Source organism: Epinephelus moara, chromosome 7 (genome assembly GCF_006386435.1).
Source record: "Epinephelus moara isolate mb chromosome 7, YSFRI_EMoa_1.0, whole genome shotgun sequence".
Taxonomy (NCBI): domain Eukaryota; kingdom Metazoa; phylum Chordata; class Actinopteri; order Perciformes; family Serranidae; genus Epinephelus; species Epinephelus moara.
This window is the reverse complement of record NC_065512.1, coordinates 19552382-19624470: the sequence shown is the minus strand read 5'-3', so window position 1 is coordinate 19624470 and position 72089 is coordinate 19552382. Positions and strand designations below refer to the sequence as shown.

The following is a 72089-nucleotide window of genomic DNA, read 5'->3' as shown; positions in this document are numbered from 1 at the left end:
CCCTTAAATATGTGTAACTTTGGGCTATAGTGAAATGTAAACAGGTGAGTCATAAAGAAATAAAAAAATCCATCCCGTACAGTTGAATGAATGTTCAAAAGCTATAGAGACCAGAACTGTTTTTTTTTTTTTGTTGCCAGGCAACCACCCTGTCATGTCCTTACACTAACCTTCTTGTGTTAGCAATCTATCCTATTTTTGTTTTCTTTTTTCCACATTAATTTACACTTAGTTCCTAAAATGTTGAGGCAGAGGGTGCTTGCTGTAGCTCTGGTTGAGGGTGAGAGGCTGTCAGCAAATAGTTTGTTGGGCACAGGAAGACGGAGATCTGTGTGGGTACATGAGACCCTAAAAAAGAGGGTGGATCACCAGGAGAACCACCAGTTGGTCCAGGAGCTTTGCCTCCATGATGTCCATTTCCAGGCATATTTTAGGACGACTCAACGGCAGTTTGACAACCTGCTGTCTTTCTTCGGGCCGTATAGCTCTGGGCATCCAGCAATTGCTACCACCAGTTTCTCCTCCATTGTTTACCAACTGTAAATCATCTGATTGGACAATGGGAAAAAAAGATGACAATAAAAGAAATGACGTGGGGCGCTTTTCTGCTCTGAGTTGAAGTTTTTTTCAACTCAAGGAGTTCAGAGTGCTCCAGCAGTAACACCAGGTGCCTGGAGCACAGAAACGGTAGGTGCGTCTCAACACAAAAAAACACGAGCAAAAAGCTTCATTCTCATAAAACAGAATAACAAAAAGCCGCCTCCAGCTGCTAACATGCTTTCTGTGTGAGCTGGGCCTTACTTTGTTTTGGAGCCAGCCTCAAGTGGCTACTAAGGCCCAATCACAAAACCCCCCTTGTCCACTACCCCTAGCCCACTACCCCTTGGCCCTCGAAATGAAGCAACGAGGGGTAGGGGTTGAAATCTTTCACTAGGAATTGGGACACCACTCACTACGTCACCGTGTCGGTTACGTTCACGCATCACCACTCACTACGTCACCGTGTCGGTTACGTTCACGCATACGTAACTATTTTACACAGGAAGCTGTGAGCCATCTACATTTCCAACTGGCATCTACAATGGAGTCTCCAGTTGAGTTCATCCTACCGATCGCGTAACTTGCATTATTCATTCTAGCTAACAAGCTAACAAGCAACCTGAGGACGGTAACGTTAGCTATGTATGAACTTTTTTCCCCGTCTCTTGCTCGGGGGTAGCCATGGTGACGTCTACCCCTCGCTGGCGAGTCAGCATCTGAAATCTCTCGCGCCGAAGGGCTAGTTTCATACCCACTATCCCTTGTTATGCCCCCTACCCCTACACGCAAAAAGGATTTGGGACACCAAGCGGGAACAAGCAAATATAGGGGTAGGGCCAGGGGGTAGGGCTAAAGGGGGGTATTGGGACAGGCCCTAAATGAACTGCAGTTTCTGGCCCTTTCACATAGGCTTCATTTTTCAGCCTCAGAGGATGCCGCTTGACTATAATCCAAGTCTTATTTATCAGTCGTATGCTCAGTACTTCCAAAACATGTGCATTTTTGCTAAAACAGTAATATTTACGCCACTTCCGCACAGTCTCATGCACTGACAAGTAGTGCACCTGCGCTGTTTATGCAGAAGTGTTTCCGAATTTCACATTTATTAAACTGTGCCAGAAACGCTGCTTCTACAGCATGTGAGAAAAAGTAACCTTTCTTCGTGAATTCAGTGTAACACAAGGTGAGTAACTGACATACAAATGATCATTTGGGGGGAGAAGCATTTCTTTATTACTTCCCTACACTGTCATTGGGACTCACCCTCAGGCCCTTTCATTCCTGCTGCAGATATAAATCTTTCAAACTGGTTGAAAAAAAAAAGAAAGAAAAGAGACTGAGATTATTTTTTTTAAAGGCTAAGTATATTTTCACAAAAAACAGCAAAACAGCTGGGCACTGCAGTTTTTGGCAAACCCTTCTCAAACAGAAGTATCTAGTGTATTTAATCGAAACAGTTTTCAGCTGCAGATTGATATAAGTTTGGTGCTCTGTTGAGAGTGTGTGGCACCAAAATGGTGTATGGGGGATTGACTCAAAATAAACTACAGTGCCTACGTTCATCGTAATGAAGGAACATGTCATCCAGTGCAACTATGTGACTCACTGATGTATTTTTATTTGTTTTGGGATAACAATGGGGGGCTGTGGCACAGAGGAATGGGGGCTGTGGGTTCTCAGGTAATACTAGTAGGCTAGAGCTCGATTTAGTCTGTTCATGGGATCTGATGACAATGAAACGACTATTGAATATCACCAACCCTCTTGATTTACTGCATGTAATATTAACCCTGTTCTTTAACATGTTAAATATCCGTGCACCTACTTGCTTTGCCCATCTCAGGGCTTTGTTGTTCTTTTTTTCTTTCCAGATTTTTCCAAGCATCACACGAGGCTCTCACATTCAGGATTCTCAGCTACTGTCTTTTACAATCTGATTGAGAGACAATGAAAATAAACACACACCGTTTACAGAAGACATGCAGATGTCATTGAGTCTCTGATGTGCAGATGTTGTAGGGCCATATGCTACAAAGAGAATCCAGTGAGAGCTGTTCTCCAGAGCAATCCATATTTGATGAGAGCAGATGAATGGATATATGAGCTCAGAACTGCAGCCTGCCAAATAACCGTTTCGGAGCCCTTTCTCGGCAGTCAAATTGTTATATAGATTTCAGTGTGGAAGTGAGACATCTTATTTCCAGAAAATGACAAATCAGAAAATTTCTTCATTCACACATCTGGACATATTCAAATATGACCCATTTGCATGTCAGACATACTGTATGTTCCTCAAATAACCTCTTCCTGTTATCTTACTATAATACTTCCCCCTGATTTTCTGGGTTTGATGGTGATCATTTCAAATTTTTGTACTGCATACTAGAGTTCGGTGAGATGATGTATAACACACTTTTTAATACGATGCCATTATGCCACTTTGAAAAGTAGTGTGAGGTGTTCTCAAGATTGTGTTACAGATTGGCTGTGATGTGGTAGGCTACAGTGTGGGAGGTGACACTGAATTGGTTGAACTGCAAGACACTGATGCACATTAAGCTTATACTGATAGGATGTTGAATAACAATTAAGTTCAGATGTCAGTCAACATTCCTACTTTAATGTGGTAGTGAGGCGTACCTGAAATGCTTAACAATACAAACTACAGCCTACAAAATTACCACTAGGTTGAACCACCTCTGACTACTTCCAAAAAAAACAGAAAATAAAAAAAATAAATGAAATAAAATAGCATTGATTGAATGGCATGTCTGTTACTCATTTATTATCTGTAAGTGGCCTTTACTGTTTAATTCAAATTTGATCAGAAATGAAACAAAGCCTTCCAGTTATCAGTAAAATACACACTTTTCTCAATTTCTCATTGTTTCAGTATCCTCTTTTACATTGCCTGGTCAAGGCAGGAATGTTGGGCCATTATTCCACCTCGCTGTTCGGTATTAAAGGTACGATTGCGGAATGGGAGGACAGACTTGTCTTGCCTTTCAGCCGACAGAGGAAGTAACATTGCCAAATTGATGACTGCGTAAAAGGGACAGCCAGTCAGACCTTGAATGGGACAGGTGTGACATTTTGAGGATGTGTTATGTGTGCACCCCAAATGGCAACCTCCGAGGCTGAAAAATAAAGCCGATGCGGAAGTGCCAAAAACTGCAGTTCATCGAATGGCCACTTGAGGCTGGCTCCAAAACAGTGAATCACCACAGACAATATAAATAAATATGTTTACAGCCTGGTATAAAAAAATACTTTGGTCTCTGTGCCTAATTTCAACATTTATGACAACTGTTAGGGGAGGGATTTTCTTATAACTCATCTGTTTACATTTTATCAAAGCCCAAAGTTAAACATATTTAAGAGCGGGGTGCTTAAGTGACAGGCTTTCTGCAGAGATCCACACAGTCCATGAGTAAGTTCCACCTCACGCTCCTCGACAGCTCCGACCTCTCGTCCAAATATGGTCACTTCTGACTCCAAAAAGCCAACATGGCGACGGCCAAAATACCGAACTCAAGGCTTTAAAACAGCAGTCCACAAACTAATGGGTGATTTGACGGTAGCTGTGTCCATTATTTATACAATCTATGGTGCCAGGAGATTTCAAAAGCAGCTAGTAGTTACTCAAGTGCTTACTCAAAGAGGAAGAACAGCAACTGAAAATGTCCCCGAACTGCAGAGACAATGAAGTCCAGGAGCTCCTTACCCTCCAAGCAGAACACATGTAACATTGATGGTAAATGATTGTCATCACACACCACCTCACGCACCTCTGTTGCTGCTGGCACACTGGCATACTTTGTAAATTTACACACTGGGGCGGCAATATGCCATTATTGTTTGGGCCTGCATTAAAAATGCAATGCTGGCATAATGAAGGGTTTAAGAAATGAAGATTGAGTGGTAAAGTGAAAGGTTTATATCATTATTCAGCTTTATTCCTACAAACACGGTCTGATAAACAGACTGTATTATACCTCAGCTCTTCCCACTACTGGAATTAACCATCACTGACACCTAAATTCCTTCACTAAATATGGTTGCTTCCCCTCCCCCCTCATGGAGCACTACACTTTCTTTTTCTAGGAAACAACCACCCCTTTGGGATTTTAGAATTGCTCATCCTAACCCTGTCACACTTGGCTGCAAACTGCCTGAGGTTACAGTCTGAAGGACAACATCATCTGCAAATATTCAAGTTTTCTGTGCTGCTTTCTAGCTGGCTCCCTCTGAAAGAATACTGCTCCTCCATATTTATTTTAATTTATTTAAATAACCAAATATTCCTGCTTGAATTTCTTTCCCCATCTCCAGCTGTATACCCTCAGCACTGCCACTACCTCTACCCACACAAACAGTGCTAATGTCATGCTTATATTAACTGTATCCAGACATTTGAGCCGGCGCTAATAAAAACAGAGACCAGGCCTAAAATTGGTTCACTTATTTTTCTGTCTGTTACATCAGCCTTGTGCCATTTTAAACCACTGGAGCTGCATTTGTGAAGCAAGCCTTAGCACAGCTGTGCCATGCGAGTCCTGCTTGCGTGCTCTCTATTTGCATGAATGCTCAAAAACTTGAGTCTCTAATCCCCCCGCTCTGCCTTCTACCCCTTCTGCACTTCTATTACATGCTGTATGGTAGGCGCGCTTCCTGCCATAGAGCTGGGGCTGACCTCCTAACAAAGAACAGGTTCAATCTGCCTCCCCTCCCCCAACCCGGGAAGCTGATGAGGGTCACATGACCTTTCTAGACAGCACTGAGGAGCAATGGTAATATGTACGGGTGGGGGAAGGGTGCTGCGAGTCACACGACTCTTGTTGTGTCGTTATTAGGCCGGGGAAGCGCGTGGATAGCTGAGTTTGTAGCAGGGGAATATCCAGTCGGTATCTATTCCTCATTGTGCTCTGGTGTCCATTGACATATTGGATTTAGTTCCCTAAGCCCTGCTGCTTTATTTACACTGTAAAGAGAATAGGAGCATGGGGGCCGGGCTGTCAGAGCCAGTCTGGAGGAAAAGGCTTCTCTATTTGTGTGTGTCTGTGTGTGTGTGTGTGTGTGTGTGTGTGTGAACGGGCGCATATGAGCTTGTGGCATCAGAGAGAAAAAGCGAGCCTTGTGTACTCACTGTACAACACCACCCCCACTATCTTCCTCCCCTCCCCCTCTGCAACCATCCACACAGGCTAGAGATGCAGGAGGCTTTCTGTGGTACACTGTTATGTCATAGCCTACAGACCTATTTTCCAGACAAAGCAAAGCAGAATAAAGGGAAAAAAAAACATCTTTATTTTCAGGTGCTAATGTTTCACATAAGCAAAGAAAAGAAGCTGTTCGCAAAGTGCAGCTCAGATGAACTGTGCAATACACGAGCTGCTACAAACATGCTGTTGATATATCACACCCGTTCACCAAGTCGAGGCTGTGTTTCAAAAATGTGTCAGTTTTGGAAGCCACATCTACCCCCCGTCATAATCAAATTCCTTTGACAGGACGGGGGGAGGGGGAGAAGGCGGGAAAGGCAGACAGATGTCATAGATTCAAGGGTTGAGGACAGAGGTCAAGGGTTGGTGACCTGGGCATCCAACAGACTCGCCTTCCCTTTCCTCCCCCTCTGGCACAATGGCAGTCATTGACTTTACAATGCTTTTTTTTTCTTACAGTGACATTTAAATCCTTAACTTGCACAGTTGTGAAACTCACTCTGAGGCTGGAGATTACTTACATGTTCTGTCATGTTTATCAGTTGTTTTTATTCGTAGCTATTAAATTAAAATGGACAACATTTCTATAAAACATCAAAAGAAAAGAGCATTACAGTTTGTTCATTTTAGGAAACACATTTATTCACTTCCTTGTCTGGAGTTAGATGAGAAGACTGACTATCCTCACATTTGTATAGTAAATCCAGTATATAGATGGAGCCAGCTACCTGTTAGCTTAGCTTAACTTAGCATAAAGACTGGAAACAGGGGCAAACAGCTAGCCTCACTATGTCTACCAATAACAAAGTCAGCTAACCAGCATCTCAGCAGCTCTGTATTGACTAATAACAACCCCTTATAGTATGTGGTTTGTCTAGACTAATCCATACCACAACCTAAGCAGGGGTGGAGTGCTATTTGTTAAGTTATGGCAGCACATACATGACGAGCGTACATGTGTGCACAGTTAAGTCGTGGCTTGTTGTGAAGGTTATGTAACCACTGTTCCTACAGTAGCAGGTTTACATACATGAGTAAAGTATGATTACAAAATGGGGGATGTTTTGCTGTCTTTTCATTTTTTAATAGTTAACAGTTAGCAGCTATAGACAGTAAAAAGATAATTTTATTCACCGTGCAGTGGTGGAAATGCAAGGTGGCATGTTTTCTTGCATGTTACTTAAAACAGTGATGATTGGATCTCCAAGTGCTTGAAATAATGTATATGAATTTCAGTTACACAAATTGAGAGTATTTTATTTCATCACTTTCAGGAACAATAGAGGTGGAATGTCTTCCTGTGCACTCTGGCAACCCTGAAACTAAGTGTAAATGGACAATGTCTACTAGTTGCCTATCAACTGCTCTCAGCCAAAAAATAGACTCTTTAGAACCCTGTGTAAAACAGCAAATTGCCGTTTACACATTTCAGTTTCTGTATGGACTAAACCAATAAAACAAGTCCATGTAACAGCAGTTCTGGTTCTGGCAGGCTGATATTGTTACCTTTGGAAAGTGCAGGGCTAGCTGTTTCTCCATGTCTCTGACCCTTCTGCAAAATCATATAAGCCAGTTGGTCCCAACTAGCAGGCCACGGTCGAAAAGTGGGTAGCGGGTCAATTCTGAATGGACCCCAAGTGACTCACAAACACGTCATGTTTGTAAAAAGCATACTTTATTTTTAAGCACAGTGAATTTTCAGCACAGAGTTTTTGTTTTGAAGGGCCGTTTCCTGCTAGAGTGAGTGAATAACCGACAGCTACTTGACAGAGACAGCAAACTAGCTTGATGACATGATTAACGCTGAATGTATTAAACTGTGTGGGCCTTGAATTAATGACTAAGGAGAAATCTGGACCCCATGGCTGAACCAAGCTATACAGCTTCTGGCCCCAGCTACATATTTACTCCACAATTCTCAGTGTTGTCAATCCTCTCATCTAGCTGTCTGCAAAAAAAGCGAATAAACCCATTTCCTAAACTGTCAAATGTCATGGATGGGTTTCCTTGGAGACCGTTGTGTGAGTTGCATTCTGTAGATGTTATGCATAATGGAAAATAATCCTGCTAGGTATCACAATGTATTAATGTAGTGATTTGATTACATGGTGTGATGGTGGACTCGAAAACATTTTATTTTTACATCTAAAATCATCTCATTACCCTGTTTTAACTTTTGCAACGTGTCACACTAAAGCGTCTAGATTCTTTTATGAAGCCAACTGGCCATACAAATGTCAGTTCAAAAATTTAAATACTATTTGTTTACCTAATATGACAGCCCAGCTCAGCTCTGTGGTTTCTTTTTCTAAGTTCATGAAGGTTAGTGTCAAGGTCCCTTATATAGATCTATAGTATAGAAACCAGGGTGGTGAGATTTGCTGAAAATATAGGGCGGGGTTAGCTTTCAGTTTACAGCCCGAGGGCGTTATAAAACATTCCTGATGTATGAATTGTAGCCAGGAGAATCTCACAGGAGCTGTGATCTCCCAGTGACACTGTATTGTTAGCTTAGAGGCTGGGGGATGGGCATGTCTGCCGTGCAGAGGATCACTGATTTCAGCCTCCTGCTTTGTCATAGCAACATAATGCTGCGTAATGGGCCTCCACTCAGCTAGACACCCACTACTACACTGTGACATGTCACTATACATAATGACTCTCCTGACCTCCAGGTTCAGGAGATGACATTTGGACAAGGCCGTCATGGTTCTCCTTGTTCCCTCTGGAAATGAGTGATGATGAAAACGAGTCGCATGGAGATTTACATGTGGCCAAGAACGATGGGGGGGGGGTTGTATAACAGACAGGAAGTAGGAACAAACTGTGTTATCACGCGTTCTGATAAAAGTCATTCATATGGAGATGTCAAGCACCTCGTGATCTGATATGTATAATAAAGAAGATCCAGAGAGTATTACCATCTGTTAACATTTCCCTACCAAATTAGGTTATAAAACATGAATAAATCCTGCTTCACTCTGCGAGCTGTGTGTGTTAAACCCTTTTCAATGTGCTGGTATATGTGAATGCATTTGTGTGTGTGTGTGTGTGAGAGAGAGACACAGAGAAAGAGAGATTACATTGAGTTTCAAAATGTGTTCTATTTTCCATCATCTCTGATAATTGTTTGCCTCAGACGAGAGAACAAAATCCCCCTGATAAATTCCCCATTGTTGGGTATTAATGCTGGATCATCTCCTGGAAAATATTGTGAGAAAAGGAGAGAAAGAAAGAGACAGAGAGAGGCGTCAAAGCACTTGTCTGGAGCTAAAATTTGTCTGTGGACACATTGCCATCTAGTGGCACCAAATGGTACACCCCCTATTAAAAATGCATTGAGATCATCCTCATTTGGATACCATGTTTTTTGTCCTCACACTGCAAATAGATGAGTTCAAATCAGTCCTGTTTCATAACTCCTTCTTCTTCGTCTCCTCTCTGTCTATTCATTATTTCCAACCTGAAAATAAACACCGGCACACTTTGTAAAAAAGGTGTGCTTATGATCATATGGCCTGCTGCTAACAGCCACCGAGGGATACTCAGCTGTCACTCAACCATCACTGTCTAAACTGAAACCAAAATGTAACTTCAGCGCAGAGTGGGTGGCTTATGTGTGAATAACAGCTTGTGCTGGACTATCAACCCCCACCATTGCACAACGCTGCATTGTTTTGGGATGTGGTGAAAGAGGGAAAATATTTCATGCAGGCATCTATTTAGAAGTCCTCCACGCCAAGTAGGTTTTTCCAACCTCATATAGCTACAAGATAAATATTTTCACAGGGGATATGTTAGAAAATTCTTATGAATAGGCTTGGAATTATGAATAGACAAAGACTGACTATACAACTGAGGGGGTTTATCTTTGAGAAAGCCTATTTAGAGATATTTTCCACATGATATATTTCATTTCAAGACACAACCATCCCCTCATGGTTGCATAGCATCACAAGCATACAGGCACAACTCAAAATAAAAGAGAAACATCAAGTAATTGACCAAATTAGAGATGATGTTGCACATCAGAATCTAAATAACGAAGCTAATGCAAATCAATATTAGCCCCTCTCTCGTCTGCAAGAGATGCTCACATTTCTTGAGAATTACTCTCCCTGTGGCTTACATATCGATACTCGGGGAAAAAATATCTGCTGATGGGGTGGAATAATTAAAATGCTTGCAATGCAAATCAGCTTGCTCTGTATATCTCAGAAATATGATGGATGACAACTGCCTTCATTTGAAGCCTGTTAGTGAAACTGTGACTTGCTGCAACATGTTATTTGACTTGGTAATAGGAGCAAAAGAGGATCAATGAACAAATTTTTTAAAATGGATTTGTGTGTAGGTGTACGTGTGTATCTGTGTGTGTGTGCTACTTCAAGAGCAGCGATCTCTTACCTTGGCATGTGATGAAAGGTGTTAAGTATTGACGTGTGAAAGATTTCTGTGTTCTCTGCCTCTACCTGGAGGATGATATCACTTACAATGCTGCCATTGTTGTCTCTTAGAAATAAACCTCATGTTTTTTTATTTTGTGTTGGCTGCTGATTAGCTCGAAGCCGTTTTCTTTTTTTTAATCACCCTGGAGATTTGATATTAAATCATAGCCTGTGTAGATTAAGCAATGATAATAACAGGGGGTGGTGGAATTATAGGCTCACAGTTTTGGCTGTCATCAAATAGAGGATCTTTGAACTTTATGTTTTGTCTATTAGCGGGTGTCAACCTGTTCTGCAGCAGGTGAAACATTACTTTAAACAAATGCATGCAACACCATTAGAAAGATCTATGTGCCTGTTTATTCTGTGAGCCCTTTCTTAACATACTGCTTGTTCCAGTATTAATGCATTCCGACATCTGCTTTATTACTGCACATCCAGCTCATAATCCATGTTGAAATACTGCCTCCATCTGAGCTAATCTCCTTATCCTTTTGTTTGCTAGTGTTCACAACAAAAGCCGGTGGTCTCCTCTGATCTGGCGGGCCTCTCATCAAAGGTGTGAACTATTACTCCACCCGCACCTTTAAGGATCAAAGATACTCAAGTGTTTGATCACCATGCACCTTCTTTCTCAGGAGCATGCAGGCTGAAAACGGATACCGGCGTGTTGTCTTTTTGAGATGCCTTTTGTCAGATCATGAGATAGAAACCCTCATTTTTGCAGCTCCAGGACTGCAGCCGGTCCCTCGCCACACAATCAAGTCAGAATACCAACTAAAGAAGGAGCGAAGAGGCTGCGGCGTAACCACGGGTGCTCTTGAACAAAGCTAAAAATAATCAGCTCCTGGTTCGCACTGAACCTGGGTATGTTGACTGGCTGTTTTATGCTGATGTTGTTGGCGTGATTATGTGAGAAGGGGCAAATTGAGCCTGAAAATAGGGGTGTGAAGATAAGAGAAAGGCTCCAATAGAGATAGTGGAGAGTGATGGAGATGGCTGGTAATAGGGATTTTAGAAAGCAGTGCTGAGCTGCTGGTTTGTTATCAGATATTAGTTTAATCTGAGCAATTTGTTCGAAACAAGGGATGCTCAACTTGCTTTGCTCAGGGGCCACTTCTTCAGTCGCAGCAGCTCTGGTCAAGTCAGGTGTTTGCAGGGGTGTTTCTAGAATTTGAGGACAGGGATCCTCCCCTGGCACTGTTTTTTGCAACGTATCCTCATACAATGATTCGTATGATACACACAACAGTTTGTATCATATCTCACGAATTAGCATCCCATGGTTGGCGTTTTGTCCTCAAGGTAAAGTTAACATAGGTTAGATTTAGGCAAGTAAAATCACTGTCATTAGCTCTAGGAAAAGAAACATGGTGAAGTAGCTTAAAATGACTAAAAGTTAACTGAACGTTCACATGGTTCCGAACACCTGTGTCCTGGGGAGAGTTCTGGGGGTAAGTCCTGTGTTTTTTGACCCAATGCCACCCTAACCTGCCTCCTTACTAGACCGCTTTGTCTTTTCTCCCATCAGCGGATTGATCAAGTGGCCGCAGCCTTCCAGAATACATGGGTTATGCATGTATTACTGGTTCATCATTATGTGGGATATGTTCAGATTTTGGTGCATTACTTTTCGTAGGAGAGCGTACAAACAGTGCATGAGAACAGCCTCCTCTTTGATGAACACACGAGCACCTTATTTAGATTACTTATTCACGAAAGTCAAAAAATAATCCCAGTGTGAATTAATTAATTGTCATTGTAAATTAGAAAATGGTTCAGGAGCAACCCAGCACCTTATCCTAGACCAGATTTGTCCCTTAGAGCGTACGTTGAGTATCATTATTCTAAACCAATCACGCAAAGTCATAAAGACTGGGTGCACCTCACAGGATAAAAACGGTATGCTTTGTTGTGTACATGCTTTACTGGATTTCGAGCCAGTTTATGCACTCGCAGGTCTATTTACATAGGTAAACACATGTTGTTAACGGTGACTCACTGTAAATATAGGTGTGAATTAATGCAGTGACGTGAGTGAGAGATGAAATCCAGTCAGACAAACATTCCCTCTCGAGATAGCTTCACAGATCACAATATTGCAGAGGCTTTTCCCAGTGAATGAAAGCATGGTGTCGGAGGGGTACGTGTCCCACAGGCTGCAGGAGACATCAGGACCGCACACAGACAGTGTGTTTCCTTCACTGCACACTATAAAACCCCACCACCACACATGGCTGTAATAAGCCAACAAATTAAGCCATTATACTGTTTTTAAGGTACACAGACATCCGTGCTTAAATATTTTAAGAGTGGCAAGGGATCTCTCACCCCAAGTTACATTGTGTGTCTGAGACCACCAGGGAAATGATCGCACATCCATCTTATCATTACAGAGCTGTGAGATGATTTGTATGATAAATAGCCATGCTTTTGCAAAACTATGACAGGCCAGCGCTCTCATTACAGTGGTCTGCTTACTCTCACCGAGCGGGATGTTGAGTGTTCATGAATGACATGGGAATATGTGACTGATGGGTGTTTTTAGTTTGATTCCACAATCCCCATCACAGAGACATTGTCTGCTATTCAGGATGTGCTAATATGGGCATGGTACAGTTTCAGTGCAGAGGCATAGGTCGAACTGTTTTGGCACAATGCGTAATTGGCCCACGGCAAGATGGCGACTCAAGCCAAATCTAATGATGGTGTGTAAGTGTGTGCTCACTCCCACTCTGCACACAGTTTAAGAGCAACACCTATAAAACTTCATTATGCTGCTGCTGTAATGGGGTTCAGGGAAGTACTCCGTGAGCTGACAAAAGCAGGAGTGTCTTGTAAACCCTCGAGGGAACTTTCTAATTAAATACTCACTCTTTAACTCCAATAAATAGTGAGGATTTTGAGCTTTTCCTACATGTCATATTTTCTCCATACCTCAGGCCAGAAGTTGGGAGAGCAGCTTGAGGAATTTAGTCAGGATGGTTTTAATAGTTTTCCGAGTTGATTTGTTTTTCCAAGCTACTGTTAAACTGGGAGGTGAGAGCTGAAGGGAAAGGGCTTCCCTGGGATGTTGGCAAGCTTCACCAAGGCCATATGTGAGGGTTTGATACAGGAAACCTGGCTTTTCCACATTTCTGATGAGTTGTGTCATCAGTAGATGGCAGTAGGGCTAACCCTGCCTCCTGCTTGGTAGACAGGTGTGTACCGGGTTTTCCACTGTGCATGACGTGTGGGTGTATTGTTGAGGCAATTTTAAGGAGACACGAGCTGGTATGCTGCCAAATAATGAATGAATAAATGAGAGGAAGGAAGGAAGAATGTGAGTAACATAAATGAATAAAAACATAAGCAGCAATCTACAATTTTTCCATGTTCCTTGGCTCAAATGTGGATTTATGCAAATGCCATGTGTCTGTTTTTTACCTTTACCTTAAATCTGTGAAGTCAGCATTGTATTCAAAGGGCACCCTACATGAACACATGAAGTTTTGTTCCGCAGCTTCCCTCACTGATTGTAATCTGGATTTTAATATCATATCAGAAAGACTGTGCAACAAACCGAAGATGAGGAGTGGGCGTTAAGGGTTCACTGGGTTCCCTAACAAAAGACAGTATCTAGTTATTTGCATTGAGGGAAATGCAGGATTCCCATACTAGGGGACTGAGGATATATTGGCCTCTGCTGCTTCGATGTTTACCATTCTTCCCTTTAATTTGCCTCTTGTGAATCTACCAAGTATGTGGATGCAGTGTGTCTTTATTCAGATTTAGATCTTCCACTTATTGGTTGTGTTATATGTAAGGAATAGATGTATAGATAGATGTATAGGTGTATAGATGGATAGATGAATGAATAGATGTATAGATATATGTATAGGTGGATAGATGTATAGATAGATGTATAGATGTATAGCCATGTGTATAGTTGGATAGATGTATAGATGGGTACATATAGATGGATACATGTATAGATAGATAAATAGATGTATAGGTGGATAGATGTTTAGATGTATAGATACACGTATAGATGTATAGATAGATGTATAGATGGACAGATGTATAGATAGATGAATAGGTATATAGACATATGTATAGGTGGATAGATGTATAGATAGGTAGATAGATAGATGGATAAATGTATAGATAGATAGATGGATAGATGTATAGATAGATAGATGGATAGATGTATAGATAGATGTATAGGTATATAGCCATGTGTATAGGTGGATAGATGTATAGATAGGTACATAGATAGATGGATAAATGTATAGATAGATAGATGTTTAGATAGATGAATAGATGTATAGATACATGTATAGATGTATAGATAGATGTATAGGTATATAGACATATGTATAGGTGGATAGATGTATAGATAGGTAGATAGATAGATGGATAAATGGATAAATGTATAGATAGATAAATAGATGTATAGGAGACTAGATGTATAGATAGATGAATAGGTATATAGACATATGTATAGGTGTATAGCTGTATAGATGTATATATGGATAGATAGATAGATAGATAGATAGATAGATAGATAGATAGATAGATAGATGAATAGATGAATAGATGTATAGACAAGAAAAAATTAACACAGTTGAATAATAAACTAGAAAAGCATAGATCTGACAGTAGAGACTAACCTGAGTAACACAAGACAATATGCCCAATATTAAAACACATTAGTGGTGCAAATTGTGCACTGTATAGCACTGTTCTAGGTTGATCTTGTGTAAATTAAAACATGGATTATGATTTTGGGAGGGACGCCTCACCAGTATATGGAACATGTGCATTTGTCCAACCAAATTAAAGCATGAAAGTAGCAGAGAACTTTTATTTGGACAAAATAAAACTTGTACACTTCATATTAATGCAGAAAATGCACAAATTGCTGCCTTACAATCACCTGAATGTTGGAAATTAAGCGTTTAATGGTCAAAATGTTCTAGCAGCCACCACCCCTGTTTCATACGTGCCCCCCAAAATGTTGAAACCAAACCTACACACTTGGATTACAATATAATAAACATATAAATCACTTTTTTCCTATTCATACTGCAGTTTATTATATTACTGATTATATTATAAGTTATAATTATGGACTATGATTTCCATTTTCTTCATCCTTGTAGGCCCCCTCTCACTGAACAACCTGCCCATGCTGTGCACAGTGTGCAGGACTATGCAGCAGCAGTCTACCTGCTTTAACGCTCCGCGTGCGTGTCAGTCACCGCGGCATCCTCCAATCGCAGGGCACGTGAGCCCGTGACTCCTCCCCAGTGTATAATTGAAGTTTCTTTAGTTTCTCCGGCGGAGCCTGCACGCAGTATTGTCCGATCCGTGGAGGGATTAAATACACAAACGGCGGGAGCATGTTTTCCAGGAGCCTGAGCGTGTGTGTGACCCTGTGTTTGTGGATTACGGCGCTAATGAGCCCAGGGAGTGTGTCCGCGAGGAAGCAGGACGACTCTTTCTTCACTGCCAGTATTTACCGAGCAAGATGCGCCTCGAGATGCCTCAGCCTGCACATCACTCGCATCTCCGCTTTCTTCAAGCACTCCCAGGTACGAGCATGTGGGCACAGACGCGCAAAGTTCAGCAATAACCGCGGTGGTGCGTTATTTAATAATGAATGAGTGTGTGCTGGGCGATTCCTCACCCTCATAAGTCTAACCTGTTTCTCTTGAGCCCATTGTGAGTAGACAGGAGCAGGTCACTAATGAAATACTTTCACACTTGTGTTTTTCTGTCACTGACATGATTATTAAACCTCTTTAAATGGAAAGAATCATCAAAATTAAGCACCAGTTGCAGATATAAGCTGCTATGTAAGGGTTTGAGTTGCATGTAAAGTTGCCACACACACTGATTGTGCAGAGTAGGACTCCTTAGAATAAATCTAATTAACACACTGCAGTATTTCTGAGAGTACGGGATGATGGACGCCTTTCAGTGGAGCCAGTTTCCATTCATTACTTGCTAATTAGTGGAAAATGAGACCCGTTTCTGCCAGTGCAAATGGGATGGACTTAACTCCTGTTATGACTCTATCTAGCGTCGCCTCTGTGTTGCCCACTTATTCATAATGCATCTCATGTGAGAGCAGCCACTATATATTCACAGTGAGAATTTTACAGTAGTGTCCCCACACAGCATGTTGGGGATGCGGACCCTTGTTTGAAGCTGCTATGAATTAGCTGTATTCTCTGCATGGTTTGGTGTGTGGTGTCAGAAGTTGTTTTTCACCCTCCACTGGACACACTGTTCTCTCCCAGGACTCTGGAGAAAAGGGGGACTGGTCACTGATCCTTTTCACCAGCTATCTATCTGGTGACCGCCTTTATGCTCACCACATTTGCATTTGCAAAGCTTGTCTTTCTCAAGGTGCATTAATGACTCCCCCTTTAGTTGTCAGGACACATTGTGGAGGGAGGTAAATTTGTAATTGGGTTTAATGTATTAACAGAGTGCACTGCTTGTTTGTTTGTCACCAATTAACTTTACTTTGAAAGCACTTATTGATCTGGTGTGTTCTCAAAGCATGTCCGTGGGACAAAGAGACCAACTGCGGTTAATTCTTGCAGTTTTATTAAAAAGGGGGGGGGGGGGGGGACTACACCTGGGGTGAGGGATGAATGCAGTTAAGTGCAATTAAAATCATGGTAGGAAAGAAAACAGCAGTGCTGTGCATCCAAAGGACACACATTGAAAACAGTGTTTCTTAATTCACAACTTGGTGAGCAGGGTTCGGGATTTGTTTTGAGAGGAATCCAAGGGTGTACTGCTGCCCTGGGTTGCAAAGTTGGGGGAATTAAATTAGTCACCAGCTGACAGAGAAGTCAAATAACTGATGGAAGTCTCACCTCTAATGAACAGCTAATAGTCTATATAATTGACTGCAGAGCCTGAGAGTCTGAGACAGCCCTTTTTTTTCAGCGAGGGGAAAATGAGAGGGAGGTATTTGTCTAAAGAGAGAAGCATTTTTGTGGTTAGTGATAAGCAAGGTTGCTTGAGCAAGCTTGTGGGGCTAAGAATAGAAAGCAATTGTTGATAATCTGCAAGGACTGTCTTATGCACTGTGTTCTCAACAGGCCTTTCATGTGAAAATGGGGGGTCTGGTCAGCTGCAAAAACATATGGCTTCCCCCCCTTCCACGCCCTCTACCCCCTGGCCCTGCCAATAAATGCCAGCATCACACCTCATAGGCATGTCGAGGATACACGCTGAGCTACTGATGCCGCTCCGCCGAGGTCACCTTCCTGCTAAATGCTGGCGCCCAATTGTGCTAAATGTGATAAGCTCTAATGTACTGTTGCCACAACACTTGAGCATGCTCAGTCAGCACAACCTACAGGTGGATCTGCTTCCTCTGCCAGATCTTATTACGGCGACGGGCCAACACGCAGCAGCTCGGAGCTCCACTCCAGTGATTGAGACGACAGACCTCTTAATTCAACTCGGACATCCTTCAGGGGTCATTTAATACTCGATAGGAAAACCAAGACACACAACACTTTCCATTTTAATGGAAATGAAATGCCTGGGCTGTATGTCAAAGCGGTGACTTTTGCCTACTGTTTCTTAATATTTTACTGTGTCTACTCAATATCTTGTAATCTATATGGACCACTACTTATTTTGGTCATGGTACAAGAGACAATTTGTCCTCTTAACACGTTCTGCAGCTGGAATTTAAAACTCTGTTTTTCATATCAGCTTTAATGTGATCATTCTGTGAATACTGGAACGATACTTGGAGAATTTAGCACTTGCAGATGTTACGAACACCCACGCGTCTTTTTCTTTTTATGTGGCTGAATCGGGAGGACAAATCAGACACTTTTGTTTTAATTGTCCCAATTATGAATTAGTGTCAAATGGAAACAAGCATGGAGTCGCAGAGTTAGGAAACCCATGGGTCAGCCATTGCTTGTCAGATTTATGGCAACTGTAGATTTATTGATGTAATAGTGTTTCCAAATACAGATTTATTGACATTTTACTCCACATTTGGGGAACTTGTCACCCCTGTACAATAGACAGAGGGGAACACCCAACCATAAATATTAGCCTCGGACACTTTAAAATATTAAGAGCGAGCTGGGAGCGCTGTGCAATAATGTATTCTGAAAGCATCAGCCTTGTAGTGGATTATTTATGTGGGGACCTGCAAAGCCAAAAACAAGGTGTGTCCATGCGGTCTTGTTATTACATTCAGAGCAATAAAAACATTTTAAATTCAGTCATTCACTTCTAATGTGCTGCGCAGTAAAGTCTAAGCATCTTGCTTGAGAGATTTGTGTTTGAAGCGAAGGGAAGAAAAAACATTGGAAAGTAGTTTTTCCGTGTCCCCTTGTTTTCGCCTTTGATATTAAATAACCTGCGGTGGAATCAAACCTCAGCCAGTGCTTGTCTCATGTGTGGAGTTTTTCATTAGTGAAGACAGCGGATGAATAGAGGTCTATGTAGCTTGGCCTCACCTCTCTGTAAATGCTTTTAAACCATGACAGTCCTGTCTGTAAATCTCAGCCCCGAGAGCTGCTACACCCTGAGCTACCTCATTTGACAAATAGCCCTCATTCCTAAGTGGGGACAACTCTACACCAGTGTTGTTTGAGATTTCTGAAACACCCTTTTATGTTAACATTGGATGAGCGCTGGACACATTAGCTCACTTTCAGAGCCCCTGTCAAATAATTCATATAAAGTGAATAATTGATGAGCCGAGTGACCACAGCCCTCACACCCACTCAAGTCAAAGCCTAAATCTTGAGGCCCTTTATTTTAGTGCTGCATATGTGCCCTGAAGGATCAGTTATTTTGGTGTTGCCTGAGGACCTCTTGGCCGTCAAAGGACACACAGAGACAACAGGCTGTCCTTTGAAGTCCTGTCTCCTGTTAACTTGGCCACAAATGCACAAGGTCTCAGTAGTAGTGCCAATAGGTTAAAGGGACACTTCACCCCAAAGTCAAAAACATATATTGTTCCTCTTACCTCTGATGCTGTCAATCAGTCTAGATTGTTTTGGTGTGAGTTGCCGAATGTTGGAGATATTGGCCGTAGAGATGTCTGCCTTCTCTCGAATGTAATGGAACTAGATGGCACTCGGCTTGTGGTGCTTTAAGTGCCAAAAAGACACATTTGAAAAACTCAGTAGCAAATTCTCATGACCTGGTTACCAAAGGTAATCCACAGACGTTGCTGTGAGCAGTTTCATATAGGAACTATTTTCTTTCTACCAAACTACACCTGCCAGCCGTATCACTGCGCTGAAGGAAGCGTGCATCTACTGCTAGCACCATTGAGCTAGCTAACAGCTATCACAAGCTTTCATGACCATGATTTCTCGTCCAAACACTTTTGTGTGCGGTGATTTGGTTAGTGGGTGAAGATTGGTGGAAAGAAAATAGTCCCTACATGAAACTGCTCACAACAAAGTCTGTGGATTATCTTGAGTAACCCGGTCATGATTTCTAGAAATAGGCATTGCTATTGAGTTTTTCAAATGTATAGTTTTGGCGCTTTGAGCACCACAAGCTGAGAGCCATCTAGTTCCATTATATTAGAGAGAAGGCGGACATATCTAACACTCGGTAACTCACACCAAAACAGTCTACACTGATAAATAGCTCTACAGGTAAGAGGAAAAATATGCATTTTTGATTTTGTGGCAAACTATCCCTTTAATGCTGGAAAACATATAGGCAAGATTAAATAGAATTCAAACATAATGCATCAGTGTAATCTGAGAGCCGTTTAATCCAAATCAGCGGCTCATAGGAAACAAAAGATTCCCATTTTCAAAAGGTGGAATGCGCCCCTCAAAGATAAAAGGAGTTTTTGTCCATGTTCCTCTCAGTTGTCTAGACAATACAACACGCCCCTGGCCACCTGCTCCGTCTTCTCAGCTGACAACAGCCATAATGTATCTCTGTGATAAATCCCCTGTTTACACGACTCCACCGGTGTCACTAACAGAGCCGAGAGTTCACCTTAGCCGCACATTCATATACTACTGTCTGGTCTCCTCTCCTCGACCCCAGTCACACAGGAGGATATCTGGAAAGCATTCATTCACCGGAGTCCTTGACAGTCCTCAGCACTGCATAATGTTCAGGCTGCAGAGGAATGTCATGGTGAGTCAGAGGGATGAAGTCCTGACCTATAATTATTCCCCCATTGGTCCCTGACATGGTGGGGTCAGGCCTGGACAGCTGGGGCAACATCCTGCTGAGCGTCTCTTCTACAGGGATGCTGTCACACAGCAAAATTAGCTCCTCTGTGGATCAGGCCCTGTCGCCGCTGATGGATGGGCGAAGAAAGGTGTCAAAAACAGGATTGATGATTTAGAACATGGTCGAGAGTAGTGACAATCTGTATAAATTATCCCGAGGCACTGGCTGCCAGTGTAAATGTCAAGGTTTTATTTACAGCGTGTCACCGACGTGGGCGTTTGGCAAGGTTGGATCGATCATTTTTTATAAATTAGGGAAGCCCACAAGGATTTTAATCCTGTGATACGGCACAAAAGGATGTAGTGAGGAATAAGTCACATTTTAATCAACATTTGGCCAAACAGAATGAAGATGTTCTCTGCACAGAAAACTTGCTGATGCACTCAAAACTCCTCAGACAAGTTAGCACTCATGCCCACTTCTTATTTGTAACAAAGTGAAACAACTAGTCCGAGTCTCCTTGGTGCTCAGACTCATATATTTTTCATCCTTATCTGCAGTTTTTTTGTTGAAGAGATTCTCCCAAGACATGACCATACAATCATGGATTCCTTTGAAGCCATTTGACCATTATCCTTGACACTAAAAGCACAGCACTTACTGGTACTGGATGTCAAATTAAACCCTTTAATGATAAGTTCTCTCCTAAGGTCTCATGGGAAATTTCTTCTGGATTACATTGTGGGAAAAGGCTTTGAACTTGACATTGAACTGAAGCAGACTTCTTGCCTGCAGACCCTAAAGTTTGGCTGTATCCGACTGCTACGGTTGCTTTCATACAGAAGTAAAGGGAACATCCAAAAGTGAGGCTCAGCTTCAGGCCATTGACTTTTAAACCCAGAGCCTCTGTTGAGAATATTTGCATTTGATTTTATCACTTATCCAGAGGTGTAGAAAAGGTGGCCAAATCTGTTGTTTCAGGGTTTTTATAACATTGATATAAATGTCACATCTTCTGATACACATCACTAAACATTTCATCTCTCTCATGTTGACCAACTGGTCATTTATTCCGTAGCGCTAGCCTTGCACTCACCATCCAAGCACAATTATGTTTGCAGAGGATGACAGCATAATTCCTCGCCCTAATGGAATTCAGGAAATGACCACTTGCACAGGCCATTTACCCCCACCGGTCCTTCGCTCAACAACTCCCCATATTTACACGTAGACGATTTATAAATACGCAGCACTATTAGGACCAAATGTTTGCCTCGCTGAAGCGCAGAAGGTGGCACTTCCATGGCAATTAGAGGAAATTGGCAGTATCTGCAGTCTGCACAGGAGTGCTGACATCAGTTCTCGCCTCGGTGACCTTGGGGACGTCTGTTGAGAGATCAAACGGGCCCCACAGAAAAGCTGAGGTCACCATGCTCTGCTGAAACTGACCAGAGGTTTGCCCCAGCCCTGGTGCCACTGACCCCGCTTTCCTGCTTGGGTTACATGCAATCAGCACACAAAGCTGACTCTTACTATTGTTAGCATTATTGTTCCTCAAAAAGGGCCTTGACTTAAGGAAAGTATCGGGCTGTATTTTGATAGGAGAGGGTCAAAGCCACATGTTCATGTGATGAATTGCTAATCGTAACTGTATTTCTCCGATGACTGATGATATTTTTCCCTCTCCTTTACAGAATAATGGATCCTTGGTGTGGTGCCAGAATCACAAGCAGTGCTCCAAGGTAGTGTGGTTTCCCGTCTTTCATGAATGAGGCACATGCCACATACATACATGCCTCATTATCAGAGGATAATACAACATAAAGTGCGCGAGTCACGACAGGACTAGTTTTATCATGCCTACAGGAATCACTTGGAGAACTGTTGACATAGACTATCATGAGAAAACCTCTTTTTCTTTTCAGCCAGTCCTTACATTTGATACCGATTTGCTCTTGTAAATGGGATACAATTAAACACAATGAAATAGAATTTTAAAGGTTAAATGTGTGTTGATTTATGAGACCTAACCCTGATTGTTTTTCCCGCTCGTGTCTTTTGGAATTTTCAGTAAGGTTGCATTACGCTTCGCCTCCCGCAGGGCTTGTTTGTGTTTCGTGCCCTGTCCCAGAGAAGGTTGATACAAAGCTGGTGTTGACAGCTGCTCTGAAAAGATGGCGCTGACATATTCTATCAGACTCTCCCGGAGCTGTTGACAAGGCCCTCGGAGATGTGCCGTATAGACTGAAGACAGAGAACACTATGGAGCTGAAATAAGGAGCATGATACGCTAGGAGAGCGCGGTCCAAGTAGAAATCTGAGCAATGCTCTCTGTAGCTGTCAGAGGCTCTCATCTCCTCACACACAGACCGTGAAAGCGTGATTCAATGCTGTTTGCCCATGAGGACTCAAAGTAGGACATAGACAACACGTATACATTGTCTGAATAAAATGCAGGATGTGTGTTGTTGTTGTGGTGATGACAAATGAGATGTCGTTGTTGGCTGTGTTCGGATTCACATACCACCACACACTCGATCTGTATGTACTGTATGCTGCCTACTAAGCAAAAGATTAAGTATTACCAGCAAGACAGTCATGTGACTGCATCATATGACTGACAGCTGGGGCACACTGTGCACATTTTTGTTTATATTTCACACTTGCTATGGGAAAGCAAAATGTGTTTCCCATGCCATAAAAGCCCCTTCGAAATTGAACTAGAGTAAACCCACCACACTAAAAGGCAGTGCGTCTGTGAACGCGCCATCGTTTTCGTTTGAATAAATGTTTTGCTACGTTTCATTAGGTGTAACCTGGCCAGTGGCTCTCACATCTCCGAAATATTGCAGCAAATATCCAAACAGGCGTTACTTGAAAAAACTGACCACATATTGGGAATCTAAATACTTAAATTCTCCCCTGAAAAGATATTTAAAATGTAATAAAGTGGCATATTAAAGGAATACTTCACCCGCAAAATAACCATTTGCATATTCATTACTCACTCTGTGTTACCTTAAATTTGTAAAGCAAACTTTGTCTTTCTCGTATGCCTCCACAGTGAACGGAGAATCCAAAAAAAGATGAACACTGTTCATGAATTGAAGTGAACAGGGAACAACAGTAAAACTATATCAAAACATTTGATTACAAACTCTCACACAACTCCTGCAGTATAATCCAAGTCTCGTTTGTACAGTCGCACGCTCAGTATGTCCTCAAGTGAAACTCATATGCATGCTCATGCTCAAGCACGCTCAGGGTGAGCTACTCATGGGTAAAAGTGTTTTATATTGTAACATTTTTATTGACAATGCATGTGTTTGGTAAGTGCTGAACAAATGACTGGATAAATGACACTTGGATTATACTGCACGAGTTGTGTGAGTTTGTGAATGGATGTTTTGACATAGTTTTGCTCTTGTTAAATGCAGAATGTTGGCGAGAAAAACAAAGTTTGTGAGTGAAGTATTCCATAAACCAGTGGTTCCCAACTGGTGGGCCGTGGTCCAAAAGTGGGTCTTGGGTTCATTCTGAATGGACCCCCAGTGTCATGTCTGTAAAAAACACACATAAAAAAAGTACACGGACTTTGCAGGACAAAGCTTTTATTTTGAAGTGCCATCTCCTGCTGTACAGGGAGTGACTAACAGACAGCTACTTGAGAGAGACAGCACACTAGCTTTACGGCATGTCAAATGCAAGTATGAACCCGAATGTTTAAAACTGTAGAGCTTCAACCAATGACTAAGGAGAAATCTGGACCCTGTGGCTGGACCTGTTGGGAACCACTGGTTTAAAAAGCTTTTAGCCTCACTCTAAATGCCCACTGTTGTGCAGTTTAAAGGGGATGCAGTGCATTGTGGGACAGTTGGGTATATACAGAAAGTTGACATCTCTTACTCAGAAATTCTTGGTAATGTATCCGGACATTTCTGGCTGCGCAAAGTCCACATACTATGCAGTGTGAACGGACTACACTTCTCCGTCATACTTATCGTGCGTATGTTAGTGTGTGATTTCAAACACAGCCCTTGTATGCATTTATTGTTCTTACTCAAACGTCCACAGATCTTGGTGTACTTATGGAGGAATGCATGCTGTGATTTGGGCAAATCACATCATTGCATTGATTGTGATTAATTGGAAATTGAGGAAAATGCAGATTTTTTTCGTGTGCTTACTTAACACGGCCTCACGTTCGGTGTTCGTATTAATCACAATCAGTGTCTGGTATCAGTTGCCTCGCAAAATATCCCTTTGTGTTTGATTTTTTAATTCCTCTTTTGAATTTCAAATTGTTTCCTTGGCAATTTGCATTTGCCTGGGATACAGCCATGCTATTGTTCTTTGTGCTGCCCAGGTTGCTTCTCTAAAACCTCTTTGCATATGTTTACAACATTATCTAACCTGTCATGTCTCTGAATGTGTCCTGATCTGTGTGTAAAGTGTAAGCTTGTTGTTAAATCACGTTACACCTTATGATTAAGTTCTGCTATTACACAGCATGTTGTAATTAAAGCTTCTCGAGGCAGAGCGCAGTCAACTTAAGTTTGTCTCTAAAGCTAAATCTGCGATCAAGAGTATGTCATATATATTATCTTAAATCATCTGTGACACGTTTATGCACAGACACTTAAGAAGGCAAACCTCCTTTGTTTTCACCATGATACTGTGAAACTTGTTTCTCTCCTTTCCACTGTGATGGCCAACATTGGCTCTTGGCACTCGTCAGTCCCCAGTCATTCGGCAGAGTTTTGTGTTTGAAAAAGGCTTTTGCTGGCTGTGAGTCCAAGCACAGCATACTGTTTTCATAATCAACCAGCTAACATTGCTGAAACCCTGCTGCAAATGTCCAAAAACACTCTTTAATGAACTTCTTGTTCTCCGCGTTCTAACAAGCATGTCAGTTAGCACTTCTTTATCCTACTGGTGGGCTGTAGATAAATGAGGCTGGATTTGATGTAAGCCCTTAAAAATAATGATATGCTTGTGTTACTGCTGCACAAATGTGGTGCTCGACCGCTCTGCCATTCCAAAATCGTTTCAAGGGCTCTCTGAATTTAATTAATTTAATTGTATCCTAGGTTTTAGGTTCAGCCATTCAGGATGCAGGCCAGGGCATGGTGCTGGAGTTTAATTTGCGGCCAGAAGTCAATATTTTGGTAGCAAACACCACCACACTTCACTTCCACATCAATGCCTTGAGTGCACACTCAGGGCCTGTGTGTAGTGTGTCAAAACACAGAGCTATTGTGGCCACTTTAACAATTGTACCAAATGGGCCCATGCTGTACAGTGGTTCCCTGTGAATAGCTCTACAGCCGCTGATTAGCCTCTTCACTTCATGAACAGCGCACGGTCAAACAGAGAGACAAAGGCAGTGGCTCCCGGGGAGTGCGTTAGGGCAGAAGGCCTGTCCACCCAGCGCTCTGTTAAAGGGCGTCAGGGAGCTCCCTGCCTGTGAGGAAAATGCGAGGAAGGGCTGCCTAATAATTTAGACAAAGCTGCTGTGACCCCGTCCATCTGTCTGCGTTTTAGGAAATCAAAGCCTCCCGCCTTCCATTTGTGAAGACAAAGTCATCCCGGTCATCTCTTATGCAGTGTCCAGAGCCGGCCCCGCTCTCAGTGTCCCCATTGTCATGGTAATTAACCTGCTTGCCCCTCTCTCCAGAGCAGAGCGAGGTGGCATTTAGAGAGCCGGGGAGTCATTATCATGCCATAACACTGGACCAGCAGACAAACTCCATTCAGTGGGGAGACGCCAGGAGAACACACAGCAGGCGTTTTCTATGAGCTATTGTCATTTTGTCTCCCTACTGTTAGAGCTCCCCAACTTGAGAAGTTTGGATGTGTTCCGTGAAAGTTTGCAAAACTCCAGGGTGTTCTCTTTTCCTGCTGGTGCAAAGAAAATAGATTTTGTGCGTGCGCATGGGAGAGCGTGCAGAAGCAGCCAAGAAGCTTTCCACATTCAGAGCATGGCTGATATTAGCGGGGCTTGCTTTTCCCCCATGGGTGTGATCCAGGCTCCAAATCAAATGCTAGGATTGACTTAAGGCAGCTAAATGCCGCTCTACAACAAAGCGGTGCGCTTCATTACTCAAACTTCTCTCAGGGAAGGAAGAGAAGAAAGGACATGTGCATTACGCCTGGATAAGTTGGCCTGTGGTGAGTCATTGGAACGTGGCCACCACTTATAACTCCTGAGGAAGAAAAGTGTCATATTTTTCTTGTAAACACGCCGAATATCCTGAACATTTTTTAAAATCAGTGTACTTTTTCCTCCGTGGAGGCTGATCTCTCAATGAATTAGATTGAGTGGTGATAATTGAGCTGAAGAGAGCTAAAACGCCAGCCTGTAATAAAGCATCTTTTAAGCAGGGAGATGTTGACTTAGCCTTACATTTCCCTTAACCTGCCACATCCTTGCCCTTTTATTTATCAGGAGTTTCCAGAGAGAAAAGCTTTATAATGCAACATTGTCTAGTCGGCATTTGACGCCAATGAGTCGTGCATGTCTTTCATAGATGTCTCACATATCCCAGGTGGCTCTTTTGAATGTCTTTTCTACCAATCATGCCCTGAGCTGCACATACCAACACAAGAATAAGAAGTGTTTACTCTTTTGGATTACATGCGCCCTCGTCTTCACATGTCGGAAGCTTTGGAGCCTGAATAACAATCACTGGAATGCTACTATGTCTCATTCAAAAGTGTCTTTCTTGTCAACCCCCCCTCGTCCAAAGCCCACATTTTCTCACGCCAAAATAAAGTGGTCAAACTTCCCATCGGTTGTTCTTTTTTTCCGGGTCAGTTGAAGCTATAAATTTACCTCAAAAGCGCCGCCTCGTTCTGCAGTTTATATGAATCTTAATTAAAAACAAAAATAACAGCGCATACTTTTGGGAACGGTCACTTTCACTCAAGGCTTTCCGAGTGTGCTGATGCAGTTTACAAGTCTTTTGTGTGGTCATCTTTTCTTTGGCGGTAGGTAGTATATTTTGAAAAGATGTGATAAAGTGGGTGCTGGTTGGTGGGTTTACAGCCGGGCAGGGCTGGGATTGTTAGGTGCTTAGAAGGACTTCAAAGCACCTTTTGGTCATGCTGAGGCCAGACGTTCGTCTCACCTCCCTGTGTTAGCCACATTACCAGCACCAACACCTCAAAGCAAGCTGGACTAGAAATCAATCTGTCAAGTGGGCAGTGTGTCTGGATTGGCTGTCAGTGGGGCTGCTAAGCAGAGTGTAAAAATTCGAGAAACAGTCTTTGCCAGTTTGGCTTAATTGATTTTCTAATTTCATATATATGTGTCGAAGAGTTCCGACGTGCTGGAGTTCAGGCAAAGAGCTGTCGCTGTACTTTCTCGGAAGCCTTTCTTCATGTGTTTTATCTAGTTTGAGGCTGTGTGTGTGTGTGTGGGTGGGTGGCGGAGGAGTGTGAAGCAGGGCTGGTCAGTCCCAGCAGGAAGGACCTGATCTGGACATGGTTGTTAAGTTTCATTGGCTAAAGGGGGGGTCGCTTCATTGGCTGCTATCTGTGGAGCTCATTATTCACATGGTGGGTGGCAGAGAATGAAAACCCCCCACAGCAGAAAACTAAAGACGTGGCCACAGGAGAGGAGGCGAAGAGGCAGTGGAACTGCAGTTTAGACTTCCTCCACAGTGAAAGCTCACATCTAAAGCTGCTCTCTGCAATGCTGTCTGTTCAATATCTGAGCGATGGGCGCTCCAGGAAATCCTCCACGAATAAATAAGCTCGCCGTCTGATACCAACCTGTGTTTTTATTGATCCCACAGAGCACGGGGGCCTTTTTTAAAATAGTTGCCATTTATTTTTCTGAGATAATCAACCTTTCACAGATAGCCTGATTTCACATGTTCTCCCTGTCAGATGGATTTTCATTCCCTTGAAGGATTAATGTAATGAAAGCTGCTGTGAAATCCTCTTTTAGCAATAATGACCAGTCACACTGAGACAATCTGCTGTCATCCAAGTGTTTATTCTCTTTCTGAGGATGGATTGGCTGAGTATCATAAATTACCGCGTACCTTTCATGTTGACTTTGCTGTCTCTTCCCTCCCTGAGCTTGCATATCGAGAGGTGCTGAAGCAAGGAATTATTCTACAGCTTTATTCATAGTCCATGTTAATATATCCTTACAGACCTAATCGTGCCAACGGTCACATTGAAGAAGAGGAGATTAAAACGTAAGAATCTTAAAGCTGATGTACTTAGTAGATGTGGGCTTATCAATTTATTCCAGCTCCACTCAAAGCTGTTGCATCCCGCAGATAAATCCTGCAGAAGAACCAAAATGTGTGTCAGAGACTCTGTGATCGACAGCTCTCTTGACCTTTATCGTGGACGTGATTACTTCAGCAGAGTAGTCGAGATTTCCAGACTGTACATGTATCCGTGATGAATAAAACCGCCTTCTTGCGACTCTTCCCACTCAGCTTGCCCAGGTTTGCCCGCTCTTTGAACAGTCTTTTGTTCTCCACTTTTGAAATACATATAAAAGAGAAATCAATCATTGCACCAGGTGCGTGGAATGAGCCGCACGTTACCTCTCAATCTATGTGTTGCACTGGTGTGAGGAGCTGTTACTGGAGGCTGGTGAGGGCAAGTAGGATTAGTGAATTTCAAGTGTTTCTGAGGCTCAAATAAACAAGTGGAGATAGTGGTGGAATGTGACTGCAGCATGGGATTAGGGCGGCTTTAGTCTCCCTCAACGGCGCGTCGTGTTTTACATGTTGTTGGCCTACATTGAGACAGAATCTCCAGGTCTCATTTCATTTGAGATGGCGAGGGGATTGAGACGGCTCGAGCGGTCACTGGTTGAACAAACCAGCGGGGGCTGACATCCTTTTATCTTGTTTACTATCTCCTCAATCCGCACTGACGGAAATTCATTTTTCATCTTCTGCGAGTTCGTTATCGATGCTGTAAATCAACCATATAGACAGTTTGGATAAATGGCTTTGGCGCAGAGGAAGTGTTTTATCATTTGATCGCATTTTCAACTGCGCTCGTATGCATCTGTCAGCGTGACATTATTCAGTGTGATGGTGTGGGAGTAAATACAGTAAATCATGTGTAGGGCAGATCTGACATTGGTGTTTTTTTTCTTCGGAGAACAGCGGAGAGGGTTTGGCTTTCCCATGCCACGTCACACAGAGACAGACCTCCTTTATCACTGATCTGACCCCACATGATGGATACATCCTGTTGAGTCTAATTGTCATGAAATATAAACTGAGCCCAGAGGTAGGTGATAACTGAGGCTCTGGTTACAGCCACTGTAAGTTTGACTCTTGTCACTGTGGAACATAACAACATGAGATGGCAGAGGACCTGTAAGAGAAGGAGGCCTCTCAGAGGAGGGGTGTGTGTGTGTGTGTGTGTGTGTGCATGGGAGGGGTGTCTGGGTGAAACTTCAGAGTCATTAAGTATTAAGTGAACTGCTATTGCATTCCACAGCAGACAAAGCACAATTCTGGCTACGCTGTGTGGGCTTTTTTTGCTCATAAATAAGGCAGGCATCTCTGATTGTGGGGTAAATGTATAATTCATGCACTGCCCCTCCTGCTCCTCCTCTTTTTCTTCTCACTTTCTGCCAAGCTATTCCTTTTCAGCTCTTTGTTGTCTGCGCCCTCAACTGCATTTAAATTAATAATTAAAGTGATGCTCAAAGAATGTCTGTGACACCACCTGCTAGGTTACTCACCGTCTCTGAGCCAGGTTTCGAGAAACAAAACAGAGTCTTGAACCATATCCGTTTCAGTTCACCCCCTCTAGAGCTGGAATACTACAGTGTTTTAGTTGGTTGTAAATATGAAGGAATTATGACGCTGGCAACATCTGCAGCATACGTCCCTCTCAGGGCTGTAAAACACTTGGAGATTTGGAAAATGTGTCGTGTAAGAGTGTAAAAGTCTCTATCAATCTTGGTGTGAGCTAATTGGCGTGGTTATCATCCTGTATTACTTACATTAAGAAATGTTGTCGACAAGTTGCTGTTGCTGGCAGGCCCTGTCTTATTCTATTTTTAGATTATGATGTTAAGCAGACATGGACAAAATTACGCTGAGGTGCTGCACAGTGATGACAAATGGGGCCACTGAAAATCTTGGCGTGACACACAAAAATCAAAAGCCATAAGTAGTATATAGACTAGTTGAAAACTATGTCATTATGAAGAGCTAAGAAATCGCATACAGATATACTTTGGTGTCTTACTTTATAGCTAATATTGCTAATTATCTGACGTGCATGGATTGCATTGTGAGCTCCACAACGATCCTGTTTTAATGTCTAAGGTATCTATTAGGTGATTTTTCGCTTTTCAAATACACTGTTTGTCCTTCTCCTCAAAAAAGACAAATATACAGCTTTAATTTGAAGGAGTGCATGAATTGTAGGGAGCAAAATATTTACTGGGAACAAGCCATTTCAGGTGTAGGGGAGACTCGTGGATACCCATGGAGCCCATTTTCATTCAGATACCTTGAGGTTAAAGTTCACGGAGATGCCATGCCATTTCTTTCCGAGCCAATATTTAGCCAGAATACGGAGTGTTATTGAGCCCCCTTTTAGACAAGCTATGCCAACATGGTTGGTACCACTGGATGCCTTAGGTTGTCTATTTTCACATGATGTCACTACCTTTGCACATGCTTAAGAAACGAGAACGCCACAGCCTTTTAAAGACAGTAATGTCGGCCTTAGTTCACCTGGGTAAGCAGCTATTGTGTTAGGGGAGGCATGGTTCCTCTTGGCCCCCCTTAGGGGTGCAACTGGTGCTGCAGGGTGTTGCTAACAGGCAGCTTGTCCTCCCTCAGACCAGCTATGACAGACGTGATAAATAGATACAGAAACGATAGGCACCCACTGCACCTAATGCTGAATTTCCATACAGTTTAGACTCCTGTATCTTTAGGGAGACAAACAAGAGCAGACACCAATTTGCTCCACACACATAGCTTACCTGGCATCGCACACAGGCGCCACATATCTCCAATACTTAGGCAGTGGGAACAAATGAAGCGCAGGATCACCAACATGCTGTAATTGTTGTCTTGTCTCATTCCGAATACAGTGCTGACACTGTGAGCCTGTTAGTTTGCAGAGGCTTATGTAATTGCAGAATAGAAAACCCCACAGCAGCCACTGCGGTTTAATTTTATCTGTGCACCCCCTCAAATATCAGACCAAAACTTTGTATGAATATTTAAGATGCACTTTCATTGACGCACACAGCTCTTTCTGTTAGTTTAAGTTGCAAATGAAACAACGGCATTGACTGGAAAATGATTCAAACCGCGCTAATGTGATTTCAACATTAAACTGTGGCATTTAGATGAGTGACCTTCTGCTCTTTGGAAAACCTCATTCCATATTTATCAGCACCCGTGTGAGCTCGCTGCGTATAGAGTTGCAGAGTCACATCTCAAATCAGCACGCCGTTAATCTTTTTGATCCACCTGATCCAACCCACTGTCTGCTCAACACACACGTACTGATTTACGGCAGCGCAGAAATTAAATACGCGATATCTCACGGACTTAACACGCTATAAGGTCGCGTAAGGTTGAGGAAATGGCGTGACTAGTTTTTATAACAGCTCAGGACGGGGATATCTTCTTCCTGATTTACTTGCCATATTTTTACAGTCCTTTGGAACTTAATGGGACGTCAGAGACATATTGGGAAGCTGCGCCAGCGTATGATTTTACACTTGTTAAGATCACAGCTCCAGAGCTTGATGAAATATGTTTCAGCCTGGTTAAACTGGAATCATAGTCTCCGTGGGTTTCGTGTGAAAGGCAGCTACAAAGATTTTAGGCATGCTACTCCTTGTTTGCCCTCAAAAGTAAATTTTGGATGCGAATCAAGCTGACTTTGAATTCTGAGAGGCAGCTTGAAGTAGGGCCTGTGCCATGAATGAGAATGGGGAGAAAACAGGAAAATTACCAAGAGTAATGGCCCTCATTCTGGCTCTCCACAGAGAACAGAGGCGGAGAGAGGGAGCAAGTGACAGACAGAGAGGGAGCGCAGAGTCATGTCCACCATAATGCTGATGAATCTGGAATTATTCAAGGGTCAAGAATCGAGGATCCTGGTTTTTAAGTGGTTGGTCAGATAAAACAAGCAATTAAAATTTTTCCCCTTGGGCTCTGTGAAATTATAATGGACACTTTTTCAATACTTTGATGACATTTTACTGATAAAATGATTAATTGATCAGTGAGTGCTAAGTACTGGTAGATGCAGCCCTCCTCAAAGTTTAGTTTGCTCACTTCTTCTGTGGTTGCCTACTTTGTGTTTCAAACAGCCTTTTCCACCAAATCAGGTCTTGTTCTTGAACTGGTTCTGCTCAGGACTCTGAGAACCTCGGTGCTATCTAGTGAACTAGCCCACATTTCTACCAGTTTTGAACAGAACCATTATCCTGGAAATCCAGATGCCCCGCCCCTAGCAAATTCTAATTTGCACTGCACGGGGATCTGGCCCCGCTGAGCAGAGCCCGCTGAATCGCCTATCGGTCCAATCAGTCTATCAGACAGAGGCGGGCTCTGGGCGGGCGTAACATGATGACGACAGCACTGCGCCGTAGGAGTCGAAAAGTAAACAGCCAAGATGGCAGCTACTGAAGGACACGCTAAGCCAACTACACTTATCTTTTTCCTTGAGAGAGGAACAGAAGACTGCCCTAGAAGCCTTTGTTTCTAGGAAGGACGTTTTTGCTGTTTTGCCGACAGGATACAGCAAAAGCATGATATATCAGTTAGCCCCACTGGTAGGCTAACAAATGGGGTTTAGTGCAATGAATATGTCACCTTGTTTTTTGCTCTAATTGGCCATCGTGCTATCCAATTGCGTGCGGTGGCATTTGAAATGCCTCAGTTAGTGCCGCCCCTTGGGTAGGAAGGGTGTATCGGTGAGGGCCAGACTCAAAATCTTTCTAGATTTGAGTCTGGATTTCCAGGCTACAGAACCATTGTAATCATAAAGGGTGTTGCTCAATGCACAACGAAAGGAGACAGGGGTGGCAAGATGGCGGATCGCATTGATAACTTGCAAACTTTTGTTCTGTTATTACAGGTATTAGTTTTTATCCATAAAACAAGCATGGGTCAACTATTAAAGAGACAATTGCACACACTTTTTTCCAATGATTTCTTACATAACGTCTCTATTGTTTCCTTCTCCATGCTCTCTTTCTAACTTGTAGACTTCGCACTTTAGGTCAAGAAAAACCTGCTGCTTTTGGTTCTAGCTGGGAATAAACTTTCTGGGCTCTGAACCAGTCTATTTTTGGTTGAAATTAGTGCTGACCTGAATGCCTCGAGGCTTCTAAGCTTTGATTGTTGCCATGGTAATTAATGTCCATGTCTTTGTGCTGTTCAGGGCTAACTGTAATAGTAGCGCTTATTTTGGGCATGCAGTGCTTTCTGCATAGACAGTATTAGGTAAGTGGCACTTCAGAGAGTTATGAAACTCTCCCAACCATCATCTGTAAAGTGTTCTTTGATAAATGTCAGAGGTATGTGGGACGGTAATGTTGCTTGCATCCCACCTCAACACATCCCAACCCTTCCTCCACTTTGACCATGTTTGGATTTTGCCAAGATGGCATACAATGATAAACTCAAATCCAGGCTCCAAAATGTCTCCACATGAAATGCAGTCTGGCATTGGCATATTTCATTAAATTACTTTCTTTTGCATTTGTGCAGTTGCCTTACAACAGATACAAAACATGTGTCAGTGACATCACCTGTGTTGTGCGCTTGGCCATGGGCTCGGAAAACACGAACACAAAAAATGATAACAGACAAAAGTTGGAGGCTATAGAAACATGGCCTTATAACATTGCTGGCAAGTGAAAGTGCATTGGCCATGTTTGTGAAAGATATATCACATGATAAAAAGCTCAGTCTTTGTCTGCGCTGCAACGTGAGCCTAGTGTTTTCGAATTTATCTACTTTGAAGAGAGTTTTGGAAAACATCCATTTTCAGAGCTTGGTCTTGCTGGCTTAGTGCAGATGGAGGGCCAGAACAGAGAGAAAAAGATGAGTTTTAAAATTTATCTGGATTAGAGCGGACATGGTCTGAGAGTGCAGGAGAATGAAAGGCAGATAAGAACCAAGAAGAAACTGGGGAAGTCGAGGGGAGATGACAGACAGCCAAATAAAAGTGAAATAGAGTGAGAAGTGAGTGAATATGTGGAGTAAGTGCCTGTTTCAATAGAGGGGAGAGCAGAGCCCGGCGACTGGATGGGTCGATAGATATGAGCAGAGGGCTGAGAGCTGCTGGAATAATTGAGTCCGGTCAACGGGAGTGTGAAAAGCGCCGGGGCAGCAGAAAATAGCCATAACTCAATGAGATTGGAGGTGAGATTTACAATGTGTGTGATCAACAACAGAGATTCCTCCATATCTGAGTCTCCCAGAGAAGCAGACAGCAGCTGCTCCGTCCCGAGGGGCCACAAAGGCACCTTGTAAATATATGTTGGCACCACTCGAGCTTCACGCTGACTGTCAGAGCTTGGATCGATACGATCGGCTCGGATAACAGAGAGAAAACATATTGGGGAAGTCCATATTTTAGGTGTAGGAGAAGCACAGGTACCCACATGTGTTAGCGCACGGTTTTACGTCTGCTTGACTTCATTTACAAAATAACAGGATCAGTCATAGCTGTCTCGCTCATCTCTCTGTGACTGTACAAATATGCTCTGGCAAAATGGAAAATGTCATCTGCATCAGTATGAATTATTACCCATCTTTATTTTGTATACACTGTGTATTTTTAAGCCGGGGGCAATCTCCACTGGTAGCAGTTCATGCTTCATTAACTAAAACAAAACCCTCGCGTGACATTTTATTTATGCACTTTTTTCATAGTTTAGCATTTTTGCGTCGGGCGGAGATAACTACGCTCCAGTGATGGAGAAAGGCACTTCTGCGCACACCAACCAACACCCCACCGTACCTCTCCCCCTTCCCTCTCCTCCCCCATCTTCCCCTCTTCACTCCCTCCACCTCCCCTCCGCCTCGTCCCAGCCATGACAAAGTGAAGATGGGCTGTGGCATTGGCCGCCATTCAGCCTGACTCTCTCATCGGCCCCACAGAATGCCTTTCAGGATCCCCCAGAGTAACAACTGCTGCGTTTTATTACAGCGTGAAATGGGGAGTGAAAGACCGCTATGGATGTTCCTACTTAACCATGCAGAATGTGTCACTATTGCGGAGCTAGATAAGAGGACAAAGGGGAAATCAGCCGCTCAAATGCTTTTGTTAAGACAAACAGCTCAAGTCCATAGAAACAACCCCGCGCTCTTGTTTACATCTCACAGTAGAACCATTTGTGTCTTTTTAGGTGAAATTTGTCCAGAAATATGTTAACATCACATTGGATGGTTGCATGCATTCCTTACGCTATTCAAACAGATGGTAGCCGTGTTGCCAGCTGGAAAGATTTGCTTGAGGGAGACCCAGACGTTGGCACCCAAGTCCAGTAGATACACTATGTCCAGCTCAATTATGTTCTCCACTCCAGCTCCATGGTGTGTTTTCCCAGATTAGATCTCAGAAGTCAAACACTAGCATAGCTATCGATGGCTTTGCACATGTTTGAGGTCTCCTACCCTCTATGGGACCCACTAATACAAACTCATAGACCACAGATATCTCCCATTAAAGGAATACTTCACCCCCCAAATGACCATTTGTATATCAGTTACTCACCCTGTGTTAACGCTGAATTCATGAGGAAAACTTAGTTCAAAGGAGGCATGTGGGAAAAACAAAGAATCCAACATCAGAGTACATTTTTAATAAGTTGGAGTCATAGGGGTCCGCATAGAACACCAGCAAAACTTTATCAAAACATCCATTGACAAACTCTCTCACAACTTGTGCCGTATAATCGAAGTATGATTTATCTAGTTGTATGCTTAGTACTTCCCAAACAGACAGCCCTTTCCAACAGGGAACTGAAACGTATCTATGCTCTCTTCAAAGCCAGACTCCATTGACAAAAACAGTAATTTTATGTCAGTGAATAGGACCGCTGCTGGTCTACCACTGCCTCGATCAGTTAGCTGTGTCGTGTTTTTGTGTGACTTTAGTGTATTGCGGGGTTTGTTCGAAATCACCAAAGTCACTTACTATTATAAACAAACTAAGCGATTGAGGCAGTGAAAGGCGAGCAACTCCCGTATTCAGCAAGGTAAAATTAATGTTTTTGTCAATGGAATCTGGCTTTGAAGAGACCATTGATTAGTTTCACTTTCCATTCATTTCCCTGTCGGAAAGGTCTCTGTTTAGGGAGTGCTGAACATACAACTGGATAAATGAGACTTGGATTATACTGCATGAGTTGTGTGAGAGTTTGTAAACTGATGCTTTGACATAGTTTTGCTGCTGTTAAACGTGGACCCCTATGACTTTCATTCATCAAGAATTTTTCTACGTTTTTGGATTCTTTGTTCACCGTGTAAAACATATTTTTAATCCCAAATTCTGCACAACATCGGGTGAGTAATTGATATCCAAATGATCATTGTGGGGGAGGAGTGGTACTTTAATAGGATAGTTTCATGTGCCATTCATACACACAGTCAGTTTTACTTATGGTTTGGAAGTGATTTAGTGTTTTATTGGTTTGTTGTAATTAGCATTTTAGCGGTATTGCAACATGTCAACAAATAAAAGCAGAAGTGCATATTTAAGCATGATGTGTATCTGCATGTGATCGGGTTTAGGTGGTGGCCCCCCCAAAGAATTGCACAAGAGCTTCTAGGAAATCTGTTACGGCACTCTCCCAGGCATGCTTTCGGCGGCTTCGGTGCTATGGTCTTAGATCGAGCACCAAACTGTGTAAATAGGAATCAGGCACTTGATTGATGAGAGCACCTTTGTAATTATATACAGCCATCCTATTTGCTTTGGCAAGACATCTGTCGTCGGCCCTCCTTAAATGTCAGGTTGTGGGTGTGGCTGCGGAGAAATGCTGACAGATTGTCAGTTTTCAGCACACCTGCAGGGAGCTCTCACTGCCGTCTATACAAAGTTCTCATCTTTTTAAAGAGCGCCGTTTACCGTTTGCCGTTTGTATCTGCTCATTCAGCAAAAATGAATGCCCTGATGATAATTTTTTCAAAATACAACTTCCTGTTAGAGTTCAGCAGTTTTTGTGAGTTGGGAACTTTTGCCCTGAAGAGTTAAAAAAAAAGAATAACTGGGACTCTGGGGGTGAGACAACACTAAACACACAGCCAGCATTCTGATCTGTGTTGCAATATCCTCGGTACGCAATGTGCTGTGTTAATTCATGCTGCTTGGCACGCAAGCCCGAGCATCTCGAGGTAACGATGATTCTATTTTCACTTGTATAGTTGTGATTGTGGTGAACCAGAAAAAAAAGATCCATCCTCATGAAAAGCCAATGGAATGCATTCAGTCCGTGCACACAAGATCTTTCAATGAGTAAAATGAGCTTGATCCCCTGGCTTATGTGTGTATGTTCAGTGATTTGTAGAAGGGATTTGGGGGCTTTAACATAGGCGTCTACTGGCAGAATGTCCTTCAGACACTGGTGCAGCACACAGTTATTGCCTCGACACCTCATTGTTCCAGCGCGGCGCTTGTGCGAGGCTGGGTTGCTGAGGTTGCTGCTACTGCCCGTCTTCGCCGCGGGCTGCGCTCTCGGAGGACACAATTGAGAACAGAATTAATGATATAAGGTCACCATATTATTAATAGCAGATGATGATAAAACTGCACAGACTCTCTGGACTGTGAGGCATAACTTGGACAGCGCAATTGAGCTCGTATGTCATCTTAAATCTCTGAGGTGTTGCAGTGGTTTCACCTGATCAGCTCTGCAGAAACCACATTAGTTTCTCTTGGAGCTCTCAGCTGTCATAACTACGTGCTCTCTCTCCGAGGAGCCCAATTTTTCCTCTGGCACTTTATATTTTATATCATCACTGGAGGGATGTCTATATTGCTATGAAGTAATTAAGAAAATACCTTCCCTCCCAGCCTCCTCCATCCTCTGGAGCCAGCTGTTCAACACTCAACACACTGTCCTCACACTGGCGTTTGCCTGAGACGAGGCCGGGCAAAGCCGAGAGCTGAGCGTAATTGAGCGCTGGCAGTAGTGCGTATGGTCCTGATTGCAGCATGTTCCTCCAGAAGCAAGGTTTATGTTTCATCATGCGCCCGTCCACCGCACTCCATAAAAAGCAAATAAACTTTTCACTGGCAATGGCATAATAATGACACAGTTGGCTAATGAGTGAATTAAAGAGTCGTAAATACAGCTCTGCCCCCTGACAGGGACGTGAAATATCTTACATCAACTCTACAGTAGGTGCCCTCATTTAACCACCCGTCTGTACTGTACCTTACATAACACGACATATTGTTCTGATTATCTTTTTTACAGGAGTTTGAGCCAAATGCCGACCTCCGCTGATGGCAGATCGCCATATCTACTTTATCATATCTCCCTCTCCTACTGACCAACATATTGGGCTGTCCCAGATGAAGAATGTAGGCGAATGTGTTGAAAATTTACTGCTGTGCCTTGTCTCAGTACTGTAAGTGGTGCAGGAGTCTAAATTAAATGGAGTTGAATGAGTGACTTTGGCAGGTCTCTGGTTGGTGTGGTTTGGGCTGCTCCCAGAGCAGCATAGAAGCAGCCTGGCAGTGGTTTGACTGTTTGACTGAGCCTGCTCTTCTCTTTCACACCAGCTCTCTGTGGCCAACAACGGGAGCATATAAAACCCTCGTCCCATCTGAACATATTCCCTTTCTTGCGGCAGCATCTGCCTGATTCCATTGGACACGCATGGACTTTTGTGTTAAATTACGTTCGCTTTTATTGAATTTGATTCATCCGGGGTGAGTTGTAGTATTTAAAGCAAGAGGAGTATGACTAGATTGGTAAACTTTCATTTGAAATTTTATCATCCCATTATGTTTGGCAAAATGACTTTGAGCTGCTGAGGTTTTGCTTTTATCCAGCGCCGATGCCAAACATTCAGTAAATTTGTTCCACGTGTTTGAAAAGGGAATCCCAAGAACATTAAACCAAGTGTATCATTTATTAAGCGCTCTCCGTTCAGCGTGGTAAAGAGAAGGGAGTTTGGTGCCGGTGCCAGAGTGTATCAGGCCCAGACATGAGCCGAAGAAGTGGTGGGATGACAATGAGGCGTAGACAGTATGGGAGGTTAGTAGTGTTAAGGCATGATGTCGGATTTCTGCCAGGGCACACCAAATCCGAGCAGATTTCTAGACACAGCAAGGGTGTGTCCGTCTACTCATAATGGACAACCCCTCTGCCCCGTGTTGTAGAAGATAGTTTATGTTCTTTGAAGGTATGCCAGGCATCCGTAGCAAAAAGAGGTGTGACTGGTTGTTGTGAACGTGCAGGGGAAGTGGCTGAGCGAGGTGCCTGTCAGGCAGCCAGCGCTCACTCAGGCACAGACAGCACCATCTCCGCAGCCTTGGCTCTTTGATGTGGCTGGCTCTTTGAAGAACTGACACCCTTCTCTCCTTTTCACAGTGCCTGGAGCCCTGCAAGGAATCCTGGGACCTGAAGGAAAACCAGTGCCAGGATTTATGCGAGGTATGTCACTGCCACAAATACCGTGGTCGCCTCAGACTCGAGTGTTTGAGCTTTTCATACTTAGTGGGAAAATTCAATAAGAGGAAAGTTTGAGAGGAGTGTGAAGTAACTCTTTCTGCGCTGTAATGACACTCTCTGTGAGGCTGAATCAAAGCCGTTTAAATGTACCCACCGCTCCGGTGAGTCATAAGCTGAAATGTAAACAGGACAATCCCTGTTAGCTCACAGAGCGGCCTGTTTGCCGGCAGGCAGGTTGGTCTTAAAAAAGTAATCTGACATATATTTTCCCTCTCCTGCTTTTTTCTCCCTCCTCCTTCTCCTTAGCCGCTCTTTCCCAAGAAGCACTACGAATGTCTCACGAGCTGTGAGTTCCTAAAGTCAGTAGAGGGAGTGAAGCAAGGCGACTGTCCTGCCCCGGAGAAGGCCAGCGGCTTTGCAGCGGCCTGCGTGGAGAGCTGTGAGGAGGATGGAGAGTGTTCAGCTGTGAAAAAGTGCTGCTCCAACGGCTGTGGCCACACCTGCCAGCTGCCTAAGAACCTCTACAAAGGTAATACTAAAAGTTAAACCTCCATCTTTAAGATTTCAGTCCTGGGCTGTGGTCAGTTTTCTAGTAATCATGTTACAAATCACAGTGTAAAAACAACTTAACAATATGAACATACAGAAAATGAACACCTGAATCTGCAGCTCCCCTTTAAATACAGAGCTTTATGGTGAGTTCCAGCTCATTGTTTAGCTATCCAGCCCACAACTTTACAATTTTGGATCACTCTCACAGCTCTGTTAGTGTTATTTTCAGCTGCACCAGGCAGATGTTATGAGCAAAAAGCTCTAAAAACCCACTGTACATCATAGGAGAGACCCAGAATAGCTGAATATTTGATCTAAGGAGCCTGATTCAGCTGCCAATCTTTCAGTCGAATCGCCGCAGTTGTAGGAAAATGTGGTTATGACACCAAGGATCATTCCATTTGGGTTATACGGTGTGGCTGAATGTCTGATTTGACATAGGGTTATTTGCTTTTTCACAAGAAATTATGATATATAAACTATTTTGGTAAAAAAAAATTTCTTAATAAGAGCACTCATGAAGAACGTTTTATGACTTATGAATGAGAATACGTAACCCAAAAGGAACCAAACTAGGTGATTTGTTCTTGCTGTTGGTCTATTGATTTCTTCCACTCCCCTCCAGCACTGTGGACAGTGGTGTTGCCGTACCTACATGCATACACCTACACACACACTTCTGACACACAACAAGCAGCACTGGATGGAACACATTTTATTACAAAAATAATACTTACACCAAGTCAGGAAGAAAAGTTGTTTAATTATGTGTTTCAGCTTTTTTGTCCAGTGTGGAAAATATGGAAATTAATGTCGCAAATCTATCAATAAACCACCACAACAACAACAACAACAAAAAAAAGATTTGACTGTCAGTCTAGACCAGCAGTACACTGTCTGTTTGGCACCAAACAGCCGACAGACAAAGTTTAGCTTCTAAACATAGTGGAACAATTAGCAGCTAAAAAGTCAGCTATTTCCCTCAGGAAGTGGTGGAGACCAAACACAGAGCTAAAAGATAGTAAAAATATTGGATGTAGATTCATCAAGTGGACACAAACATGACTCAAAATGATTAATAATGTTTCTCCGTAAGTGCTGGATGTGTAAATAAACAACTGTTCGCCAACAAGTTTGCTATCTTAACTGAAAAGGTGATAATATGTCAGTGCTGTTAAGCCGAAAACATGTTATTTGAGGGGCTTATCTCCGGGTCTAAAAGGTCAAGCCAATGTAGAAGTGCCTTAAACCTGCATCTTTGTAATAGCTAGTAGTAGGGAACTCCACTGGATGCAAAAGTCTGTTTGTATAGAAGTTTATCAGAAACTGACCCTACTTCTCACTTGATTTATTACCTTGGTAAACATTTTTTTATTGAGATTTTGGTCTCAACTGGTAGTGTCAAGTTTTCTTCAAAACAGCATGATGTTCATTTTGTAAACTATGATCCCATTAAGAGTAAAATAGATGATAAAGCAGGGCATGGCTACCTTGTGAATGACAAGTCACTACGATGGCAGTGTCCTTGGGTTCTTCCTCTTGCAACGACCAGAATACCAAACTCAAAGTTCCAAAACTGTAGTCCACAAACCTTTGGGTGAGGTCTCAGTGGCTACATTCACTTCTTTCATACAGTGTATGGTTTGCAGATATGTTTGGTGGAAGGTGTAGAGATGTGGGAGGGAGGGTAAAGGGTATGACATGCATCAAAGGTCCCGAGGCCGGAATCAAACCCAGGGCATTGTGGTTAGGTGATATGCACTGTAACCACTCACTGACTAAGGCACTCTAGCTGCAGGTTTGGATGAAAATGTAATGATAGCTTATGATACAAAACACACATTAGAAACCTCGTAATTATTAATTAGAGGGAGAAGGAAGTTCAACACAAGCCAGGGTGACACACTAAAATGTTTAAACGTTAGTCTGTGTGCACTAATAAAGTTGTTTAATTGTCCATGCTCGCAGAAACTCGTCTCTTCATTTAATCATTGCTCATTAATGTTTCCAAGAGGGACAAGATTAACGCGGTTCATCTGCTGAATTATGGATACACCCTCCCACCCTCTCTATTTATCCTACTCAATACATGACGTTTCATTTCTGGTAATGCTCGAGTGCAAACGTCGTGTTCTTAATGTGATTAACTGTTGCAGTTTGCATCGTTTTCATAAACAGTGTTGAAGCAATTAATCCCCCTCTGTCAAACATCAGGGTTTAAATCTCAGTGACGTAAATTGCAGATTATCTTGAACATTTTTGACAACTTGCTCAGAATCATAAATCTTAAATTCATCTCTTGGTATTGCACTTCACCCACACATCCCTCACACTGTTGCAAATTGGAATATATCTTCAGCCTTGAATTTGCTGGATAAGCTTCAGGGTTTCACAGACACAGATGTACCCAGGAATCTTAGCTCCAGTAAAACAGTTTAATAGTGCTGCCCAAGGCGGCCTGATGTTCTGAGGGTGCTGAGTTGTTATGTGAGAGAACCAAGAGCCTCTGAACTTGGAGATGGGAGCTGGAACTACATTATATACACTATCAGCACACAATTGCTGGCAGCCTGAGGCCATAACAAAGTTGAGGAGATGTTGAAGTGAGAGCAGTGGAAGATGAGTCTAAATCAAGCCTTGAACCGCAGCAGCGATCGGCTGGGGCTGTGTATGCTTTGTATCACACTGCAGTTAGTGTAAGCATGTTTTACTGTGTGTAGTGGAGAGAGGCATGTGATTTAGAGTGTGAGCTTATGCACACAGAGGAGCATGCTAGTATTTATGTTTGATTTGGAAAAAATCCTGAGGGACTTCATGGTGGATGTTGTGCTCAAAAGGTGAATAGCACGTTAATCGGGGGGAGAGATGAAAGCAAGCGGAACCTTGAAAATTGCAATATAGTGACCCAGTCAATGAAAACCATTCACCACACTGTGAGACCTTCAAATCAAGCAGCCTGCACGCTGATTTTTAGTCCAAACACTGAGCTCATGACGGGTCGCCGTCAGCACTGCATTTACACTGAATTACACTGAGCGTTATGGTGAAAGTCCGGATGGAATTTCTGTCCTGGTCCTTTAGTGTTAAAGGTCTAATTAGTTGCTCATGGTTTGAAGAGCGTAATTGTTTCTATGTGTGCACAAGTGTGTAGTCTTTGCCATGATGAGCCATGATGCTGGAAGCCATTAGCAAACACAAGCGGGGAGAAATGGAGCGTTTCCCCCACTGAGATCACTCTCAGATGTTTGTGTGTGTGTGCTTGTGTGTGTGTGTGTGTGTGTATGTGTGTGTGTGTGTCTTCAGGTTAGGGTCGCCAGCCCACGTGTGTGTCCCTGATAGAGAAAAACTTCAGTGTTCAGGACTGGACCCCCACTGGGCTTTTGATGAGTAACAAAGCTTCTTCTTTTTTTTACATTAATAGAGCCTCATGCTGTTACACATCATCCACTGCTCTGTAATGTTGTCTCAAAATTGTATTCGTGGGAGTGTGGCTCTGATAATATAATGCCCTGCACGTATGGAAACAGGTGGTTTACAGGGTGGCTATGGATCCTTAAAAAGTCTTAATTTGTCTTAAATGCACATTTACAAATAGATGGCCTTAAGAAGTACTAAATTGTCTTTAATTAAGATTGGATGGGTCTTAAGTAACGCCACCATAAGAATCTCCAGTAACCAGGAGGGAAACACTATTTGATGGGGAATAGACCTTGACACAACACCTTTATGCTCCCATTTTTGCCCCCTCTATACATTTAGATCACATAGTAGAGTGCTGCAGGGGTGACATTTATTTGTATTTCAACATCGTCCTGATTTCCTCGACAAAACGCCTAAGGGATTTTTCCATTGGATTTTGGATTACTGCAGAAAATAAGCTCTGTTGCAAACAAAATCTCATGATATTTACACATTACACAATACTTAAAACATCGCTTTTATTACTTATGAGGCGTTAATGCAATCGCAAAGAGTAAAAAGCTAATAAATGGACTACACTATGGTCACAGCACTTTGAGGATGACCCCACAACGAGGCCGTAAAACCGTGGTCGGTGTGATGACATTCCGTAGTCTCATTTAACCAGTAGTCAGCAGCCGTCATGTAAAAGCTTCACAATTTATGAGTGGGGTATTTACCGTATTTTTAAAGTATTTTAAGTCATAGAACAAAATGTGAAAGTCTCCACAGACCTTATATCAAGCATCTTACTAAGAACCCATTCAAAAAAGCCATCGACTTTGAGGCAAGGGGACTGGAAGTGCTAAAATGCTAACTAATTTCAGAGTTTCCAGACTAATTCCTGCAGCACTCTATGGTGGGAATCACACATGCAGAGCGGTAAGAGAGTATCAGTGGTGGAAGAAGTGGTCAAACCTTTTACTTTGGTAAAAAGTATAAAACTACTGTATTACAAATAAAGGTCCTGCATTCAGAATTTTACTTATGTGAAAGTACAAAAGTTTAAGCATCAAAACGTACTTTAAGTACCAAGAGGAAAATGACATTATGTAGAATGGCCCATGTCAGAATAATGAATAATGTCAGAAGTCATATTATTGAATTAGAATTATTGACGCATCAATGTGATCGTCACTTTAATGTTTTAGATGGTAAAGATGGAGCTCGTTTTGACTACTACACTGCTGGGTAGTTAGATGTATATTTTGTGTTAATATCTAGCGGCACGGTGGTACAGTGGTTAGCATTGTCTCCTCACAGCTAGAGGGTTCGTTGTTTGAACCCAGGGTGGAGGGAGTCCTTCGTTGCGGAGTTTGCATGTTTCCCTTGTGTCAGCATTTTTCCGGGTACTCCGGCTTCCTCCCACTGTCCAAAGACATGCAGGTTAACTGGTGACTCTAAATTGTCAGAGTGGAAGTTATAAGTATCAGAAAATGGAAATATTCAAGGAAAATAGAAGTGCCTCCGAATTGTACTTAAGTGACAGTACATCATCACTGGATTATCAGTGTCATTTTGACTAACTGTTCATTTTGAACTGACACCCATGTGTTTAGTCGGTAAGAGTGTATTTTCACTGTGGGTGTGTATTTACACCGCAAGTTTTGTCTTGAATTTCATTTGAAGTGGAATTAATAAGGTTTTAAAAAGTCTGAAATTCCGCTTGTTTATACCTGCAGACACCCTGGGTTATTAGACTCTTCTATTTCTGTCATTTGCATATCTTTCTCGCTAGTTCTCATTTTGTCTGTTCCTCAGAAGAATTAGCATCACCACATGTGATGCAACCCAAATTGTTAGCGTGCTTTCTGATCAGCAGCGGCACTCAGTTTTACCCTGTATCGTGAGAGAAACATGCAAAGAAGCTGGAGGGGTGGTTGGAAGAAAAAAAAAGGGAAAATGTGAAAAATGCAGATGTCGCAATGAAATTGAATTCTGCGAGTGTTATCTCCACACTGTCACAACAAGTCAGTCAGTTAATCAGTCCATCAGCCACCCTCAGTTCACGGTATGTCTCTTGTGCTACAAGCAGTATTTGTAGTGTTCTCCCCATCCCCTGTAATTACAGCAGTCATTATGACAGTATGTGCGTGAGTATTGAGAATTATATTCCTGGAGTGTAATTGTTGGCATGATTAAGACATGAATGGACGCCGTCCTCTTGCTCCAGCAGCAGTTACATCACAGTTTTGGAGGAAGCATGCAGCCATTGAAAAATGAACGCTGTATGATTCTTGGACCGAACCTGACCCAAAAGTTATCTTTGGAAAGAGCAAGCTGAGAGAAAGTGTATTCGTTGTCCTCCCACATATTGCGGAAGAGAGAGGTTATGTGTGTGTGTGTGTGCGCGTGTGTGCGCGTGTGTGTGTGTGTATTTTTGTGTGGTTTGTGCTTTGCAGGAGTGCTTGTGTGACTTTGTGGGAAGATGAGCTAAGACAGAGGGAGAGGAGGAATGCTGTGGTTACCTTGGTGTTCAGTATTGCACAGGAAATGTGACACGTTTGTTTCGTTCGCACACACACACACACACACACACATGCGTGCACGCACACAGTCGACCGTGGAGCTGTGAAACCACAGCACAATGACCCCCAGCTGTTAGTGTGCAGAAAGCTGTTATCAGCGGCACAAAACAAAGTACTGACTCCATATGCATGTGGCTCAAGGACCCTCCTCCATCTCCCAGGATTTTATATGCCCCGATCAATCACTTTTACATGCACTGTATGAAGACTGAATAGAGATATAAGTAGATCAAGCGCTGTGCATACAAAACACTGTCTTGATTATGTTGTTTACCGACACGGCGCGCAGTAGCCTTGAGCGTGTGTTGATGCTGTTTATAAATGCGGAGCAGTGGTGGGCCGCTCAGCAGCGACAGAGGTCCAACATAATGGTCTGAAGTGCTAGGTGATTTATTGAGAACTGTGGGATGTATTCTGCCTTCTCCTGTACTTTCAAACTTGCTTTTCCAATCTCCATCTCATTATCACTGTGCCCAGCGCTCAATCAACAACTCACTACGTCTCCGCTGCAATAAATTTACTCGAGAGAGTCAGTCTGACTTGGCTGAGCACTTGGCCCAGTCCTGCACTTAATAAATCTCTAATTTATTGCACATGGCCGCGTTGACTTCGTCTGAAAGGCTGAATGTGAAGTGAACTTTACATATATGTGTGTATGTTTGCACTGGTGGATCTTGTGTCCGCAGGAGAGGGAGATGTTCCGCGGGCCATCTCGCATACCTAGATGCAAACTATGTGTTTCATTACTAAGAAGCGCAGCTACTAAAACACATCACTCGTGCCAGGAAATATCACAATCTGTCACAGTAGAAAGATGATGCTGTTGACCCGCAGCGTGTATTAAATCTATTGCGGTGAGGTCATGTCTCATTTTCAAATCTGTATCTGTCCAACTCTGATGGTGTCATTTATCTTTCCGCCCAAAGAAAGGAAAACAGCAAATTTCTTGTTGAAGTTCACCTACAACGTTCCACACAGCGGTGATATTAACTCCTGTCACGACATCATCTGTCTTGCTTGTACTTTTAGGAGTCCCGCTGAAGCCGAGGAAGGAGCTGGTGTTTTTGGAGCAGCAGTCAGGTCAGCTGGAGATCCGCTGGTCATCCAAGTTCAACATATCCGTGGAGCCCGTCCTCTATGTGGTGCAGCGCCGCTGGAATTATGGCATCCACCCCAGCGAGGACGATGCCACCGAGTGGCAGACTGTGGCACAGGTAGGAATCTACGCACCATACGTACGGAATACTGAAGCATGTCAAGTTTTCCTCATCAAATGATGTGATGTGAGTGATTCGTTTCATCCGACATTTGGGATTTGCATCACAGAAATGTCAGCCTCACATGTCCCAGCGTGCCACATGCTACAGCTGTGAAAGTGCTGCAGTGCGCTGACAGACTGTTGCACACGGTTGCACATTCCTCGCAGTCACAGTGTCTTTGAAAGTTTGGCAAAGAGAAACACGCAGATGACTGATGTGGCAGCAAACTCACATGGGGCTGTGACCCTGCGTGAACCCTGACCCCTGTGGTTTTCTCTCCCCCCATCTGTCCCTCAGACTGCAGAGGAGCGCGTCCAACTGGCCGACATCAGAGCCAGCAGATGGTACCAGTTCAGGGTTGCTGCAGTCAATGTCCACGGGACCCGCGGCTTCACTGCGCCCAGCAAACACTTCCGCTCCTCCAGAGGTCTGTGTGTGTATGTACACGTGCATGTGTGTGTGGCCTTAAGTTCCTGTTTGACACCCAATGCCCTCCATTTGTTATGGTGAAGACCTTGGAACAGGTGGAGCTTTGGGGAAAGAGTTAAGACCTGATTTGACTTCTGATCTGACCAGTACATGTGGTGAAGCTGTCTTCATCAATGTCTTAAGGAAATTGTGTGGTTTTTTTTTAGAAGACTAAAGAAGAAATTTTTAATAAGAGCTCATGTGTGTCCTCAGCTGTTCAGCCCCATGGCTCCATACAGCAGCAGAAAACTGATTATGACCTAAAGGGATCGTTTGGATCTTTTGAAGTGGGGTTGTATGAGGTTATCCACAGTCAGTGTATTACGTACAGTAGAAGGCAGTTGGCATGCCCTCTGTGTTTTGACATATAGGCTGGAGTCTGACACAGACGGTAAACAGTTTCTGCCAAAGCCAGACTCCATTGAGAAAAACAGCGATTTAACAAAGCTAAACACAGGAGCTGCTGGTCTACTGCTGCCTTGTCCAGTTATTTTGTTTGTGTTGCTGTGTGACTTTGGTGTTTAAAAATTTAAGTTCAGATTCACTAAAGTCACGCAATTACACAAACTAACTCACGGATCAAGGCAGTGGTAGACCAGTAGCTCTTGTGTTCAGCAAACCCAAATTATTGCTTTTGTCAATGGAGTTTGGTGGATTTGACAAGAGCGTAGAGAGGGAACTGAAGCTGTTTATTGCTTCCCCATTGGAAAGAGCTGTCTGTGGCAAGGTAAAGCTGTGACAATACTCTGCTGCTCTCCCTGCCTTAGGCTTTCCATGTAGGCGCATGGAAGGGCAGGTTAAGAGGCTTTCTGCGTAGGCCAGAGGAAAGGCAGAGAAGCCCCAAGGTGTTCTTGACTGAACCTGGATAACTACCTCATACAACCCCACTTCAAAAGCTTCAAACAAATGCTTAAAACATGATCGATAAAGCTAAACATACATTTATCACTATTGACTGGTGGTGTTTGCACTGCTCAAATGTGTTTATTTAAAATTGTTTTCAGGTATTAAACCCTCTTTTGTTCATCTTGTTAACCTGAGTTGTAAATAAGAGCCCCCCCTCCACAGCCTCTCCACATTTACCCAGTGAGCTAAGTAGAAAGGGTAATTCATGGTGATGCCAAGTAGAAGGCGAGTAATGAGGAGGGACTGGGTGTGCAGAGCATATTTTTTTCTGAGCTGCAACCAGATCTTCATTTCTGTCTTCAAAGCAGGGGTTTCCCCCTCTTTACAGTCATATAAAATGTAATACGTCTGAATTAGTCAGGATATTGCAGGTTTCAAATGAATGCAAGTGTTGTCTTGCTTCCAGAGGGAGTGACGCAACCGAGGCGCGCTTCAGATCTTTGCCACAGATTAGCGAACGAGCTCTGATGGCATCCTGCGTCGCTGCTCTGCTCCCGCACCCTGCACTCTGAACGTTAAACGACACTAAATCGCGGCGTTGTGCTGCAGATGGCATTCGTTAAAGCGGCGGCCAATTGTTGTGTGGTTCCCAGGGATCACAGATTTGTGAATATAATATTGTGTCTAGATTGAATCTGATCCAGATCAGATACAGCGGGTTTGACATGTAGAGGCAGAGACATGTGCCCGCCAGTTCAGCCTTGAGTTCAGCGTCTGCAAATGTATATCATGTAAAATAGCATCTGCATTGTGTGAACCACTTTAATTTAACAACTTGGTAACGCACAGTGCACATCAGCATACTTTACGAAACTTGTGTTATTTATTCATTAATGTAAAGTTGTTTACTAGTGGAACTTTGGCAGACGTCCTAAGTACTTCCATGTTCGGCCAAATACTAAAAACCCGTGCCAAATGCAAAACGTATTAATGTGTTTGGTGGTGTGTGTGTGTGTTGACCCGCCCTGTCAATCCTTCGTCATACATTTACTCCCCAGAGCGTTCTGGATGGCTGTCAGACAGAGCCAGACACCAGGTGGGAAAAGGATTCTGCTGCAGGGATGGAAACCGATCTCCAATCAGGCCAATCAGTGCCAGAACGTTGATAGATTGATGGGAGCTGTCATGGATTTGATGAGCTCCTGGCCATTCTGTCATGCCATTGTTATTTATATAGTGCAGCCATATCATCTGATTGCAATTTTGCACTACCATACTATGTTAGGGCAATTTGTAAGAGCTGACTGCTTATTTGTCTTGCGCCGCCGACATCAGCTGGTATGGAGAGCCGATGTGTCCACTTGTGTTGTTGGACAGGATTAAATGTGTTTCAGGTGGGAGAGGGCAGGAGGAGAGGAGAGCCAACAGGGCTGTGGCGTGAATCATTTTCTCATTACAGAGGCTATTCCCTGTGGTATAGCGTCTGGCATGTGGCCCTGCCTTTCCTCCTGCACCAGGCTGACATCAGCTGGGTCACAGCACACACGGATAGGTCCAGAACCAGCTTCACTCTGGACGCACACACACATTAGTTTGAGGACAGGAATGTTAAATGTGGAGCCAAAGTGAGCAGCATGTGTTTGTTAACCTCTGACCTGCGCTCTCCGTCCTGGCGATGGCTGTCACGGACGTGACATGACACCTGTCATAACATCTCATGGCAGATTGTCAGTGGTGGACTAATTACTTTGCGCAGTGTCATACCAGTGGTCCCCCTCCTCTGCAATGCTCACCCGCAAGTGGTGAAAGGTGTCTTGGCCTGTGATGCATTCGACTTGAAATTATACTTGCAAGAAAAATGCCTTGGCTCAAGATGTGTCACATGGAAGAACCAGCGGCCCTCTTTGTCTTCCGCTGTAAACGTCTACAGATGTACTCAAATCTGTTACCGCTGATTGTGTTGTTTCTTGTTGTTGCTATGTCTTTAGATCCATCCGCCCCTCCCAGCCCAACCAATCTGCGTGTCAGCAATGTGACGCTGGGGGACGAAGGCCTGGTGACTGCCCGTCTCAACTGGACCCTGCCAGAGGAGCCCGATATCCCTATACATCACTACAAAGTGTTCTGGAGCTGGACTGTGCCCACCAAGTCAATGGTGCCATCCAAGAAGAAAAGGAGAAAGACCACCAACGGGGTAATCTTCTCACCCTGTCTCAGCGATGTGTTCTTCCTCTTTCTTTCCCTTTTCCTCTCTCTAAGACGACAGGGTCTTTGTCCAGGATTATCTCAGCATCTTCTCCTCTGGCTTCAACATGTCACTGTAAATATCCAAGGAGAACGGATAAACATGGGAAAGGGGTTGCATTTATTTGTATATACCGGCAGGGCCATCAATCATGCACAGATTGATACAATGTGTTCTACATTGTTTTAGTTCTTTATATACTGATGAAAGAACCCTTAAGCGCACTGTTAAGCTTTGAACGAAAACACATTAAGTGTGATAAATGGCTATATTTGTAGTTATAAATCATCTTTTCAAGGTCTGTGTTTCTTAAACATCTCAATTTGTATTGTTAACTTTTTCTCTTTTTTTTTTTTGCATTTGATACGTTGAAGCTTTCGTTTTTTCCCACTCCGTCTTTGATAGTGTATTTCAACTACTTCTAAAGTAGTACATGGCTTTATTCATGTATTTGTCTTATTTTCGATAAGGATCTCAGCAGGGCTGAACAAGTTAAACAAAAATCTAATTGCGATTATTCTGACTGATTTTGCAGCTATGATATGATTTGCAATATGTTACATCATTATTCTCATTTTCATTGAAAAACACAGTCAATGATTGTGGTGCGATTCTTGCTGGGATCTGTGCCAAACAAAGATGTTGTCTTAAGTCTGTAGAATATGTTGCAGCTTGACAATATTTGATTTAAAATGGCAATTTGAAAAAGATTTTAGCTTTAACAAATATTGCCCCTCCTGCAATTTGAAAATTGTGGTAGGTCATATCGGAATTTCGATAAAATTTAAATTAATCAGCTCTAGATCTTCATTAGTTATATAACTATACTCACAATTGTTATTGTATTATTATAATTTACATTAATGCCTACAACATATTTAAAGTAAAACAGGACAGGACATTTAAAAACATACAAGAAACACTATCATATAATGACATAGATAAGATATTTTAAGAAACATACCACTGATTCCCACTGTTAAAGCCCAACAATAGTTTAGTTTGCATACTGGAACATTCTCAACTATTTGGTCCGGCCAGGAAGAAGAGTTTTCATGGGCCTTTGTGTGGGATGTCACACAGACAAAGGCCCCCCACTTGCAATCACAATGAAAGGATAAATACAATTTGGTTATAAAAGCTTGAACAAACGGGCAAGCTAAGAGCTTACAGAGTTGGACTTCCTGGCTTGGATGACTCAGAAAGCCGCAGAATAATGTTTTGATTGTATTACAAATTTGTTTTTCTTGATTCTACATAAAAATTGTGTATGCAAACATTTATTCAGGCTGTTGCAGATTAAAGCCACGGGTTCATACGCACATAAATTGACTCTATAGATAAATCATATACATATAAATCAAGACTGTCTGCGCATAACTGAATACATTATTAAGTACTTTGTGAGCCATCTGCACAATATATCCATTAACCAATGTGTGACCTGATAGCACATACCTGTGGCTCAGTATCTGTAAAGAGCATTTCATTTGAGTCTCGAACAGATAGACAGATTGTCTAGACAGTCCACACACACCTCTATGGAGTCTTCTCCTGAATTAGTGTATTAAATGCATAGCAGATGTGGCACAGAGGAGATAGAGGTGGGAGACACCAGACACCCATTGACACATGTACTACTGGTTTCCACTTTGGCACCTCGGGGCTTTGAAAAGCAGCCTGCTGGTAGAGGAATGTCAAAACACGCACAGTCAATAACAAGAATTCATCGAGCTCACGCTGATGGTGGAATGCTGCAAGTCAAACACAGTGAGGAAGCCCTGGGAGGCTCTGATAACACGGCTCCCTCGCAAGGCCCTGAAGGCTATCTCCTCGCCACGATACCTTCCCCAGCTCCACATGTGTTCTTAATAAGCAGGGCTTTCCCACAGGCCCGCGTTGGCCCGGGCTGAGCTGAGCTGGAACTGTGACTGGGACAATGACAGGGCTTTGAAAGGAGCCTCAAGTGACTGTGCGGTAACATACAAAAGCCAACGTGCAAGTGTTTTGTGTTGTTGCAGGCTCAGAGCTGGGTGGATCTGGAGGGACTGCAGCAGAACAGCAGCTACACTGTGGAGCTGCAGGCTGTCACGTACTGGGGACAGGTGCGCCTGAAGAGCTCCAAGGCTTCTCTCCACTTCAGCACTTCGCAGAATAATGAGTCAGGTAAACATTGATGCTGATTTTCTATCAGAAATTCAGCTCTCTGGCTTGTTACATCCTTTAAGCCACGAGGGATTGCAATGTTGGTCGGTTATTGATTGTCATAAAATGCTGTTTAGACATTCATAGTCCCCAAGAGATGTATCTGAGTGACTTTGAGGACTCTCTGAATTTTCCACTCTTGCTACCATGAGGTTGACATATGTGGCTTTTGAGGAAAATTCCTCAACAGCCATTGGATGGATTGTCCATATTGATCAAATTTGGTACAAACATTCATGTCCGTGACAGGATGAATTGTCAGGGAATCACTTTGTCCACACTTTTCTTCTTGCACCACCATCTGGTTAAAATTTCACTTAGTCCACTTTGTGACTAAATCCCTGTCAGACTAATGACATTCCCATCATCCTTAGCTGTACGTCCTTTTTAGTGCTAATTTGCAAATACTAGCATGCTATCTCCACTAAGAAACTGACACAGCCGGTGTAACCAAATCATGCGAAGGTATAATTAAAGGGACAGTTCAGATTATTTGAAATGGGGTTTCAATGTGGCACTGGTACATTATCAGTGTATTACATACAGTACATGGCGGTTGTTCAGCATGCTCCCAGTTTGGAGAAACTGGCAGGAGTACCATCACTGAAGCTAAGCAAAGAACTGCTGTGGGCGGGGGCAGCAAGACAACTTATTTTAGCCACCTAATAAACAAGTCCCACCTGAAAAAAATTAATATCAGTTTAAGTGTATGCTATATTTAGAATGTTTTCATTGCTTTACTTCGCTGTCAGACAGCAATTTCCGACGGGAAAGGGTTTCAGTTCCCCATCTATGCTCTCGTGAAAGCCGCCAGACTCTATTGAAAAAAACAATAATTGTTAGGGTGCTTTCAGACCTAGAGTTGTCTTGCTTTAGTCCGAATCAGGGACTAATTTTGTTACAAAGTCGTATAATTACCTAGAGTTGGTTCATGTTCTCACGGCAGCATTTACAAGCGGACCAAACTGAAGTTAATAAACGTTGAAGAAGAGTACACTTGCAAGATAAATGTGACACTTTCTAATGTCACAATGGAGGGACAACTACGCAGGTTGATTTTAGCGCTGCTCATCGTGGACTATATTGCTGTCATTGTTCATTTTAGTCAAACCATACAGTTTGAAAACGAGGCGCGGCTCCAACTAGAAAACAATGTTTTGATGCATTGGATGTGCTGAATGTGCATATTAAGGCAGTACAGGAGGAGGCGCACATTAATAATCCTCCAGGACTGTAACATGCTCATGTTTAACCCAAACAATGTGTCATGTGACTGCAGTTGGTTTGAATAGAGGTCGGAACACGTTCTCACCACAAACGAACCGCACCAAAGTTTGTTTGTAACCGGACTCAGACCACCTCTTCAAGAAGGTCTCGGTCCGGTTGTTTTGGTGTGAACCTGAGTGCAATTGTTGTGTTCATACCTGCCAAAATGAACCTCACTTAGGGGGCAAATTAACTTGAGTTCGATTGAACTGAACCAAACAGGCCAAGTGTGAAAGCACCCTTAAGCTCGCAGAACACATGGTCTGCTGCTGCCTCCATCAGTTATGTTGTGTTATTGTGTGACTTTGGTGAATCCAAACATACTCTTTAATAGCAATAGACTAGCTGCACCTGTGTTATATAAAAAATATGTTTTTGTTGCTTCCACAATCCACAGCGGTACATTTCTTCAAACTGGGGATGTGCCAACCAACATCTACAGCATGTAATACGCTAATTATTGATAAGCACCTCATATATCCCCAGTTCAAAAAATTCAAACTATCCTTTTAGAGTTTCATGGAGGATCATGCACTAGCTGAAATAAAATAAAAATCGTGGATGGTAGTGAACTTTCGTAATTGTATCTATACAGGCTGACCCAGTGAAGCATAATCCAATTCTCTTTTATATTTGTTTGTTTTCCTTGAGTTAAATTTTCCTAAATTACTAAGTGTCTTCAGGCAAGCAATCATCGTGTGAATTGCAAAAAGGAATGGCCAAGGTGCGCTGACAGCACATCTGCATTCATTCGAAGCTCCTGCATGTTTAGAAATCACAGAGGAAGCCACGGCACTATGAGGGTGTACATTTTTAAGCATGGCGTGGCTCTCGAGGGAATTGAACCTCTAACCTTGGCAGCGTTAGGCTGTACTGCGTGTACCCGTCGAGTTAAACCACATTTATGCATTAAGTGTTGTAACTGCTATGATATTACAAAGAAATAATTGTGTGTTTCTGTTACCATGCTGGAGAGTTTGCCACAACACAGTCACTGTCTTAGCTACAGCAGCAAACATTTCTCCTTTCTCTTCCCAGTAAAATCAGTACTCAAGTCAAAGAAGGAGGAGATATCCCCTCTTGGTTCGACCTTGGCCAAACGCCCCTCTGGCCCTCTAGAGGTCGGCACACCCTTCTACCAGGATGGCCAGCTGCAGGTCCGTGTCTACTGGAAGAACCGGGGAGGTATGCGCTCTACTGTATTGATTTACAGCTGTGTTAGAATCTAATTTGCACTCCATTATGCCCATCAATCCCTATGACTCATGTACACCATAATAAAGTGTTATGAGTGATAATCAGTGAAACAATGGAAGATTCCTTTATATAAATGTGGTATCAGATGGTGTAAATTAAATAAACAGAACAGTGTGTCATTGTGAGGGCTGAGTAATGTGAGTGCTGGGCAAACTGGTGTAAACCTCGTCTGGTAGAGCGGAGCCACCGTTTAGTGGAGAACAATAAACACACAGAGCCGGAGCAGTGCGATGGGATTTATTGACAGCTGTATTTAATAGATCCTCACCCGTGTGTTAGTGTTGAAGCGGCCCATTTTGTTTTACAAGACCTGATGTCATAGGTAACAGAGACGGTCGTGGGTTGCGGCACCACAAGGGGTTAACGCCTATAGGAATGCCTGTCCCAGCGGCGTCCATTCCCCCAACCCTTCTGTTAATACCGGAGTGGAAATATGGAAACCTTGAAAGCCATGCTCTCAGGGTAACCTGTCAAGTCCCATTCACTGGTCTATGTTATGTTACTAATATATGTCATCGCCTAAGCCAAACTCCACATCTTAGAGTCAAGAATGCAAACCCTGGCTGAAGGAGAGGCCTGGTGAGACACCAACTGCTGAATCAGAGTGCGAGAGAGAGAAGGGGAAGATAGAGTTGGCCCAGAGCTGTTAGCAAGGTTGGCCTGGACTCAGGGAGTTGAGTGATGCTGACGGGGATCAAGCACGGCTTGGGAATCACAGTGTTGCAGTGCAGAGTTAATCCTGGTCCAGCTTCTTTTTCTGTCTCTTGTTTGCAGCGCTGGTCCGCGGTGTGTGTTTGTGTGTGTTTGCCACTGCCACTCATTAGTCTGAGGGATGACCCTGGCTTTGACTCTGACAACCTGGGTTCCACTACTGTAAACATACAGACATACAGATGGCCTGGAGAGTTGTAGTCTCTGGACATCTGGTTTGTGTGACAGAGAGAAGGGACAGGTTAACTGAACCATGATTAAACTCTCACTCATTGTCTCTGTGATCCAAAGCAGCCCGGCCTCTGGGTTGTCTCCAGCAGACGAAAGGGAACCTTACTGTACACCAGCTCAGATAATATATCGCCTGTCTGCCCAACACCCAGACAATAGACAGCAGTCCAGCGGTGGCGGCACTTCTGAGGCTCGCTTCCAGCCATGATTTATCGAACACCGCCGAGGTTCTGTTCTCTACCTGATTTCCATGTCCCATTTCTTGTTTTACATACCACTTCCCCTCTCTGTCAGACCGGGCTAAGCATATCTTGTTTATTTTTTCCCGATTTCCCGGTTCCCTGTAATTCCTCTCTTCTGCTTCCAAAGAGCTCAGGGGCTCCAAGTGCCAGATCTGTGTCTAAGCCTTCAAAGGACCCCTTTTATCTCCCCACTACAACCCAGGCCCCCGCCAAGGGGCAAACATAGCATAACTCAATTATTAATCGGAGAAGTATTTCACATATCCAAGCGACACAGTTGAATGAATAATAAATCTAGTAACATAAGATGAGGGTGATGGGCAGATAAACACTGCTGATGAGCGCAGGAGGAGCTACTGTACAGTAATGAAGGGAATGAGAGCTGCTGTGTCCCAGCATGACCAAGGCTGCTACTCCGCTGATGAGAACGCAGATCCTTGAAGTGGAAGCAGAAAAGTTTGGGTTTGGGAATCGAGCCTTCAGCGAACAAAAGGAAAGGTTTATGAAACAGGAAAATCATGTTAATAAACTACTGCAGGGATAAAGGAGGAAGTGCTTTCATGTTTCTTTTTTATTCTCAGAGACACAAGTTATCGCAGTCATCAATAATGGAAACAGCGATATCAGATATGAGATAGGGACTGTTGTAATTTCTGAGATACCCATCAGTTAATCATTTCTGCCTGTTGGATTGTCTTTTGGTATCCGATAAATGTTCAGAGGGTGCAGTGGTGTTACATAACTATGTGCATTCACTTGAGTACTGTACTGAGGTACAGTACTCAGATATCTAAGGCTACTTTATACTTAAACTCCACTCCAGGCAGTGATACATCCTGTTTCTGGTTGATGTTCTTTCTCAAACACAAAATGGGGGTGTGGTTAATAGTCTGACACAATCCATCACCATGGCAACCAGATTGGAGGAAACTCATTTCGGCCACTTGTATCCATGATCTCATTCTTTCAGTCACTACCCAGAGCTCATGACCATAGGTGAGGGTTGGGACGTGGATGGACCAGTAAATCGAAAGCTTCGCCTTCTGGCTCAGTTGCCTCTTCACCACAACAGACTGGCGCAGCACCTGCATCACTGCAGAGGCTGCACGAGACTGCTGATTCATCTCACACTCCATTCTACCCTCACTCGTGAGCAAGACCTCGAATTACTTGAGCTCCTTTGCTTGAGGCAGTAACTCTCTCCCAACCTGGAGGGGGCAATCCACCGGTTTCCGGCAGAGAACCATGGTCTCAGAGTTGTCTCTCTTGGCTGCAAACCGCCCCAGTGCATGCTGGAGGTCACGGTGTGATGAAGCCAACAGAACCACATCATCTGCGAAAAGCAGAAATGCAGTTCCTAGATCCCCAAACTGGACCCCGTCCTTCGCCCGGCTGTGCCTTGAGATCCTGTCCATGAAAATCACATACAGGATTGGTGACAAGGGACAGCCTTGACAGAGGCCAACACCCACCGAGAACGTGTTACGTGTAACTGATGACACAGCTGTGTCCAAAAACTGAAGAAGCAATCCCACACGATCACAGACATAAAGCTCACTGTCTTGTTTTGCCTGTGACTCACACAACCAGTTGTGCGCTGCAGGTGTAGCCGGTGAAAAGATACATTCCACGACACCTCCTCTGTCTGCATCCGCTATGTCTTGTCAGTGTAGCCAAGATCCAAGATAAGTTGACAAGCTAGCTGGCTTGACAGTGCACCTGTACAAGCTTGGAAGCTCGGAGGATGATGTATGATCTGCAGCTTCTACCATAGTCATATGTCATCTTCCCATTTTAGCAACAGCCTTCTTTTTTAAACTAAGCACAATGTGAAGTAACTTTCCCAAAAATAAATGGTGAACAGTGCGGCTAATTAACATTGTCAGGAAATGACTCAGATGGTTATAAAAATGCCAACATACACTGGAGGGAGGCTTTAAACCCCACTACCTTTTAGAGGTAGAGCAGCAGAAGTGTTTTGTTTTACTTAAGACAATTATGACCAGCATATGTATTTGATGATTTGGTCTGATTGATTATTTTGATTATCAGTTATTTGATTGGTTGTTTACTCTTTAAGAAGTAAGAAAATAGTGAAAAGTACCAGCTTGTTTTGCTGGCCAGCACTCCAAAATGCAGTTTGTGCTAAAGTAAAGAGAAAAGCAGCAAATCTTTACATTTGAAAACCTGGATCCAGAAAATATTAAACATTTTTGTTTCATTAATGAACTGAATGAATCATCATTAGATATAAAAACTGTTGTCAATTAATTTTCTGTTGAAACATTTATCTATGAGACACGAGTAATTAATCTCATCATACAGTACTGGCACTGACAAGGGTCATTCTGCTGATTAATGAGTGCATGTCAAAAATAATACTGCAGTAAACAGGACTTGCCCTTGAGTAACAAGTGACATTCTGTCTTCTCATCCTTCTATCGTTGCAGATCCCTCAGTGAGTCGCTATCATGTCCAGTGGATGCCAGAATACTGCAGCCACAACGAGACCCGAGGTCCGGAGAAATCTGTCACGCAGGTTAGTACCCAGAAGCCATTTCACCCACCTTCAAACCAAGAGTCTGATCACAGAGTGCAGAGCGCAGAGCTATGGCTTGATCAGCAGCTCTGTGCTATGCAAAGCACGTGCCTAACCTTTTGTCTGATGCTTAGAAAGGACAGCTCCGCGAAAGAAAACAACTCTGCTGAGCGAGCCCGAAGCCCTGTTGCGTTTGATTTGCACTGGGCAAATCACTGGCTGTTGTTTTGAATATTATGAGTCAGTCGTGTGGTCAGGCATGTGGAGTGTTGGCCAATAAAACGCATTTACTTAAACAATGTTTCCCGGAATGGGGGATCATTCACCTCCAACTGCCCCAGCCATGCTTCTGCGTGGGGCTTTCTTGTAGAGTGCACTAGGATCTGTAGGGGTTGGTAGCGTCTGGGAGGTGGGGGGGGTTAACTGCTTGGGCTCAGGCTGATACAGGATGGCAGAGGCCTGGCAATCAACACATTCTTTGGGGACCAGCGCTCTGGTTGCTAGGAAATATACATCCATTTTCTATAGATCGCTGGGAAGGATTCCAGGCTTGTGCTTTTATGTGAGCACAGCGCCTCATTCACTTTTAATCAAAGCTGTTTCATATCAGAGAGAATATACACACACCCTCTCTCGGGGGACTGCCTATTAATGTAGAACCTCTTTATTACAAATGCAAGATCTGAACCCACTAGTCAGCAGGATTTCGTTTGGTTTCCTCGAATGACTTGAGAAAGGTGTTTTTTCTTTTTTTGTTAAGATCAATAGATGATTAAAGTTTGAGCGTAAAGTGTAAGACTGCAGCAGAGAATTCATTAACAGGGATTTACAGGGCATTCTCTTTTTAAAATTACATATAAATCCACTTTGGTCGCTGCTTCTTAATTAAGTCGTGTTTGTGCCACATGTGGAAGCTATAAAAAATCATTTATATTGTAAGCTGAATGGAAGGATAGTGGTCTAACCCCTACCATGTGAGTGTTCAAAGTGGTCCTGTAATGTGGGGCATGTTCCTGAGGCCTGCGCGGGAATGTGATCTGCCTCGGTGCTGTGTATTTAATTATCTCTGAAGCTCCATGGGACCTGACCTGGGTGACATGTCAAAGTCATCAGGGCTGAATAATGTGTTTCTTGGCTCAGGAGAACTACATCAACCTCCCAGGCCTGCTGTTCTCCTGCAAGTACAAAGTCACTGTTCACATGCTGAAGTCCAAGAGACGCTCCAAGGACGAGAGCACCACCTTTCTCACTCCATCCTGTGCAACCATCCGTAGCAAGACTCACAAACACATCCCCTGCCCGGGGGAGGGAGGTGAGTAGTCAGCTGTTTGATGCGTAAAGGACACACTGAAATCGATCTCTGTAAGCGCGGATACAGTAATCAAACAACTATAATCATGATGAGGAATAGTTTGATATTTTGGGAAATACACTTATTTGCATTCTTGCCAAGAGTTACATAACAAGATTGATGCCACTCTCATGCTTTTGCAGTATATATATATGAAGCAAGTTAGCTTAACTTAGCACAAGACCAGAAACAGGGGGTCACAGCTAGCCTGGCTCCACCTATCAGCAGCTCTAAAGCTCACGAGTTACAGACATGAGAGTGGTATCAGTTTTGTAATTTAACTAGCAATAAGCAAATACTGTAAAACTTAGACTAAAAGCCAAAGCTAGAAACACTGAGTCCCTTGCTAGCCCTGTGTGGCTACACATTTGGACAAATTAAAGCAGGTCTCAATTAGATGCTGAGTCAGGATGACATTGGAAGGTCCTATTGGTAAGTCCTCTTAAAGCCCACTGGGTTGAGCCAGGGCTGGGGGCAGTATATCGATATAAGATTGACATTGTGTTATGAGACTAGATAGCATCTTAGATTTTGGATATTATAATATTTTAAGTGTTGTCTTTTCCTGGTTTTAAAGGCTGCATTAGGCCTACAGTAATGTGTTGAACATTTCTAAACATATCAGACTGTTGTAGTTGTTCTGTTATTTGCCTTTACCTCCCTCGACATACTATCCGCTAGGGCTGCTCGATTATGGAAAAAATTCTAATCACGATTATTTTGGTCAAAATTGAAATCACGATTATGCAAACGATTATGCGGCGCACGTGATGACTTATTTACACGACGGCATGTCATTTCTGTCTCCACATGGTCGCGCGTTTACAATTCTCCTCTGCTCTCTGTATCGCGCACGGTGGAGTTCGGCCCTGATGTACACACACACACAGACCAACCTCTCTCGCTCTCCCTCTGCCATTTTCTGCACGCTGTTTTTGAAGTCTTTGGCGATCACCTGCCCCTCACATTATTTGATTTCACCTACTTGACTGGCTTGTGGAGTGAATAGAGGAGAGGAGGGGAGGGGGCACCCTGGTGGGTTCGATTTGCAACACAAGACAACGAGAGTAAACTGACAAGAAGTGCATAATCGTTTTATGTCGATTATTTTGTTTTCATAATCGTTGAAAGCCCAAATTGTAATCCAGATTAAAATTCGATTAATCGAGCAGCTCTACTATCCGCATGACAGATGGTAATTTATCAAAAATTTCATGGTGTAAATATTTTGTAAAAGCACCAAAAGCCAACCCTACAATATCATCGCAATGTCAATACCGAGGTATTTGGTCAAAATTATCATGATGTTTGATTTTCCCCATATCGCCCAGCTTGTGCTAATTTTAAGATAAAGTCTAAATCTAAGTTATAATCTCCGCAATTCAATTATGCAGTTCATTTTATGGAAACAATGAGCACCAAAGTGTAATTTATTCCAGTGTACCAGCACGGTAAACAAAATTAACGGAAAAAAGGTGGTGACTTTCTACCTCTAACGTGGTTGTAAAGTCTGAATATGTTTCCATTTCCCCAATTAAATATATTCTACTGATCAATAGAATCAAAGCGTTTTTTAAAATGTATTTATTTTCTATTCTCAAGTTGTGAATATTGTCACGTGAAGTTTGTTGCTAACTGTCTGCTAATCTCGTTCTTCAAATGAAGACCGCAGTTTAACTGAGTCTCTCTCTGTTCTCCTCTTTTTCTCATGCACTGTCTCTTGGAGCTAGATTGAATAAATGACTTGTAATTACAATGTAATTTGGTAGCCTGATTTTTTATACAAGTAATATCCATACTGATTTAAACAAGATAGTTACTTTTAATTTGTGCTGAGCAACAGTTTTGTGCAAAATGAAATGAGGCCTGTTCAGTTCAGTGATTGAGGCGAATTTAAAGCCCAGACTATAAAGCATGTTTCATTCCCAAAATGTCAAACTATGGCTTTAATATCACGACCCTGACTGACACCACCCTTCTCCCAACAGCTCCAGGGCTTCCAAAGGTTTTGGCCAAGCCAGAGAACCTGACGGCCTCTTTCTCCATCATCGATGGAAACATCACCGGCAACTTCCTGTGGCGCGTGTCCAGGGTGGCTCCCCATCAGCGAATCACAGGCTTCCAGGTCACCTGGGCTGAGATCACCACTGAAAGCCGGCAAAACAGCCTGCCCAACAGCATCATCTCCCAGTCCCAGATCCTGCCTCCAGTAAGTCTGTTTTCATTAAAAACAGGATCAGTGTTTTTCTAGCTCTAACTCTAATAGCCAAAGAGTAAAGGCTGTTTTCAAATGCTGCAGATTGGTTATGTTTCAGTATCCCACAGGGACCGTGCAGTCATGTATAGTCATGTAAATTGCCCTTTGTAGTAGAATGGTATGTTCTATTTTCAGCTGTTCATTTCACAGCATCTGTCAGAGGTGAGGGTGATTTGAGGATAACACTGTTGTGGCCTCTTTGCATGAATCTTGTGATAAGCGGCGGTGTGTAGACAGACACAGGGAGAGATCAGAGGAAGTGTTGTGTCCTGCTGGAAGTTTCTCCTCCTCTACGTTTTCATCTGCCTTCACGTCTTCCTCTTTCATCCTCCGTGAGAGCTCCGAAAAAGCCGCTCTTTGACATAATCTGCTCCATCAACAACACGTTCCGCCTATCTGCACCTCCCAGCCTCTGGAGCTTGTCTATAAATAACACCACCCACCGCACACTTTATCAAGCTGGCAGCAAAAAAAAGGGAGAGACAGCGAGCCTTATGAAAACAAAGTCTTTGTTTTTGTCTGTGGCTTGTGCAAAGACAGCTCTGCCGCTGATACTCGCCTGGTTTACAGCCCATTCAAATTCAAGTCCTGTCAAATAAGGCACGTTCTGCTGTCTTTCAGCTGATTGCATGTCTTCTGCTGTTCTCCTCCCTCACTTGGCAGGATCATAACTTGCTCGTCGTGTCCAACCTGCGGCCATCGACCTACTACAGACTGGAGGTGCAGGTCATAACAACTGGAGGGGAAGGTCCCGCCACTGTCAAGACCTTCCAGACCCCGAACATATTACCAGTCATTCAACACCGTAAGTCACTGTGAGCTGTTGCAAACACTTTATTAGCTCAGTTTAAGTGATTATATGTTGGATTTATTAATATCTTTTGTACTCCATAATGTCCACTAATGTTATTTCTGTTAAAGTTTGGGTAGGGTGTTATTGCTAAGTCCTAGCAACACACATTAGATCCTTCATTTATCCTTAAGGCAATTGTTTGACATCTTAGTTTTAGTCTCAGTTTGTCTATTTGCTTTCTGGCAAGAGCTCCATAACAAATCGATACCACTCAAGTCTGTGCAATAAATAAAAGGCTACAGCCAGCAGCCGGTTAGTTAAGCACGAAGACTGGAAATCAGGAAGAAACAGCTAGCCTGGCTCTGTCCGACAGAAACAAAATCCACCTACCCCCACCTCTGAAGCTCACTCAATAACACGTTTCCTGGCTGCTCAGAGCTGAGAAATAGTCCAGCACAAATAATCATTCACCAGAAAGCAAATAGTTCACAAAATGTCAAAACTAATGTTTCAAGTATGATTAATACACATCTTAATATCAACAATGGCTCACATGCCTACCTATGTGTGAAAGGGCTTGCATGAAGTGATGAACTCACAGAGAATTGTAGCAGCTCTCCTCAGCTCTACGGAGCGTTTTGGCATCTTTCACCTTCATATTTTTGTTTTCCGTCTATGCGTGCTGAGAGCTGTTGCACAGTGTAAATGTGCTCTGAGGAAAACTGCTTATATGTACTTACATAGGTGGTTCCATCAACTGTCAAAAGAATGTTGCCTTGCCTCAGACATGATTTCTCTCTGGACTGCATATGCCAAAACTGGTGTCGGACATCCAGTTGTCTCTTTGCTGAAGCCATTCATGTCCCCTGGGCACATCATTGTCCGCTCGTTGTCTGCCCCATCATTAGAGACTCAAATTTTAAACTCCATCCTAATGGTTATGCCCCCACAGTGGAAGTCCCTCGTGTCCAAGTGGGCTAATTTTATGGATCTAAAAAGCAGCCCCAAAACTGTCCTGGCAGTTGTCTGGTCTTTCTCAGCCTGTTCAGCCTGTGTGTGCTATTAAGTAGCTCCTGCAACTGCACATCTCTTCACAAGTTTACCTGAACCCGACCCTTGCACCTCATCTGACATGGCGTTGTCACGTAATACCAGAGGAATTAATTAAATTCACACATTTTAAGGCACCCAATAATATGCTGTTCAGAAATTAAAACAAATATTCAGATAGCCTTTTAGCTATGGTAAAATACCCAGTTTTTTGGAGTAGGTATAGCTGCGACTAGAGCAGCTACGTGACTCACCCATGAGCTGCATGACTCACCCACCATACCCCATTGCACACACCTCTCCACTCTTTGGTTTAGAAGCAAAAGCCCTGAAGAAAATGCCAAGTTAGCATTTAGCTAGTTATGAGGTGTTAAAAGAGAGGCGGTTAAGGTTAGGGTAAGGGTTACATCTCGTTACTCATCAGGCGAATCATGTATAATAATTATCAATAGGGTTACTGTTACATATTTATTTACTACAACATTACACTGTGGCACAGTTTAAATAATGGTCATGGTCATTAGTCGACTAGTTGCCTGCATGTTTTCGATACAGGGCAACACAATGGTTTGAGTTGAAGGTGTGAGAAAGAATAGTATCAGTAACATTGTTAACACTGTGCTACATTACAGAGAAATACAAAACCGTACTAATGAACCTTCTTTAATATAGGCCTATATTTTATCTACAAGTGCACGTCACACACTGAGCGAGCCGGCTAATGGGCATGTAGCTACTTCCATGTTTCAGATGATACGTCATGTTTGTAGTCGACTAATGAAGATGAGTTTACATATCACCTTGGGTTCGTCCTTCACCTTCTCAAAATGATCCCACACTTTGGATTTCCTGTCCGACGTGTTATTAACTAGCCTGTGCAGAGCTGATCTTCTTCCAGACGCTGTTTATAAGTGTGTAGGCCTATTGTCTATGGGACAGATTTTAAGCTCTGGGTAGCCCTGCACTAACATGATCAACTATTCCGACTGAATATATATATATATATATATATATATATATATATATGAAGAAGGGAAAGACATCTGTCGGCTGTGATTAGTTTGTAAAGTGACTCCTGTCTGACTGCTGAGCGTGGCCTCTTCCTTTGTCTGTCCTTTCAAATTACCGTATCACCTTTATAAGGGGATAATATGTCAGTGTGGTGTTTACAGCTTGTTTCCGCTGCCCCCCAAAATCAGCAGTTTTTAAGAAAAGATGCTGTGCTCCCGCCACATTACTTTGTGTTAGGCAGCATAAAAAACGCAGCACTTAACAGTGAGTGTTTAGCTCAGCAAAAGCAGAGGATGTAAAATGACCCCGATAACAGGTTAAATACTGCGACAGCAAGTCGCCAAACAAGCACATTTATACAGTACGGAAGAAAAGTCAATTATTACTGAGGCCCGAATCTCTGCAGTGATATCTGACAGATCTCTGATAATGTGTGTCTCTCTAGGACCCAGACTCCGGCAGCACCACTCTCACCACCAGAAGCCATCAGTAGAGAGGCACTGAGCTGCAAGTCGAGGCAAACCCAATAGGGAGAAGCACCGGTGGCTCTCTGCTCCTGTCTGTCAGGGAAGGAATGTGTGGAACCAAACAGAAACACAGCGCACCAGACCATGAACTGACCCCCTCTGCTCGTGAAATATGGGTCCATCCTCTCCAGGCTCCACAACACATCAGCTATTCCTTCTCAACCCCTCTCCTTTGACGGATACATGTCAGCGGACGGGTTGGTCTGTACAATGACATTTATACTGCAAGGTCTCATATTCTGCGTTGGTTAGTACACAGCTCCCTTAAACACACCCCCAGCTCATCAAGGAAGTTATGAAATTCCCGGTAAACGTTAAGACCCCAGGATAACATAGTTGTGATCCAGCTGTCGTCAGACGCAGCCCCAAGATAATAAAAATTCAGTTCAGTCACTTGACAGGCAATTAGGTCGTGGTTTAAAGAAAACAATTACTTGACGAAGACGGTTGAACATGGATGGTGGGAAATGCCAGAACTGTAAAACAATTCTTTATCCATGAGACAGAAAAGTAGAAATTCATCTATTTATTTTGTTTTACCCATTAAAGAGGCGCTTAGGCATACAGTCAGTACTGATGGATAATGTAACTAAAGTCATTGTTGTCTAACCCAGAATATTTCACATAGTATGTTGCATGTAGTACATTTGATTTTTGAACTGTAAATGAATTACTTGCTTCAAATTGAAAGCTCGTAATGGTTTTGCATGACAACCGTTAGCATTCTGTTGGCATGAAATAATGTCTGTGTTACCTCTTTTCAGTATGTTAGCAATATTTCATTAACAGATTAACAAAGAATTATATCGGGAGTAATACGTAATGTTTATTAATGAAATTATAACTTGTGTGGAAATGATGAATTGTACATGTTCTTGGCTGTAGAAATATTTGTCGTGGAGCAGTCAGTGAATGTCTATATTTATTTATGTGTGTATTACAAAGTTTGGTTTGGATGTGTGTGAATGTGTATGTTCCGTGTGTTCTAGTCTCAAGTTTTTGAACCGGCAAAAAAAAAAATCTTGTAAAGACATTTTGTAAAAATGGAATTGTAAATACAGTCTTATGTTACATGTTATTTTTCCATGGTAGAAACTGTACAAAATGCTAAGTAATAAAAATAATCCTTAACCAGTTCCCTTTTTGCTGTTTGTTTAATTGAAGCTGCTGCGAGCGGTAAATAGACATGCTTCTCCTCCCAGTGCTCGGCTATTTGGCAGTTAATGTTGCTTATTTTGGCTGTAAAAGCCATCATGGCCGACTCTCTGTACAGCATATTCACTGATCGGTCCAGGAGCCTGAGACATGCGCTCTGCAAGTCCAAATAAACAGGTCATCTAGCTCAGCAGCCCCGGCGAATTTACCATCGCTGAGGTCGGCACCCCTCGACATAATGCTCTGCTTCTCAGAGCACTTGTGTGTTTGAAAAGCATTAAATCCCTCCTCTGCTCAGCAGCCTCTCGCCCTCGTAAAATGAAAAGTGGAAATGTTTATAAGAAAATAAAGCTTAGAGTGACATTGTGAGAGTTAATCCTATATGTGTGGAGTGTATGATTTTCTGCAAGCAGAGTTGTTTGTGTATGTCGGGTGGAAACTTTCTTTCTAAGGACGTATTCAATAATCCTGAAAGGACGCATGAAAAATAGTGTTTACAGCTGTAGTTGGTGACTTATATAGAAAAAGTTTTTTTCATATCAGCTCAAACTGCCACCACATCCAGACAGTAGCACATGAGACAGTTAATCTGCCTTCTCTTAGTGCTCTAAAGGCATTTGAAAGAATCCACTGTTTAAACGAAAACAACCAATCAGAGCTGAGGAGTCTCTAACGAAACTGTCAGTCATGTCAATCACTGCTGGTAAACTGCGGTCAGACTGTCAAACTAGGCAGTGCTGATCAAATATAAATCAAAATTCTGTTACTGCACTGTCTATTTCTCGCCTCGTATGCTTCAAAAACAGTTAAGTGCACTACTTAGCTGTAAGGGTGCTTTCACATCTTCCCTGTTTGGTTTGGTTTAATCGGTTTGCCCCCTAAGTTGGTTTGTTTGGGCAGGTGTGAACACAGCAATCGCACTCAGGTGTGCATCAAAACAACCGGACAGAGACCTTCCTGAAGACGTGGTTTCGGTCCACTTACAAACAAACTCTGGTGCAGTTTGTTTGTGGTGAGAATGTGTTCCGACCTGGATCTGAACCAACTGCAGCCACATGACACATTGTTTGGGTTAAACATGAGCATGTTACAGTCCTGGAGGATTATTAATGTGCACCTCCTCCTGTACTGCCTTAATATGCACATTCAGCACATCCAATGCATCAAAACATTGTTTTCTAGTTGGAGCCGCGCCTCGTTTTCAAACTGTATGGTTTGACTGAAATGAACAATGACAGCAATATAGTCCACGATGAGCAGCGCTAAAATCAACCTGCGTAGTTGTCCCTCCATTGTGACATTAGAAAGTGTCACATTTATCTTGCAAGTGTACTCTTCTTCAACGTTTTGTTTACTTCCTGGATTTTTCCCACATGGAAATTCTGACCAATCAAGCAAATATGACAAAGGTTAACTTCATCAAAGTGACCAAGCTTTAATAGTCCACATTGTTTATATGTTTTATGAATCCAGGCAAGTTGACATTTCATTTGTCTTAATGGTAGCTTCAATGAGACAGAGGTTTATTTACAACAGAGATATAACTACTGTGTTACATATGTGGTCACTGTCATTACATTTAAGTTTATTTTGCAGACGCCTTTGAGGAAACTGACTTGAAAGAAGTGCATTCATCCTTTTATCCATTCATAGCAAATAAAGCTTTTGTTTTTCACTGTGCTAATGAACATCAGCATCCTCACTGGTTGAGTAATTCACAGTATTCAAACCACTGCATGTGCCAAACCTGGCAGGTTGGACTTCAGATTATACTGCCTGCAAAGTTTTTATGATGACAACATGCAAAGAATCCACCAGCAACTGGATCTCATTCTTTTCTTTCATAGATTGAAATAAAGAAAAAAGACCAGAAGAAGTCACGTAGCTTGTCTAAGATTAAATCAAAATTAGATCAGTTACATATCTTGTGACATTTCCAAAAATAGATACAACAGAAGTAGTTGAGATGGAGGATGTAGACAAACTGTGAGATAAAAACCAGATAAAACATTTTAGCTGTTATTAAATTTTCCAATTAGTGCAGTCGGCTTTCTATTTTGAGATGCATTTTAATGAGTTTTGTTTTTCACCCCCCGAGCCATGTGTTATTTTGATTTACCTTAGATATGCTTAAGGAAAATTACTCTCCCCACTGTTTTTATTTTGCCCATATTAATTAAGAAAAAATATCCGTGATTGCTGGTGTTCTGTTTGTTTTTGTCCCCGAGTAGAGAAATATTATTCCAGTGTGGTACTGGCTAGGGACAGGGATATTAATACAGCATAATATTGTGATCATTTGAGTGGCAATATTGTATTGATACATAGAATCCAAATACTAAAATACAAATTAAATGTTTGGTTGCCTATTAGATTATTAAAATGAATTGCTTGAACAGCTCACTGGATACATTTATCTGAAATAAACATGACTGAAATGAGATGACCAGACTGAAAACTTTGTTTTAAAACCAAGGCTGTAAAATAACACGTTAATTTCAATCAATTAATCACAGAAAAAATAATTTGTTCAAAAACATTTACGCTGATTAATCGCGTTCGGAAGTGGCCTCTGATCTGGTGTGACTGAGGGCCACACATGGCCTTGTCACGTGATGGAGGCAGACGAGACGGCGCTTTTTGGCTCCATAAATGGAGCATTTACATTTAAAAAATGCCCAGAAGGAACTGTTCGTAGGAGCACTGTTCTCTGCAGTTTCTGTAGTATGGAATTTTCATACCATAGGAGAATTTCAAGCCTGAAATATCACTGTAACGCAAAGCATTTAGCAGAGAAACCGGAGGTCCGAGCTAGCACAGCCTCTGATGCTAGCGCTAGCTGTTAGCCACACTTGACCAGGTGTCGACTAACTAGCTAACACTTTAATAGATTGCAATGGACTGCGGGCCACTTTCGGTGGTGGAGGACAGGGGGACAATTGTGTCCAAAATCCATTAGCTTTACTACGACACATCTGCCAAAATTAATTTGAATTGAAATTTTTAAAAATGCGTTCATGGCAAAAATTATTGTATGCGACTAATTTAGATTAATTAATCACAGAGCATGTATTTAATGAGAGTTTTTCTTTGGGGACATAATTTGCAGGTGGAAAGAGGTAATAAATCATAAATGTTGTCACAAAACATGTTATATCACAATATTAGGACTTAAGTATCATAATAATATCATAACATGGGGCCCCTGGTGGATTCCACTCCAAGTAATGCTGGCTAAATCATAGTTTCCTATTCTGATCCTGAAGGTTAAGCTGTTTGGTCAGTTTGTGTCAATGTTAAATGAACAATGAGAAATCATGCACTGTATTGGCTCTGTCTGTGTGAAATGGTGTCGGCATATTTGTGTGCGCTAAGTGTATGTCTGCAACGAGAAGTCGCCATCCAGATGTTTACATTTGAAGTCTGTCCCTGTCGCCACTTTCCACAGCGAGCAGCAAATTATTCTGAGCCCTTGTTTTCACACACTCAGCCTCTTCAGTCAGTCAATGCTTCACCGCTCACTTCTCAGGGATGTTGTTTATGTACAGTTCTATTATGTCACAGGAGATTAGTTCCTCTTGGTCTGTGCACGCTAATCCCTCTCTCTTTTCTAGGAGCCTCGCCAGTGTTTAGCCAAGGCTCCTTTCTGTGCGAGCCAGCCCAGCCCCTCTCCCTTTCAGGCTGTCACAGTCCCTCTCTACACACACCAAATACCATGGCCCTCAAGTGTGAAAACCTCAAAACAAAAGGGCCTCTAGCCTCTTTTGAGGCATGTTGCAAGACGTCCAAGTCTCCGAGGACATAAAAGAAAGGGAAAAAATGCAACAACTAAATAATAGGCCAGTCGTCAGTACAAAAGCTTTGTCTCTGATGGTACAAGGCCAGTGAGGGCTTATTCACTTTGCATGACATTACATCCCTATTGTGAAAGTCAGGCAGGGGATATCGCTTTCAAATTTGAACACATATTTCTGAAAACAATATTATTCATTTGGCTCTTCGAATAATCCCGGTCAGTTAAATATTTACCCGTCTCCTGGTTGACATTAGCCCTCATTTTATTAGAATTGAGA

At 42.8% G+C, this 72089-nt stretch overlaps 1 protein-coding gene across 1 annotated transcript; it reads left to right on the top strand.

Annotated features, from left to right (window-relative positions):
- The first annotated feature begins 15537 nt into the window (after window positions 1-15537).
- LOC126393464 (anosmin-1) lies at window positions 15538-67997 on the top strand. Its single transcript, XM_050049650.1, has 14 exons — window positions 15538-15786; window positions 22093-22140; window positions 39984-40046; window positions 40371-40593; window positions 47633-47817; window positions 48160-48289; window positions 51165-51370; window positions 53443-53587; window positions 55931-56077; window positions 59784-59872; window positions 61013-61184; window positions 63212-63432; window positions 64144-64285; window positions 66780-67997. The coding sequence occupies exons 1-14, from the start codon at window positions 15595-15597 to the stop codon at window positions 66836-66838; spliced, it is 2022 nt and encodes a 673-aa protein (XP_049905607.1). The 5' UTR covers window positions 15538-15594; the 3' UTR covers window positions 66839-67997.
- Window positions 67998-72089: the final 4092 nt, after the last annotated feature.

Coding starts and splice junctions, on each gene's coding strand:
- LOC126393464 (XM_050049650.1), top strand. CDS start 15,595: ATGTTTTCCAGGAGCCTGAGCGTGTGTGTGACCCTGTGTTTGTGGATT. Junction 22,141..39,983: donor ATCACAAGCAGTGCTCCAAG/GTAGTGTGGTTT, acceptor TCCTTTTCACAG/TGCCTGGAGCCCTGCAAGGA. Junction 64,286..66,779: donor ATTACCAGTCATTCAACACC/GTAAGTCACTGT, acceptor GTGTCTCTCTAG/GACCCAGACTCCGGCAGCAC.